Source organism: Nansenia antarctica (assembly GCF_963989245.1).
Source record: "Nansenia antarctica genome assembly, chromosome: 8".
Taxonomy (NCBI): Eukaryota; Metazoa; Chordata; class Actinopteri; order Argentiniformes; family Microstomatidae; genus Nansenia; species Nansenia antarctica.
Window position 1 is genome coordinate 7564510 of NC_137678.1, and position 64416 is coordinate 7628925.

Sequence of the window (64416 nt, forward strand, 5' to 3'; positions counted from 1 at the left end):
TTAATGAAGGACATGAACGATTGTCAACAACACACTCAAGCAGTAAATAGAACAGTCTAAACAACTTGGGTACTACGCACTCAACTGCGGACGGAACAATACTCTCAACCTATAGTTCCGTGCGTGAATTATGTCAACCCACCACATTACAGAAGTAAAATCACAGTCAGATGGAGCATTCGGTAAACAGCTGAGTATCAGCTGAGTTAAAGAAAACAAACTCTTACCTTTGATGACACCCACATCAGCCCTGTTTTCCCGTACTTCTCCCGTGTGTCTCTGAAGGTCCAAATGTTCCCTGAATTTTAGCTGCATGTTTTTCCAGCATGTAATTCCGTTGTCAATAAAAAAATCGTCTCCCCTTCTTTTCCCCTTGACAATCCTGTGTCGTTGCTAAAGTGACGGCACATAAGAATAGTTTTTTGACTTGCTAATGTCTGCTGATACACCAACACAGCTAGCCGATGCTGATGGCTCTCCCGCTGTAGTTGTAGCTGGTGGTGGTGGTACCCCGCCATAAACGCTGTTAGCTGATCCACCACCTAGCTTCTTTGGTCCTGCCAGCCATGCAGTTTCGGGTCGCTCATAGCCACTGCTAGCTTCAGCAATGTTTGAAGTGTCTGGGACATCTTTTTTCTTGAAAATTCCATCCATCTGTCGCTGTTTTCGTTTAATTTTTCGAAGAAGCTCTCTGGACTGCAGCTGCTCCCGCGTTAGCATTAGCATCCATTTTTTCTTCTCCCTTCTCACCGTCACGAGCTCAAATGACACTTGTCGGCCGATCTAACTCTTAACACTCACTTACAGGACTTCTGACACCATGTCGTGTTATTCTATTAAACATACACGTGAGTCCTTCTGTATTTAAATGTAAGTGTCTTTATTTTAACTCGCTCTGTAAGCTCTACAATACCGGTCTCTTGTTGTCTCGTCGTAACCTGCCCACCTGACCTGGGGGGTATTCCATCAACGTCGCTAAAGGAAAATCCTGGCTTATTTTTGATAACTCTCGCGAGACCAATCAGAATATGCCTGGATATTTTTAAGAACTCTCGCGAGATTTATCAGACTAAACCTGGATTTTCCCTTTAACGATGTTGATGGAATACCCCCCTGATGTCACTACGGTGGCCTGTACACAATAACAATAATACCACAGTTCACATTTAGACCAATCAGGAGCCCTTGTGTCACGTCGTCAACTGAATGTTATTAATCTGATTTTGGATCAGCGGTTAGAGAGAGATGGGCGTGGATTTAGGTGCACTTTTAGTCAACATCCATTATAGCGCTGATCTAGGATCAGATATATTTTAATCAGCTAAAATGTTCAGATTTTATTTTTATTTTTTTTGAGAACTTTTTTTTTTTTTTTGGGTGGACTGAATCAATTCGTGGCGGAGGAAATTCATTCGTGGCGGCCCGCCACCAATAAATGCATGAGGAAACACTGACTCCTCCTCGCCGAGGAGTAAGGGGAGGCCTGCTAGCTAGGCTGAGGAGAAGCCCAGACAAACCTGCTTTGCCGAGTATTTTCCTATCCAACGTCAGGTCCCTGACGAATAAGATGGATGAATTGAGACTACAAGTTGCCAAAAATAACATCGTGGGAGATAGCTGTGTGATTATTCTCACTGAAACCTGGCTAAATGAAACTATCTTGGACTCCGCGATTAGCTTGGAAGGATGGACCCTTCACCGGGCAGACCGCACGCAGCTCAGCGGTAAGTCCCGCGGAGGCGGCCTCATAATATCGACGAAGGATAGCTGGTGCTTAAACACGAAAACTGTAAGTAGCCACTGTTCCCCAAACCTGGAATACTTGACTGTTAAATGCCGACCCACTTACCTACCGAGAGAATTCAATGCAGTGTATATTACAAGCGTTTATATTGCACCAGATGCAGACGGTAGCTTAGCATTGGCGCGGCTATATGACGTCATCAGTGGTCAACAAAGCACAGATCCACAGGCAATTCACATTATAGCAGGAGACTTCAATCATGTCGACCTGAAGGCAGTACTACCCAAGTTCTATCAGCATGTTAAATGTGCAACAAGAGGAGAAAAAACACTGGACAAGGTATACACCAACATCAAACGTGCTTACAAGGCTAGTCCGCGAGCTCATCTAGGCATGTCTGACCATGTGTCAATCCTCCTGATCCCAGCATACACTACCATGGGGAAAAGTGCTCCCATCACCACTAAGACTGTCAGAACCTGGCCAGAAGGGTCCGCTCCACTGCAGATCTGCCTAAATGACACCCCATGGCAGGAATATGAGCATGAGGACCTGGAACAGTACACGTCGTCGGTTCTGAACCACATAGTGAACTGCACCAACTCAGTCACCGTGGACAAACAGGTCCGGGTCTACCCCAACACGAAGCCATGGATGACTGGGAAGGTCCAAAAACTGATCAACGAGAGGGACAACGCCTTCTTCGCAGGGAAGAGCACACCGCTGTACAGCACCACCAGGGCTAACCTAAAGCGCGGAATCAAAGCGGCCAAGGCAGACCACAGAGAGAAGATTGAGGAATGCTTCCTGAGCAACGACTCCAGGCGGATGTGGCAGGGGGTTCAGCACATGACAAACTTCAGAGCCAACAGGCTCACGGCCACAGAGGACGACCCCCTGCTGGCGGGAAAGCTGAACACCTTCTACGCCCGGTTCGACGAGGGGCGAACGGAGGTAACCACAACACAAACACCACTCTCCAGCTCTCAGCAGCCTCACCCTCACAGAGCATGAAGTGAGACGCGTGCTGAAGGCGGTGGACCCCAGGAAAGCCTCGGGGCCAGATGGCGTCCTGGGACGGGTGCTGAGGGACTGCGCCGACCAGCTGGCCGGGGTTTTCACCAACATCTTCAACCAGTCCCTGTCCCAGGCCACCATCCCACCCTGCCTGAAAACCTCAACTATCATCCCAGTCCCGAAGAAAAGCACGGTGAGCTGCCTAAACGACTACCGCCCGGTGGCACTCACACCAATCATCATGAAGTGCTTCGAGAAACTAGTCCGGGCCCACATACTCACACGCCTCCCGCCCAACCTGGATCCATACCAGTTCGCCTACAGAGCCCACAGGTCCACAGAGGACGCCATCGCGACGACTCTCCACGCCACTCTATCCCACCTGGAGAGGGGAAACAGCTACGCGAGACTGCTCTTTGTGGACTTCAGCTCCGCCTTCAACACCATCCTTCCAGACAGGCTAGTGACCAAACTACTAGACCTGGGTCTATCACACTCTATATGTGCATGGATCAAGGACTTCCTGACCGACCGCCCCCAGAGGGTGCGGGTGGGCCCCCACACCTCCACAGCCCTCAGACTCAGCACTGGGTCCCCCCAGGGCTGCGTGCTAAGCCCCATCTTCTACAACCTCTACACCTACGACTTCACCCCCGTCCACCCCAGCAACTCCATCGTAAAGTTTGCAGACGACACCACCGTGGTGGGATGCATCTCGGGGGGGGGACGAGGCGGCGTACAGGGATGAGGTAGAGCAACTGAGCAAGCTGTGCAAGGTTAACAACCTGCTGCTGAACAAGTCAAAGACCCAGGAAATCATCGTAGACTTCAGGAGGAAAAAGTCCGAGATCCAGCCCTGCTCATCGACGGAGAGAGCGTGGAGAGGGTCTCAACCCTCCGATTCCTGGGGATGCACATGCGGGATGACCTGACCTGGAAGGACAACACAAAAGCCACCATCAAGAAGGCACAACTATACATCCTGAGAGTCCTCAGGAAGGAACACAGCAAGCAGGAGATACTGGTGACCTTCTACCGCGGCGCAGTGGAGAGCATCCTCACCTACGGCATCTGCAACTGGTTCTCCAGCTGCACAACCGCGGAGAGAAATGCGCTACAGAGAGTCGTGAGAACAGCCCAGAAGATCACCGGCGCCCCCCTCCCCTCTCTGGAAGAGCTGTACAACACACGCTGTCTCAGGAAGGCCTCCAAGATCTCCAGGGACCCAACCCACCCTGGGTACGAACACTTTACCCGGCTGCCCTCGAAAAGGCGGTTCAGGACCATGGCCGCAAGGACAAACAGACTGAAGAACAGCTTCTACCACAGGGCCGTCCAGGCCCTGAACACAGCAAAGACCTAGGTTCTGGGCCCTGGACAGTCTGGACGGATTGATGGCAGCTGCTGGACTGAAAAAATCAGGTGTAGTGCTGAGGCACAAATATGTACATTTCAAGCCTGCAAACTGCGACACTTTAAATAAATGTGCAATAACACTATTGTGCAATATGACAACCCTAGTCGTCTATCTGTACAGTATAGTATAGTGGATAGTGTACATAGCCTTTATTTATGTAAACCAGCTCCTTCCCTTCTTGTGTTTTTTTTTTTAAAGTTTTTTTAAGTTTTTTTTTCTTTCCTAACACCAGGGGAGCCACCCCTCCTAAATTTCGTTGTTTGGTACCTGTACTGTAGCAATGACAATAAAGACCATTCATTCATTCATTCATCCTCCTCCACCAATCCTCCACCCTTCCTCCACCTCTACCGCTACACCTCTCCTACACCCCTACTACAACATCCCTTATTGGGGAAGGGTCCCAGTAGGGCCCCCAGCCTCCCCCGGACCCTGAGGTGGGAGAGGGGGTTGACCAGGTGGCAGAGGGGGCTGTGGGGGGGTCGACGCCCAGGAGCTGGCGGGTGGAGGACTCCCAGTCCCGGCCGAACTCCAGCCTGCTGCAACACACGGGTACTGACGGTCCGCCCAGGAGGCCCAGTCCACCGCCCGCCTCACCGCCAGCCAGCACTCTGACCTGGGGACACACACACACGCAGACGCACACACACACACACGCACATGCACGCACACGCACACGCAGACGCAGACACAGACACAGACACAGATGCGCACGCACACGCACACGCAGACGCAGACACAGACACAGACACACACACACACACACACACGCACGCAGACGCACACAGACACAGACGCACACGCACCCGCACCCACACGCACACAGACACAGACACAGACACACAGACACACACACATGTTGATAGTCATATTGACATCATACCAACAAACATACACTATGGTTTCAATGTCTAGGGCTGTGTTCATATATCCGCTCTGAGACACTGGGTTCAACAGCATAAAGGGACCACGTAATTTGATTGGACAAGAGGCATTCCATGAGTGCTGATCAGATTTCCAGAGCAAATTTACTAACGCAGCCCAGGGTTCTAGAGGTAGAGGAGGCAGGGTTCTAGAGGTAGAGGAGCCAGGGTTCTAGAGGCAGAGAGGAGCCAGGGTTCTAGAGGTAGAGAGGAGCAAGGGTTCTAGAGGTAGAGAGGAGCCAGGGTTCTAGAGGTAGAGGAGCCAGGGTTCTAGAGGTAGAGGAGCCAGGGTTCTAGAGGTAGAGAGGAGCCAGGGTTCTAGAGGTAGAGAGGAGCCAGGGTTCTAGAGGCAGAGAGACAGACAGGGTTCTAGAGGTAGAGAGGAGCCAGGGTTCTAGAGGCAGAGAGGAGCCAGGGTGCTAGAGGTAGAGAGGAGCCAGGGTTCTAGAGGTAGAGGAGCCAGGGTTCTAGAGGTAGAGGTGCCAGGGTTCTAGAGGTAGAGAGGAGCCAGGGTTCTAGAGGTAGAGAGGAGCCAGGGTTCTAGAGGTAGAGAGGAGCCAGGGTTCTAGAGGTAGAGGAGCCAGGGTTCTAGAGGTAGAGGAGCCAGGGTTCTAGAGGTAGAGGAGCCAGGGTTCTAGAGGTAGAGAGGAGCCAGGGTTCTAGAGGTAGAGAGGAGCCAGGGTTCTAGAGGCAGAGAGACAGCCAGGGTTCTAGAGGTAGAGAGGAGCCAGGGTTCTAGAGGCAGAGAGGAGCCAGGGTTCTAGAGGTAGAGGAGCCAGGGTTCTAGAGGTAGAGGAGCCAGGGTTCTAGAGGTAGAGAGGAGCCAGGGTTCTAGAGGTAGAGAGGTGCCAGGGTTCTAGAGGTAGAGGAGGCAGGGTTCTAGAGGTAGAGAGGAGCCAGGGTTCTAGAGGCAGAGACAGCCAGGGTTCTAGAGGCAGAGACAGCCAGGGTTCTAGAGGTAGAGGAGGCAGGGTTCTAGAGGTAGAGGAGCCAGGGTTCTAGAGGTAGAGGAGCCAGGGTTCTAGAGGTAGAGAGGAGCCAGGGTTCTAGAGGTAGAGAGGAGCCAGGGTTCTAGAGGTAGAGAGGAGCCAGGGTTCTAGAGGTAGAGGTGCCAGGGTTCTAGGTGTGTGTAGTGTCGTACCTGGGCGGAGGCGCGGGGGCCAGGCGGAACAGCGTGAGCAGCAGCTCGCCCTCCGCCAGCCTCCTCACCCTCAGCAGCTAAAGGACCAGCAGGGTGGCGACCAGCCTCAGGATGTCAGCATGGGCCCTCACACCTGACACACACACACACACACACACACACACACACACACACGTACACGTACACGTACACATACACATACACATACACACATAGTTGGGGGCCTTAGGGCTATATGAGGCTATGTTCGTGCAAATTTGTGCAAAAGCACCAGATTTGGCCCAGATGTAGCTCAGAGTTATGCTCTAATGATTTAGCCAGGGCGCCCGAGCCAACGACCACCGGGGTCGCCATGGCGGCCACATCAATATGGGCGCCCTCCGAAAAAGGTTTTGGCTATAACTTTTGAACCAAATTAGCTTCAAATAAAAACTTGGTGTCTTATTTATGTTTTATTGGCCAATAGAAACACATTGGAATGCTTATATTTATAATTGGGTGTGTCTGGACCCCTAATTTGCATATTTCCAAGATGGCGGCTCCCCGAAAATGAGTTTTACCATAACTTTAAAAAAAAAAATCCAATATTGGCCCATTTTGAATGTTGGGGAGCATGTGGGAGGGCCAGACCTCGTGAACTTAAAGACAGTTACAATTTGAATTTGAATTTTAAAGAGCTGTTTACAGTAGTGTGACTTCATGCTTGTGTGCAAGTCATAAAGATGGACAGTAACGTGTACAACTACAATTTTCTTCCTCACGTAAGTTATAATTCATCATTCATCATCAGTCATTTTCATAACCTTACAATAATTCCAGGATCCCGCTCTCTGCACCTCACAACATTAGCTAGCTAGTTAGCTGGCTAGCTAACGCCCAGGCTCCACTATGGCCATCGAGCGTTGCGTCTGCGTTGCGTCCGGAATTGCTGTCAGCCAGGGAACGTTGCTTTTGTAATCAATGAAAGGTGCTCCACTGCCTACGTTGCTTTTGTAATCAATGAAAGGTGCTCCACTGCCTACGTTGCGTCCACGTTGCGTTGCGGCCGATGGCTGCGTCCAAAGTAAAAATTCGGCAAAGTTTGATTTCTGATGGCGAACGCGAACGTATATTTACAATTGTATATTGGTTGTTGGTTATAATTGTATATTGGTTGTTTTCTGGTGTTGTTTTCTTGTTTTGCTCTGTTTGTAGTCTACTTGATGTCTTTTTATCATCAGTTAAATCACCACAGCGGTTAATCCACTAGTAGAGAAGATACCAGATTGAAAATGCACGTAGCCAACTACTCTATAGCTCGTGCCTGGTCGCAGCTATTGCGAATTGTGAATCACCACAGGTGCTTGAAGCTTGTTGCAGAAATGGATGACGAACGGCTGATACCTGAGGTGGAAAAATCGATATTTTTATATGCGACAAATGACGGTGGAGCAGGTACAATGTCAAGTTAATGCAACGCCGATGGCGAGGTGACGCAACGCTGGTAGTGGAGCCAGCCTGTAATATTCTACAGTAGCTAGCTATCAAGATAACAATGACTGATGCCTTCTTCTGTTTACACAAACACAGCCCATTGTCATATGCATTCTTATCATTTCAATTGATAGGAGACATGCTGAAAATAAGGTATTGTCTTGTTTTACTTCTGTCTACAACTACTATTTCCTGCAACGACAACATGTAGGCTACAATTTCCTCAATCTCACGTAAGTCATGTATTATGTCATCACAATATGGCCTCTACCTCTACCTCTAGTAGCGGCACCATTAATTGGGACCTATGCTGTCTCTGCCAATGAGATGCTGATGAACCATTGCAAAGACCCAAAAATGAAGGACTTGTATCACTAGAAAGGGAAAAAAAGATTTCTTAGCTATTGCTAATGTTCTTCCTTCTTCTGTTAATGTTACAATTGATCAGTTGAATGACGGTTCAGGTATTGCAGCAACGCTTAAAACACACAATGCTATGTATCACAAACTCTGTAGAAGCTACTGTAGTAGTTGTCGTGTCAAAAGGGCTCCAAAGTATGACGTTGGCTCCTCCTTAGTAGTGAGTCCTAAAAAGCTTCGATCATGTCAACCCAAAGCCTGTGGCATTCATTGTGTCATATGTGAGGGGGAGATATGGATGACCTTCACAAGGCAGTAACAGATAATGTTGATTCCGATCTGAAAAGCTGGGCAGAATCCTGTAAACATTTTTAGCTTCTTGGTAGATTAGTTACACAAGCTTCCGATGTGCACGCAGCAGGTGTGTACTACATGCCAAATGTTATCTCATGTTGCGATATGCAGCAAAACGGCAAGCATCTCATGACACTGCCAGGCCAGGGTGTCAGAAGGGGAAGCATCTACCAGTGAGTGGGGGACAACCTTTGACCATCTAACTATTGCACAAATTGTTGCTCTGGTTGAGGATTCAGTTCCTCCTTCACAATCTCCTATTACGGCAACTCTACAGGAACCTTATGAAAGAACACAGGTGTTTGTGTCTGATTATGAACCCCACACAACAACATTCAAGCAACATCTCCTCAGCTATCTGCCTGAATAGAGTGAACACCAGAAGGGGAGGGAAACCTACATCGCAAACAAGGAACAAGTGGCTAAGAGGAACAATTGGCTCAGGATGAGGCAATTCTGTTGATGAGGGCCGCCTTGGTTTTACACAAGTTGTGCTTACAACGAGGCCACACATTTGACAGCTCCTTGACTGTCTCACAACATCTGTTGCTGAACCCTTACGAGTGTTCAATGATATCGTCCTCCATGGTCCAGAGTTCCTCAAACCCTGTGCAGCTAATACAGAAGATGCCAACCTGCAACCGATAATAATAATAATAATAATAATAATTATAATAATAACTATATCTGTATAGTGCTTTTCCTGCAAATGTTGCAGCTCAAAGTGCTTTAATCATTATATAATCTTAATTTAATTATTTTGTAACTTAAATGCAATATTAAAAGGATGGGTTTTTATAATCTTAATTTAATTATTTAGTCAATATTAGTCAAGTACAATGCATTTGGCGGCACCCATCACACCTGCAAGACCGACGCAATACGTCACAGCAAGGACATTGACATTTGCCAATCGACCTGACCCAAAAGCCAAACGGAAAAAAAAAATGCACTATGCAAATTAGGGGTCCAGACACACCCAATCATGAATATAAGCATTCTAATGTGTTTCTAATAGTCAAAAAACATAAAATAGACACCAGGCTTGCATTTCTAGTTCATTTGGTTCAAAAGTTATAGCCGAAACCTTTTTCGGAGGGCGGCCATATTGATTTGGCCGCCATGGCGACCCCGATGGTCGTTGGCTCGGGCGCCCTGGCTAAATCATTAGAGCATAACTCTGAGCTACATCTGGGCCAAATCTGGTGCTTTTGCACAAATTCGCACAAAAATATCCCTAAGGCCCCAACTAACACACACATCACACACATCACACACATCACACACACACAGTAAGACCATGCACCTGACACACCAAACACACACACACAAGTGCACGCACGCGCACGCGCACACACACACACACACACACATACAGCAGAGTCCCTACTGTACCAAGGGAGGAGATGCCTTTCTTCCTCAGGTAGACGTCGGCAAACACACACACACACACACACACACACACACACACAGCAGAGTCTCTCCTGTACCTAGAGAGGCGATGCCTTTCTTCCTCAGGTAGACGTTAGCGAACACGTCCACCTCCACCTCCAGCAGAGCGCCCATTGCAGGGCTGCACTCCCAGTAGCCCTCCTACACACACACACACACACACACACACACACACACACACACACACAACACCACCAGACACACACGCACACAACACACACACACAACACACCAGACACACACACACACACACAACACACACCACACACACACACAACACACCAGACAAACACACACACACACACAAACACACAACACACCACACAACACACACACACACAACACAACACACACACACACACACACACACACACACAACACACCACACACACACACACACACACACACAAGCAGGAGATGAGCAACTGTCCTCACCTGGCTCACCTGGTGTCTCTTCTACACACAGGTAGTGGATGAGGCGAGTTCCACTGCTTATCAGAGAGCTATGTGTTTTCATTCTGTTGTCATATTCCACTATCACTTAGAACAGGAAAACTTTATTATCATTAACAAAAAGCATACATGTAGGATATGATAACTTTGTTTCCATGTTGTATGTATGGTGCGGCATGCAAGGCCCCTAACTTTTATTTTATTTTATTTTTTTACCTTTATTTTACCAGGCGAGACAATTAAGAACAAAATTCTTATTTACAATGCTGGCCTGCAATAAGGGGAAAGGGGAGGGGGGCTGAAAGATAAAACATGTTAAAAACAAAGCACAATAAGCATTAAACACATGCATGTAACACAAACAATACAACAAAAGCACTAACAGACATCAATAATGGAATACAACAGTAAGCACAAAAAGCAGACAGGCAACACAAGACAATACAATACAACAAAACGCACTGGGACACAGCCAAAAAGCAGACAGGCAACACAAGACAATACAATACAACAAAACGCACTGGGACACAGCCAAGCAAACACAACAATAACCACTGAGACACGACCAATCAACACAGCGATACAACATGGACACTAAGACAGCCAGTAAACAAACCAATACAACGATACACACTGAGACACAGTCAAGCAAACATAAATACGGTACAACAATAACCACTGAGACACAGCCACCAAATACGTACAACAACAGCAATAAGCACTTACGAAACAGGCCAACAAACATTAGAAAACAGTATTAACATTAACACAGAAAAGCTTAAAAGCAGAGAATGAGCAGACATGAGCGTATGGGGGCATAAAAACAAGTGCAGGTGGACAGAGGGGGTGTGTAAAGGGAATGAATACAAGTGCTGCCCTACAGAGAAGAGAAGCATGTGCAGGAATCAGTGAGAGTGTCTGAAATAGTGAGTCTGAAGGCAGAGAGGGAGATGAGTTTATCCAGTTTGAGGGTTTTTTGCAGAGCATTCCAGTCAGAGGGGGCAGCAAACTGGAATGATGCACGGCCAAGGGAAGTGGTGGATTTGGGAATGTTTAGTTGGATGTGGAGTGAGGATCGGGTGTTGCGAGTGACAGGCAGAGGGTGAAGCAGGAGACACAGATAGGGGGGTGATAGGTGGAGGAGGGTTTTATAGATGACCACACCAATCTATGAGAAAACAGGTTCATACTACATACTACATACTACATACGCATGAAACCTCTATCCCATTTCAACCATGGAATTCGCCGACATCTAAAAACAACCTTGCGACCTAACACTGCCACCTAGCGAATCAATATGAAACCTTGTTGATAATGTGCTAAACGGACCAGCTTCCTTCTTAGGTTATTTTGTCTGTAAAAAAATAAAATAATGTATGTAACAGACACAAAGAGACTCCTGAAGAAAAACCATTGTCTCAATACAAATACATGAATGAAAAAGAATGATCTCTGAAAGGCTCTCTGTCTGTCTCTGTCTCTGTCTCTGTCTCTGTCTCTCTCTCTCTCTCTCTCTCTCTCTCTCTCTCTCTCTCTCTCTCTCTCTCTCTCTCTCTCTCTCTCTCTCAGAGACTCACCGCAGCGGCTGGCAGGTCATTCTTGGTGTGTGTGTGCTCTGTGCGTCTACATGGTCCGTCGATGTGTCAGCGAAGGTCCGACGACCTACCACGCCGGCAATGGACCACACTGAACCGTCTACGAACTGGTGTCGGTCGCTTTAAAACATCAATGAAGGCGTGGGGCCTGGCGGACAGTGCGGCATGCGAGTGCGGTGACCCAGAGCAGACCGCCGACCACATAATCACCATCTGCCCCTTATATAGACCACCCTCAGAAGCCAGCCTCTTCGACCTAGAACCAGAGATGCGGGCATGGCTACGCGACACCGAGTTGGACCTCTGACGTTACACGAAAGAAAGCGAAGGTCCGAATCTTTCTGGTCGCTTCAGGGCTGGGCCGTCCCAGCCCGTCCATGGGCCTGGTTGGGGGTCCTGCTGGGGCCTGAGGGGGTCTGGCCTGGTCAGGAGGAGGAGGAGGAGGAGGAAGACTGCACTTCACAGCAGTGGCTTGAGGGGCTCTGGCCAGGGGTCGTGTCCCAAAAACTGACCCCATAGGTGGGGCTGAGCTCATCCTTAACCCTCCACCACCAGGGGGCCCTCCAACACCAGGGGGCCCTACTCCACCAGGGGGCCCTCCTCCACCAGGGGGCCCTCCAACACCAGGGGGCCCTCCTCCACCATCCACCACTACCAAGGCATCCTCACAGGGGGGGATTGCTGCGGATGCACAAGCTATAAACCTCTGAGCACTCAGAAGCTCGGCTCTGCAGTCAAAAGACAACTTGAACACTGCCGGAGCTGTGGCCTGGGCTCTGGCCAGGGGTTGTGCCCCCAAAACAACTGACCCCATAGGAAATCTCGAGGGCGTTACCGAGGGCAACGCTGCCTGGAATGGTGCCGCCCGGCGGCCTCCAAGCCTCCCGCAGGCCGTAGCGCTCATTTTTTTTTTCATTCTCTCATTCACCCATTCACACACACACATTCCACACACCAATGGCGGCAAGCTACCATGCAAGGCGCCGGCCCGCTCACTGGGAGCAACTTGGGGTTCAGTGTCTTGCCCAAGGACACTTCGACATGTGGCCAGCCGGGGCTCGAACCGCCGATCTGCCAACCTTGCGATCAGATTAGATGCCGACTCTACCTCCTGAGACACAGCCGCCCCTCTCTCTGCCGCACACCTCTCGGTCCCGTCTCCCATGTCAGGAAGTCAGAAACACGGTGGAGTAGTGGACAGGTAGTAATGGACAGGTAGTAATGGACAGGTAGTAATGGACAGGTAGTAATGGACAGGTAATGGACAGGTAGTAGTGGACAGGTAGTAATGGACAGGTAGTATTGGACAGGTAGTAATGGACAGGTAGTAATGGACAGGTAGTAATGGACAGGTAGTAATGGACAGGTAGTAATGGACAGGTAGTAATGGACAGGTAGTAGTGGAACTGCTTATTGCACAATGCTATTTATACTATTTCAAAAACATAGAAATTATCTTCTCATTGTGTTGCGTCTACATATTTCATAATGTATTCATAATGGAATAACATACATTAATACCAATTGAAATTGGTAATACAGGTCTACAAAATAAGAGTAAGTTATGACCATTCATTTTACAACGTGTAGAAACATTTGTACAAACCTTATGAAATGTCACACTCTGGTGGCCAGAATAAAAGCTGTGCAGCAGCAACATTACTGAGTCAACCAGTAGTAATTATGTGGCTGAGCAGAAGGCTGGTCTCAATGTAATGGAACAGTTTCCATTATTTTTAGAGCCGCTCTGCCTCTAGTCCATTAATTGATTGTATACATGGTGTTGTGTTTTTATAAAAAAAAACACCTGGTTGCTACAAATGCAGAGCTTTGGGAGATTTTCTGACAACCGTTCTCAAATGGGACATTCCCAGAGAGGCCTGTGATGAAGCAGGTAGCACTGAAGTATCAGGCAGCACCCAGTGAACTGGGTAGCACAGAGTCCAAGCCTGCCCAGTTGCATCTGTAGCAACCAGCTACTACACTTGACCTTAGCCAAAAGGCCGAGGAAGCGATACCCACAATGGGTACGAGGTAGGAGAGTCTTGATTGATTGATTGAAAACCTTTATTGTCCCCAATGGGGAAATTTTGTTGTCAAACAGCTCAGTTAGGGCAGAAAACATTCAGTACAGAAAACAGAAAAACATTCAATAAAATACATAAAACAGTGCAGGCTCAATAAGTAAAAAGTTCCAAAAGTTCCATCTCCAGGTCTCCCCCACCCTGCAGGGCCTGGTTGTAGAGTCGGAGTGCAGCTGGAATAAAGGACTGTCCAAATCTTTTTGTACTTTGACGGGGGAGAACAAATCTGTGGCTGAACTTGCTCCTCATCCCTGCCAGCTCGCAGTACATCGGGTGGGAGGGATTGGCCAGCATGGCCGCCAGTTTTTTCCCCATCCTCTGTTCTGCCACCACCTCTAGGCTGTCCAGCCCGGTCCCCACCACAGAGCTGGCCTTCTTCACCAGTTTGTTTAGCTTCGCAGCATCCCTGGCACAGATGTTTCCACCCCAGCAGGCCACGGCGAAGAACAGAACGCTGGCAACCACCGACTGATAAAACATTTGCAGCAGCTTGTTGCAGACACCGAAAGACCTCAGCCTTCTCAGGAAAAACAGTCTGCTCTGCCCTTTCCTGAGAAGAGCCTCGGTGTTGTCAGTCCAGTCCAGTTTGTTATTAATTTGTACTCCCAGGTACCTGTAGGAGTCCACCCTCTCGACTTCCACCCCCTTGATGATGATGGGGGCTGGGGTCCTTCTCTTCCTCCTAAAATCCACCACCAACTCCTTTGTTTTGCTGGTGTTAAGCAAAAGGTAGTTGGTGTCGCACCACTGCACGAAGCTCTCCACCAGGGCCCTGTACTCCTCATCCCTGTCGTCTGTGATGTAACCGACGATAGAGGAGTCATCCGAAAACTTCTGCAGGTGGCACTGGTCGGAGCTAAACTGGAAGTCGGAGGTATAGAGGGTGAAGAGAAAGGGTGACAGAACAGTTCCCTGGGGGGCACCGGTGTTGCACACCACCACCTCAGTCAATCTCTGACACGTCAATACACGTCACGGTTTAACCACAATAGTTTCTATATGCATTCCACCAAATAATACAACATATTTAACTTAACATTGTTCATGTACTGCTAATGTACAAAACATCCCAGAAATGCTACTTATGACTGTTCCAAACTGGGAAATTCAATACGTCCCACGGTCACGTGGTAAGCCGTCTCCAATCGTAGCGGAAGAAGGCATTTGCTCATCAAAATCACATTTACCGCAAACTGGAAATAATGACCAACCGGTTACATGTAGTAAAACGTAATGTGATTATTATGGGCCATGTTTTGGATATTGACGCTTAGCTTTTCGCCTGAATATGAATGACACAGACACACGCACACACACACACACACACACACACACACACACACACACACACAGCAGCCGATAGAAAGACCTCTGTCGCCCTCTAGCGGTTATATTACACTTTGACCAGACATCTCTGACCTGTCCTGTTTCTCCCCGGTTAATTGTCAGTACTATCCTTGATGATCGACTAAATTAATTGTAGGACTGTGTACAAGTGAAAACAAACCACAGACCAAAGTAATCAGAGGCATGACCATTTATGTGGAATAAACTCGTTTCACAAGCACTACGACTTCACCCAATGAGCCTAGTCACTGTGGCTGTGATAGCACTGGCCAACCCAGTTAAAACCAAGGCTTTGGACTTTTGGGGGACTGCCAGTTGAGCTTTCTCCAAGCTCTGGAGGGGTCGGCGATGTCACAGTGTGGGTTGAAGAGCTCTCACCAAGCTCTGGAGGGGTCGGCGATGTCACAGTGTGGGTTGAAGAGCTCTCACCAAGCTCTGGAGGGGTCGGCAATGTCACAGTGTGGGTTGAAGAGCTCTCACCAAGCTCTGGAGGGGTCGGCGATGTCACAGTGTGGGTTGAAGAGCTCTCACCAAGCTCTACCCTGGGAGGCCATGGAGGATGGCTGAAGAGACACCAGGCAGTGCTACAGTAGTAAGAAATACATTAGTTAGTGCAGAGAGTCCATAGTCATCACTGTATGACAGAGTCCATAGTCATCACTGTATGACAGAGTCCATAGTCATCACTGTATGACAGAGTCCATAGTCATCACTGTATGACAGTCCACAGCTGGCTCACAGGTGACCACACAGAACAATTACAAGCTTCAGAATAACAGTAGTTAGATCTGCTGACAAGGTGATGGAGCATTTTAGTGACTTGACATGTGAGCATAACTTGTCATGATCATGACTAATATCTGTTGCGATGTGAACTCAAATCAACCCACAACCCATTTCAAATCAACCCACAACCCCAACGATTGCTTTGTCAAGAGATGTAAGTCTAAGACACGTACCTGACTTTAGCGAGGTGTGAGATCTGACTAACGCTGGTCTGAGAACTGATGGAGGAGGCAGGACATGGACCCACTCTGCTTTTGGAAAGGTTCTTGAAAAGAGACACAGGTAGAGATGAGGAAGCATTGATACACACTGGTAAGTAACAAAGCTAAATGTCTAAAACTGAGATTCATCTGATATTACATCACTATTAGCTCACAAGAGATAGATGCTGCTTCTATCACTTCATACTGGGGCGGACCTTGTTCAGATCTTGTGGCTCTGCGCAGCCCCAGCCGGCGGGCTGATTGGCTGTGTTCCAGGATCACGGGATAATAGTGAAGCTACAACAATTGATATATAATGGAACTTCCGGATTTAGCCACTGTTTTCAAAATAAAAGCGATCCATCGAATGATATGGAGGGGGGGACACGTTGAAAAACAGATCCAGTATCTAAAAACAAACTGTCACTGTCAATATAGTTAACCTTCCCTAAAGGGACAGTTCACTCCAAACTCCAACTTTTCAGATCTCAACAGTGGGTTGGTGCTTCTAGGTTGGTGCATAGCCTGGTAAACCCACCCAGACAGCTTGTAAGTGCATAACTACTAGGCCTATTTAGAAACCAGAGCAGTACATGTACATGTTCTGCAACTTTTGATATGAACACACATGGTGCTTCACTTGAGTCAAAGTGACAATGAGACAATTTAGCAAAACAGCATATATCTTTTTCATTGAGAACATGCAGCATAGGGTTCCCTGGTTGTGAGGTGTACTTCTCTCTTTCTGCTAAGGTTAGAGAATGTTAGAGAACCAAGCGTGACAGACAGGCCAGTGTTCTGCTGAAACCACCCGCCTCACGCAGGGGAAGTGGAACCCTGTGACATTAGTCTGGTTTTGGCTCAGCTCCGCTCTCCCTGAGTGTAATGGACTGACTTATATAGCTATGCCTTATTCCAAAGCGCTTTACAACGGCCTCTCATTCACCCATTCACACACACACATTCCACACACCAATGGCGGCAAGCTACCATGCAAGGCGCCGGCCCGCTCACTGGGAGCAACTTGGGGTTCAGTGTCTTGCCCAAGGACACTTCGACATGTGGCCAGCCGGGGCTCGAACCGCCGATCTGCCAACCTTGCGATCAGATTAGATGCCGACTCTACCTCCTGAGACACAGCCGCCCCTCTCTCTGCCGCACACCTCTCGGTCCCGTCTCCCATGTCAGGAAGTCAGAAACACGGTGGAGTAGTGGACAGGTAGTAATGGACAGGTAGTAATGGACAGGTAGTAATGGACAGGTAGTAATGGACAGGTAGTAATGGACAGGTAGTAATGGACAGGTAGTAATGGACAGGTAGTAATGGACAGGTAGTAGTGGACAGGTAGTAATGGACAGGTAGTAATGGACAGGTAGTAATGGACAGGTAGTAATGGACAGGTAGTAATGGACAGGTAGTAATGGACAGGTAGTAATGGACAGGTAGTAGTGGACAGGTAGTAGTGGAACTGCTTATTGCACAATGCTATTTATACTATTTCAAAAACAGAAATTATCTTCTCATTGTGTTGCGTCTACATATTTCATAATGTATTCATAATGGAATAACATACATTAATACCAATTGAAATTGGTAATACAGGTCTACAAAATAAGAGTAAGTTATGACCATTCATTTTACAACGTGTAGAAACATTTGTACAAACCTTATGAAATGTCACACTCTGGTGGCCAGAATAAAAGCTGTGCAGCAGCAACATTACTGAGTCAACCAGTAGTAATTATGTGGCTGAGCAGAAGGCTGGTCTCAATGTAATGGAACAGTTTCCATTATTTTTAGAGCCGCTCTGCCTCTAGTCCATTAATTGATTGTATACATGGTGTTGTGTTTTTATAAAAAAAAACACCTGGTTGCTACAAATGCAGAGCTTTGGGAGATTTTCTGACAACCGTTCTCAAATGGGACATTCCCAGAGAGGCCTGTGATGAAGCAGGTAGCACTGAAGTATCAGGCAGCACCCAGTGAACTGGGTAGCACAGAGTCCAAGCCTGCCCAGTTGCATCTGTAGCAACCAGCTACTACACTTGACCTTAGCCAAAAGGCCGAGGAAGCGATACCCACAATGGGTACGAGGTAGGAGAGTCTTGATTGATTGATTGAAAACCTTTATTGTCCCCAATGGGGAAATTTTGTTGTCAAACAGCTCAGTTAGGGCAGAAAACATTCAGTACAGAAAACAGAAAAACATTCAATAAAATACATAAAACAGTGCAGGCTCAATAAGTAAAAAGTTCCAAAAGTTCCATCTCCAGGTCTCCCCCACCCTGCAGGGCCTGGTTGTAGAGTCGGAGTGCAGCTGGAATAAAGGACTGTCCAAATCTTTTTGTACTTTGACGGGGGAGAACAAATCTGTGGCTGAACTTGCTCCTCATCCCTGCCAGCTCGCAGTACATCGGGTGGGAGGGATTGGCCAGCATGGCCGCCAGTTTTTTCCCCATCCTCTGTTCTGCCACCACCTCTAGGCTGTCCAGCCCGGTCCCCACCACAGAGCTGGTATTCTTCACCAGTTTGTTTAGCTTCGCAGCATCCCTGGCACAGATGTTTCCACCCCAGCAGGCCACGGCGAAGAACAGAACGCTGGCAACCACCGACTGATAAAACATTTGCAGCAGCTTGTTGCAGACACCGAAAGACCTCAGCCTTCTCAGGAAAAACAGTCTGCTCTGCCCTTTCCTGAGAAGAGCCTCGGTGTTGTCAGTCCAGTCCAGTTTGTTATTAATTTGTACTCCCAGGTACCTGTAGGAGTCCACCCTCTCGACTTCCACCCCCTTGATGATGATGGGGGCTGGGGTCCTTCTCTTCCTCCTAAAATCCACCACCAACTCCTTTGTTTTGCTGGTGTTAAGCAAAAGGTAGTTGGTGTCGCACCACTGCACGAAGCTCTCCACCAGGGCCCTGTACTCCTCATCCCTGTCGTCTGTGATGTAACCGACGATAGAGGAGTCATCCGAAAACTTCTGCAGGTGGCACTGGTCGGAGCTAAACTGGAAGTCGGAGGTATAGAGGGTGAAGAGAAAGGGTGACAGAACAGTTCCCTGGGGGGCACCGGTGTTGCACACCACCACCTCAGTCAATCTCTGACACGTCAATACACGTCACGGTTTAACCACAATAGTTTCTATATGCATTCCACCAAATAATACAACATATTTAACTTAACATTGTTCATGTACTGCTAATGTACAAAACATCCCAGAAATGCTACTTATGACTGTTCCAAACTGGGAAATTCAATACGTCCCACGGTCACGTGGTAAGCCGTCTCCAATCGTAGCGGAAGAAGGCATTTGCTCATCAAAATCACATTTACCGCAAACTGGAAATAATGACCAACCGGTTACATGTAGTAAAACGTAATGTGATTATTATGGGCCATGTTTTGGATATTGACGCTTAGCTTTTCGCCTGAATATGAATGACACAGACACACGCACACACACACACACACACACACACACACACACACACAGCAGCCGATAGAAAGACCTCTGTCGCCCTCTAGCGGTTATATTACACTTTGACCAGACATCTCTGACCTGTCCTGTTTCTCCCCGGTTAATTGTCAGTACTATCCTTGATGATCGACTAAATTAATTGTAGGACTGTGTACAAGTGAAAACAAACCACAGACCAAAGTAATCAGAGGCATGACCATTTATGTGGAATAAACTCGTTTCACAAGCACTACGACTTCACCCAATGAGCCTAGTCACTGTGGCTGTGATAGCACTGGCCAACCCAGTTAAAACCAAGGCTTTGGACTTTTGGGGGACTGCCAGTTGAGCTTTCTCCAAGCTCTGGAGGGGTCGGCGATGTCACAGTGTGGGTTGAAGAGCTCTCACCAAGCTCTGGAGGGGTCGGCGATGTCACAGTGTGGGTTGAAGAGCTCTCACCAAGCTCTGGAGGGGTCGGCAATGTCACAGTGTGGGTTGAAGAGCTCTCACCAAGCTCTGGAGGGGTCGGCGATGTCACAGTGTGGGTTGAAGAGCTCTCACCAAGCTCTACCCTGGGAGGCCATGGAGGATGGCTGAAGAGACACCAGGCAGTGCTACAGTAGTAAGAAATACATTAGTTAGTGCAGAGAGTCCATAGTCATCACTGTATGACAGAGTCCATAGTCATCACTGTATGACAGAGTCCATAGTCATCACTGTATGACAGTCCACAGCTGGCTCACAGGTGACCACACAGAACAATTACAAGCTTCAGAATAACAGTAGTTAGATCTGCTGACAAGGTGATGGAGCATTTTAGTGACTTGACATGTGAGCATAACTTGTCATGATCATGACTAATATCTGTTGCGATGTGAACTCAAATCAACCCACAACCCATTTCAAATCAACCCACAACCCCAACGATTGCTTTGTCAAGAGATGTAAGTCTAAGACACGTACCTGACTTTAGCGAGGTGTGAGATCTGACTAACGCTGGTCTGAGAACTGATGGAGGAGGCAGGACATGGACCCACTCTGCTTTTGGAAAGGTTCTTGAAAAGAGACACAGGTAGAGATGAGGAAGCATTGATACACACTGGTAAGTAACAAAGCTAAATGTCTAAAACTGAGATTCATCTGATATTACATCACTATTAGCTCACAAGAGATAGATGCTGCTTCTATCACTTCATACTGGGGCGGACCTTGTTCAGATCTTGTGGCTCTGCGCAGCCCCAGCCGGCGGGCTGATTGGCTGTGTTCCAGGATCACGGGATAATAGTGAAGCTACAACAATTGATATATAATGGAACTTCCGGATTTAGCCACTGTTTTCAAAATAAAAGCGATCCATCGAATGATATGGAGGGGGGGACACGTTGAAAAACAGATCCAGTATCTAAAAACAAACTGTCACTGTCAATATAGTTAACCTTCCCTAAAGGGACAGTTCACTCCAAACTCCAACTTTTCAGATCTCAACAGTGGGTTGGTGCTTCTAGGTTGGTGCATAGCCTGGTAAACCCACCCAGACAGCTTGTAAGTGCATAACTACTAGGCCTATTTAGAAACCAGAGCAGTACATGTACATGTTCTGCAACTTTTGATATGAACACACATGGTGCTTCACTTGAGTCAAAGTGACAATGAGACAATTTAGCAAAACAGCATATATCTTTTTCATTGAGAACATGCAGCATAGGGTTCCCTGGTTGTGAGGTGTACTTCTCTCTTTCTGCTAAGGTTAGAGAATGTTAGAGAACCAAGCGTGACAGACAGGCCAGTGTTCTGCTGAAACCACCCGCCTCACGCAGGGGAAGTGGAACCCTGTGACATTAGTCTGGTTTTGGCTCAGCTCCGCTCTCCCTGAGTGTAATGGACTGACTTATATAGCTATGCCTTATTCCAAAGCGCTTTACAACGGCCTCTCATTCACCCATTCACACACACACATTCCACACACCAATGGCGGCAAGCTACCATGCAAGGCGCCGGCCCGCTCACTGGGAGCAACTTGGGGTTCAGTGTCTTGCCCAAGGACACTTCGACATGTGGCCAGCCGGGGCTCGAACCGCCGATCTGCCAACCTTGCGATCAGATTAGATGCCGACTCTACCTCCTGAGACACAGCCGCCCCTCTCTCTGCCGCACACCTCTCGGTCCCGTCTCCCATGTCAGGAAGTCAGAAACACGGTGGAGTAGTGGACAGGTAGTAATGGACAGGTAGTAATGGACAGGTAGTAATGGACAGGTAGTAATGGACAGGTAGTAGTGGACAGGTAGTAATGGACAGGTAGTAATGGACAGGTAGTAATGGACAGGTAGTAATGGACAGGTAGTAATGGACAGGTAGTAATGGACAGGTAGTAGTGGACAGGTAGTAGTGGAACTGCTTATTGCACAATGCTATTTATACTATTTCAAAAACAGAAATTATCTTCTCATTGTGTTGCGTCTACATATTTCATAATGTCTTCATAATGGAATAACATACATTAATACCAATTGAAATTGGTAATACAGGTCTACAAAATAAGAGTAAGTTATGACCATTCATTTTACAACGTGTAGAAACATTTGTACAAACCTTATGAAATGTCACACTCTGGTGGCCAGAATAAAAGCTGTGCAGCAGCAACATTACTGAGTCAACCAGTAGTAATTATGTGGCTGAGCAGAAGGCTGGTCTCAATGTAATGGAACAGTTTCCTTTATTTTTAGAGCCGCTCTGCCTCTAGTTAGTTGATTGTATACATGGTGTTGTGTTTTTATAAAAAAAACACCTGGTTGCTACAAATGCAGAGCTTTGGGAGATTTTCTGGCAACCGTTCTCAAATGGGACATTCCCAGAGAGGCCTGTGATGAAGCAGGTAGCACTGAAGTATCAGGCAGCACCCAGTGAACTGGGTAGCACAGAGTCCAAGCCTGCCCAGTTGCATCTGTAGCAACCAGCTACTACACTTGACCTTAGCCAAAAGGCCGAGGAAGCGATACCTACAATGGGTACGAGGTAGGAGAGTCAATCTCTGACACGTCAATACACCTCACGGTTTAACCACAAGTGTTTCTATATGCATTCCACCAAATAATACAACATATTTAACTTAACATTGTTCATGTACTGCTAATGTACAAAACATCCCAGAAATGCTACTTATGACTGTTCCAAACTGGGAAATTCAATACGTCCCACGGTCACGTGGTAAGCCGTCTCCAATCGTAGCGGAAGAAGGCATTTGCTCATCAAAATCACATTTACCGCAAACTGGAAATAATGACCAACCGGTTACATGTAGTAAAACGTAATGTGATTATTATGGGCCATGTTTTGGATATTGACGCTTAGCTTTTCGCCTGAATATGAATGACACAGACACACGCACACATACACACACACAGCAGCCGATAGAAAGACCTCTGTCGCCCTCTAGCGGTTATATTACACTTTGACCAGACATCTCTGACCTGTCCTGGGGGGTATTCCACGAAGCTCGATAATTTTCTAAGCCTCGATAAAGTTTTAAGCCTCGATAATGTTAGCTTGTGTTCGGTGCCATCAATGTGGCTCAAATAATTCGCTGCTTGGTTGAGCTCCTTCTGAGTCAGATATAACTAGCCTGGTCGCGACCAGGCTAAAACACAGGCTATGCAGCGTTTCCCAAACTGTGGGTCGCGACCCCCTAGTGGGGCGCGGGGGTACTTGCAGGGGGGGCGCAGAAATAATGGGAGGGGAAAAAAATGCACACACAAGAGCTGTAAACAAACACTGCTTGCTTAAGGTTACCATCAGGGGTGTTGTGGGCGTTGGATGATAAAAATGAGAACCTGAATGGAGCGCAGGCCATAAACTGTAACAAAGAGGCAGCGAGGGGGCTCCATTCACGTCATTGACGCGCGCTCCATTCACGTCATTGACGCGCGCACTCCCTCCTCCAGCTATCTAGCAGCAACAACAACAATGGATAAGTTTATGAAAGAGCCAGAAGCTAAACGAAAAGCGAAGGAGCCCATGACAAACGTCCCAAAGCCAAAGTCAAGAAAGTATGACGATACATACCTCTCCCTGGGCTTCACGTCTAATGTGGTCGGTGCGGAGGAACGACCACTGTGTGTCCTCTGTCTCAAAACTTTAGCGGCAGAAAGCATGAAGCCTAGCAAGTTGAAACGTCACTTGGAGACCACACACCCGACTGATGTGAAGAAGCCCCTCGATTTCTTCAAGAGAAAACTCCAAGAATACCGTGGTCAGCAGAGCCGTTTCGTTAAAACAGCATCTGTTACGTCTAATGCTCAACTTGCCTCCTACAAAGTGGCATATCGTATCGCCCAGTCTAAAAAACCACACACCATCGCTGAGGAGTTAATACTCCCTGCTGCAATAGATATGGTTTCACATATGATAGACGAGGCAACAGCCCAAAAACTCAAAGCTATCCCCCTGTCAAACAACACTATTGCGAGACGCATCAATGACATCTCAGAAGACATGAAAGAGCAGCTTGTTGAGAAAATAAAAGACCAACGCTTTGCGCTCCAGGTAGACGAGGCCACAGATAGTAACAAGGACTGTCTGTTAATAGCGTATGTCAGATACATTGATGCGGAGGGTTTGAGCGAGGATTTGCTATTTTGCAACTATGTCCCAAACAGAGCAACAGCTGATGAACTGTTCAAAATCATAGACAAATACCTGAGTGAAGCCGATCTGAAATGGGAGGACTGTGTGGGGATATGCACCGACGGTGCCCAGGCCATGGCAGGAAAACGGGGAGGGCTCCAGACGCTCATCAAGCGCGTTGCACCGAAAGCAGTGTGGACTCACTGCATAATACACAGGGAGGCACTCGCGTCAAAGCAGCTGAGTCCAGAGTTGAATGACGTTTTGTCTCATGTTATCACCACCGTCAATTACATAAAAACAAGACCACTGAAAGCTCGCATTTTTTCCGCTTTGTGCGAGGAGATGGGCTCCGAGCACACAGCCGTGCTATTTCACAGCGAGTCGCGTTGGCTCTCTCGCGGAAAGGTGCTGTCCAGGGTGCTATCGCTGAAAGATGAGATCCGAATCTACTTGGAGGAGGAAGGGAACGAACTTGCCAGCAAGTTTAATGATGAAGACTTCCTCATGAAATTGGCCTACCTAAGCGACATGTTTGAGAAGCTCAATGAATTGAATCTACAGTTGCAGGGCAACAACACACACCTTCCACATCTGGCAGACAGGATACAATCTTTCACACGGAAACTGGACATGTGGGGCAGGAGACTTGAACAGGGGGACATCGACTCATTTGGGAATCTGAAGGCATTCATCGAGACCAATGAGCTGCAGAGCACAGTGGTTCCATGTATGAGAGAGCACATCTCAGCCCTGAAACAAAGCTTCCAGAAATACTTCTCTGTGGATGACAGTGCCAAATACGACTGGATTAGAGATCCATTTGTTGCACCACCACCTGCCATGTTCAGCACTGCGGAAGAGGAACAGTACATCGACATGACTTCAGAGTCAACCATGAGGCTGCAGTTCACATCCACGACTTTGGCTGGGTTTTGGATTGGAGTGGAGAAGGACTACCCTCTCATTGGACAGAAAGCTGTGGGAATACTGCTGCCTTTTGCAACATCGTACCTGTGTGAGATAGGCTTTTCTGCTGTTGCTGCTATCAAAAGCAAATACAGGTCGAAGTTGAACATTGAGAATGAACTGAGAGTGGCAGTCTCAAAACAACAACCCCGCTTTGAGAAGATTTGCAAGGCAAAGCAAGCACACACAAGTCATTGATCGTAATTGTGATAGATCGTAATTCTCTCTCTCTCTCTCTCTCTGTCGTGGGCGGTCGCATTCCTTTTCGCTCTCCTCTCCCCTGCTTTTTTTGTTTGCTCTACACTGCACTGACTCTTCAGAAGCAAAATGGATTTGTTAAGCTGGTCCCTGAATACAATTGATAACCTATTTTCCACGAGGAAAGCTGGTTCGGGGGAACCTGCCTGCCCAGACGGAACCTTTGCCGCAGGTTACATCAGAGATGCCTGGGACAACTGGCGTCTCGTTTGCTTGGCAGTCATGTCGATTGAGGACGTGGAAGATGTTTTCATTTTCGGATTCATGATAGTTGGACACATTGGACTAGGGTTGAGTAGTGTGATGATCTATCGGCAAATTAAAAAGCTGGGAGCAGCGATTAGCGAGCTGCGCGAGCTGCCCCACTTGATCAAAGAACTGGGGAGGGCGGCTGGAATGCACGGCGCTGCGCTTACGGATCTGAACCGTAAGGTCCTGGATCTGGATCGCAGGGTGGGCAATCTTGCTGCTCCCCAAATTGGCGTTTGACAGGAGACCCCAAATTTTCGAGAGGTTTGATTCTATGGAATGCTGTTTTTCCTCGCAGTGAACCCATTCACCTGATTATGGCCCAAAAACTCCCCCATGCCCTGAAGACTCCATGCAGCGTGCCAACCCCCCCCCCCCCCTCTGGTGAACTCTGTGCCGCCTTCTGGGGCAGTGCTCAAGGCCGTTGTCCATAGCGACACTGATTGCTGCTCTACTACGAGGACGGGTCGGACTGACCCAGAACATCCTGAGACTTTACCCCACCTTATCTCTCTACCCCCCCCACTCCTCCCTCCCCCCACCCATACCTACCTACCCACCCCACTCCTCCCTCCCCCTGCCCATGCCACCCCGCCACCCCCCCCCCCCCTCCCTTCTACAGTATTCTGTGGACTACAGCGCCGAGGCGTGGGTAACCCGCAATATGGCTGCCGTGGTTTTACAGTTTGTTGTGTTCTCTCTGCATTGCTGTCTGTCCTGTGTTGTTTTGTTTGCATTGCATTTAGAAATGCTCTTACTGTAACGCCGAATCAAGTTCCTATATGTGTATGCATAAATGGCAATAAACGTTATCTCATCTCTCATCTCATCTCTCATCTCTCATCTCATCTCATCTCATCTCATCTCATCTCTCAAGAATAGTGATGCAGTAGAAATTAGTTAATGTTGATATGTTGAATATTTCAGTGGCACAGGATCATTTGCCAAGCACTTATGTTCCTTTTCAAACCATAATAAAATATAAAACTATAGTTGGATATACTGTATGTGTCTTGTTATTATTAGAAGAGAAAATGTAATGTTTTTACAACTTTATACAATTAATTATATCAATCTAGGTGGGAACCGGGTTAGGGGGGGCTCGAAAATATTTCCAATTACCCAAGGGGGGCCTGATTGAAAAAGTTTGGGAACCACTGGGCTATAGTGAGACGCGCGTCAAAAAAGGCTCACAGGCGGAAACTACATCCTGAACGACAGTTCCTCCCTAGGAAATATTAGTTCCCACTTCACACGAGATAGATAGATTAGATAGTTTGACTGTGTGATAGATAGATAATTTGATATTTTGAAAGTGTGATCGATCGATAGATAGTTTGATTGTGTGATAGATAACTTGATATTTTGAAAGTGAGATAGATAGATCGATATATCAATAAAGAAAAGAGTGTAAAAAAAAAAGTAATTGTCTCAACTTGCATTGCCGTCATCACAGCGGTCTGGCTGGCGTAGTGGTTAAGGCTGCGGACTCGAGTTCCAAAGGTTGCGAGTTTGAGACTTGACTAAGTCATTCATTTTTTTTTTTTTTACATTTAACCGAAGATTTCATGCAAAGGTTTCAAACACCATTGTAATCGTGTCAGTTCTTGTAAATTAGCCTGCACCATAATTTTATAGCCTACAATACTTTTTTAGATGAGATTTTAGATTAGATTCAGACAACGAAATGCAGTAAAAAGTGCATCTGCAGAGGGATTCGAACCACTGATATAAAATGACGAATAAATCCTATGGCAGCAGTCAATACCACTAGGCCATTGTGGCGATATGACGGTTTGTAGCCTGCTGCGGATATCACCACAGTAGTAATATTCATTTATTAAAATATGAACATATAACAATAACTGTGGCTAGTATGACCTACGCATTTAATCGGTCAGCAATTTCTTGCCAAACCATTTCCCTCGCCTTGTTAATTGCGGCAGTATTGCACTATTTTACATCTTATTTTTCCGTCTTCATAAAAATCAATAATTCGGAATGCTGCGCAAATGTAGTACCCCTGCAGAGTGGAGTATCTTCATTTCGACAGATCGACACTTCAGGGCTTTTTATGTCTGCGTGCACGCGCCCATATCGAAGATTTGTAAGCCTGTCTTCTGTGAACACTGATGACACAAGGCTGATCCTCGTTCGAGGAATCACCTGAGGCTTGAATTCCAATCTCGAGTTGCCTGAGCGCCGCATTTATTTATAGCGCAGCTAAACTGATCCACCTTTAGTGGAATGACCCCCAGTTTCTCCCCGGTTAATTGTCAGTACTATCCTTGATGATCGACTAAATTAATTGTAGGACTGTGTACAAGTGAAAACAAACCACAGACCAAAGTAATCAGAGGCATGACCATTTATGTGGAATAAACTCGTTTCACAAGCACTACGACTTCACCCAATGAGCCTAGTCACTGTGGCTGTGATAGCACTGGCCAACCCAGTTAAAACCAAGGCTTTGGACTTTTGGGGGACTGCCAGTTGAGCTTTCTCCAAGCTCTGGAGGGGTCGGCGATGTCACAGTGTGGGTTGAAGAGCTCTCACCAAGCTCTGGAGGGGTCGGCGATGTCACAGTGTGGGTTGAAGAGCTCTCACCAAGCTCTGGAGGGGTCGGCGATGTCACAGTGTGGGTTGAAGAGCTCTCACCAAGCTCTGGAGGGGTCGGCGATGTCACAGTGTGGGTTGAAGAGCTCTCACCAAGCTCTACCCTGGGAGGCCATGGAGGATGGCTGAAGAGACACCAGGCAGTGCTACAGTAGTAAGAAATACATTAGTTAGTGCAGAGAGTCCATAGTCATCACTGTATGACAGAGTCCATAGTCATCACTGTATGACAGAGTACATAGTCATCACTGTATGACAGTCCACAGCTGGCTCACAGGTGACCACACAGAACAATTACAAGCTTCAGAATAACAGTAGTTAGATCTGCTGACAAGGTGATGGAGCATTTTAGTGACTTGACATGTGAGCATAACTTGTCATGATCATGACTAATATCTGTTGCGATGTGAACTCAAATCAACCTACAACCCAACAGATATGTGCATGAAATGTGTAGAGCTCAACTTACCTGTAACCAACACAAAGCAGCCCGTGGAGCAGACAGACAGACAGACACGTTACCTGTCTGGAGGAGACACTTCATACTGGGGCGGACCTTGTTCAGATCTTGTGGGTCTGCGCAGCCCCAGCCGGCGGGCTGATTAGCTGTGTTCCAGGATCACGGGGTAACAGTGAAGCTACAACAATTGATATAATGGAACTTCCGGATTTAGCCACTGTTTTCAAAATAAAAGCGATCCGTCGAATGATATGGAGGGGGACACGTTGAAAAACAGATCCAGTATCTAAAAACAAACTGTCACTGTCAATATAGTTCACCTTCCCTAAAGGGACAGTTCACCCCAAACTCCAACTTTTCAGATCTCAACAGTGGGTTGGTGCTTCTAGGTTGGTGCATAGCCTGGTAAACCCACCCAGACAGCTTGTAAGTGCATAACTACTAGGCCTATTTAGAAACCAGAGCAGTAAATGTACATGTTCTGCAACTTTTGATATGAACACACATGGTGCTTCACTTGAGTCAAAGTGACAATGAGACAATTTAGCAAAACAGCATATATCTTTTTCATTGAGAACATGCAGCATATGGTTCCCTGGTTGTGAGGTGTACTTCTCTCTTTCTGCTAAGGTTAGAGAATGTTAGAGAACCAAGCGTGACAGACAGGCCAGTGTTCTGCTGAAACCACCCGCCTCACGCAGGGGAAGTGGAACCCTGTGACATTAGTCTGGTTTTGGCTCAGCTCCGCTCTCCCTGAGTGTAATGGACTGACTTATATAGCTATGCCTTATTCCAAAGAGCTTTACAACGGCCTCTCATTCACCCATTCACACAGACATTCCACACACCAATGGCGGCAAGCTACCATGCAAGGCGCCGGCCCTCTCACTGGGAGCAATTTGGGGTTCAGTGTCTTGCCCAAGGACACTTCGACATGTGGCCAGCCGGGGCTCGAACCGCCGATCTGCCAACCTTGCGATCAGATTAGATGCCGACTCTACCTCCTGAGACACAGCCGCCCCTCTCTCTGCCGCACACCTCTCGGTCCCGTCTCCCATGTCAGGAAGTCAGAAACACGGTGGAGTAGTGGACAGGTAGTAATGGACAGGTAGTAATGGACAGGTAGTAATGGACAGGTAGTAGTGGACAGGTAGTAATGGACAGGTAGTAATGGACAGGTAGTAGTGGACAGGTAGTAATGGACAGGTAGTAATGGACAGGTAGTAATGGACAGGTAGTAATGGACAGGTAGTAATGGACAGGTAGTAATGGACAGGTAGTAATGGACAGGTAGTAGTGGACAGGTAGTAGTGGACAGGTAGTAGTGGAACTGCTTATTGCACAATGCTATTTATACTATTTCAAAAACATAGAAATGATCTTCTCATTGTGTTGCGTCTACATATTTCATAATGTATTCATAATGGAATTACATACATTAATACCAATTGAAATTGGTAATACAGGTCTACAAAATAAGAGTAAGTTATGACCATTCATTTTACAACGTGTAGAAACATTTGTACAAACCTTATGAAATGTCACACTCTGGTGGCCAGAATAAAAGCTGTGCAGCAGCAACATTACTGAGTCAACCAGTAGTAATTATGTGGCTGAGCAGAAGGCTGGTCTCAATGTAATGGAACAGTTTCCTTTATTTTTAGAGCCGCTCTGCCTCTAGTTCCTTTATCTTTCCCCTATGCCCTTCCAACGCCAGATAAGATCATAGACCTTCCAACGCCAGATAAGATCATAGACCTTCCAACGCCAGATAAGATCATAGACCTTCCAACAGCAGATAAGATCATAGACCTTCCAACGCCAGATAAGATCATAGACCTTCCAACGCCAGATAAGATCATAGACCTTCCAACGCCAGATAAGATCATAGACCTTCCAACGCCAGATAAGATCATAGACCTTCCAACGCCAGATAAGATCATAGACCTTCCAACGCCAGATAAGATCATAGACCTTCCAACGCCAGATAAGATCATAGACCTTCCAACGGCAGATAAGATCATAGACCTTCCAACGCCAGATAAGATCATAGATGAGCAAATGCCTTCTTCCGCTACGATTGAAGGTCTTTGTCAGATTGTCAGAGATTGACTCCCCTACCTCGTACCCATTGTGGGTATCGCTTCTCAGCCTTTTGGCTAAGATCAATTACAATTAATGTTGGTTGTTGTTGAATGAAATGTCTTAAATGTCTGATTGTTTTATGATTGATTAATTGATTGTATACATGGTGTTGTGTTTTCATAAAAACACCTGGTTGCTACAAATGCAGAGCTTTGGGAGATTTTCTGGCAACCGTTCTCAAATGGGAAAGACCATGGGAGAAGACAGTAAAACTACCAGGCAGCACCCAGTGAACTGGGTAGCACAGAGTCCAAGCCTGCCCAGTTGCATTTGTAGGAACCAGCTACTACAGATGATCTTAGCCAAAAGGCCGAGAAGCGATACCCACAATGGGTACGAGGTAGGGGAGTCAATCTCTGACACGTCAATACACGTCACGGTTTAACCACAATAGTTTCTATATGCATTCCACCAAATAATACAACATATTTAACTTAACATTGTTCATGTACTGCTAATGTACAAAACATCCCAGAAATGCTACTTATGACTGTTCCAAACTGGGAAATTCAATACGTCCCACGGTCACGTGGTAAGCCTCCAATCGTAGCGGAAGAAGGCATTTGCTCATCAAAATCACATTTACCGCAAACTGGAAATAATGACCAACCGGTTACATGTAGTAAAACGTAATGTGATTATTATGGGCCATGTTTTGGATATTGACGCTTAGCTTTTCGCCTGAATATGAATGACACAGACACACACACACACACACACACACACACACACACACACACACACACACACACACACACAGCAGCCGATAGAAAGACCTCTGTCGCCCTCTAGCGGTTATATTACACTATGACCAGACATCTCTGGTTAATTCGCTTGAAAATCTTATGGAAACAGGGATCTAGAAGCCTTTTTCATATTTTTCGTAGTTTATTTACTTCACTTGGGTAGTGATCTTCTCTTTTTATAGGAGTATAGTTTGATCATGAGGAAAACGTCATCATTTAATCTCTTTTGTCATACTGTATATCTTGGTAAAGATGATGTGGATGATGTGGTACTTTTTTCCTTCAGTGGTTTACATTGTCTTTGGGAAAGTGCAGAGAATACAGTATATACAGTTGGTCTTCCTTGGCCTATAAAGAATGTAACTCTTGTTTCAAGGGGATAGTCGAGCATACGTAATAGTAAGTAGCCCTCCCCCTCCCGCCCTCAGTGTCAATGTGAACACTCAATTACCCTTGGCACTACTTCTGTTTGCAAATAGTACCTTTGCACGAACCATATTTGTGCACATTTGTACATACCTCTCTTTTGATATAGCCTCTGTATACATCTGTATACACCATACTGTACATAGCTACCTTAACTGTACATATCTACCTTAACTGTACATATCTACCTTAATTGTACATATCTACCTTAACTGTACATATCTACATTAATTGTACATATCTACCTCAACTATAGGTTACTGCTATCCATCTCTTGTACATACCTCTAACTACCGTACTTGCCATACTGTACCGATCACTTATCACTATCATGTTTTATATCACTATAAAAACACTATGTTTTATAACACTTCTGGTTAGATGCTAAACTGCATTTCGTTGTCTGGTACTTGTACTCTTCAATGACAATAAAGTTTAATCTAATCTAATCTACTACGAATAAAGTTGTTTGCAATACATTCCTGTGTCCAGTGTCTTTTTGTGTCCATGTATGGTTTTTATATGTACAGTTCTTAGTTTCCTGTTGAAGAAATGTCTGGTTCGAACTTCATATTCAAGTTGTTCAGTAGCTTTCAGATTTGGGGAAATAGAAGAGGATCTGACAAAGAAAATAATCTACAGGCCATGATCCAACTGTTATAGGGCTTGTTACAAAGCCTAAACTAAACATCTCTATGCTTTCTATGGAGACAACATATTTCCGGTGCTAAACAGGTCTAATTCATAAATATGCAGACATTTAACCGGTCTAGTTAACTTAAACAGATAGAGGGGGTGCACTCCAGGGGGAATGTCCCTGTAATTCGTAATTGTAAGTCGCTTTGGATAAAAGCGTCTGCTAATTTAACAAAAAATTAATTTAATGCCAAATCTCAAGTTCTGTGGCGGTTCCTCTTCATACAGGGCAGGTGGCCCGCGAACTGGGCAGGCTTGGACGAACCTACCCAGTTCACTGGGTGCTCCGCGAACTGGGCAGGCTTGGTCAAGTGTAGTAGCTGGTTCCTACAAATGCAACTGGGAAGCCATGGACTCTGTGCTACCCAGTTCACTGGGTGCTTCCTGGTACTTCACTGGCCTCTAAGGGAATGTCCCCTTGGCGAACAGTTGCCAGAAAACATCTACACTTGATCTTAGCCAAAAGGCCGAGAAGCAAAACCCAGAATGGGTCCGAGGTAGGGGAGTAATTCTCTGGCACGTCAATACACGTCACGGTTTAACCACAATAGTTTCTATATGCGTTCCACCAAATAATACAACATATTTAACTTAACATTGTTCATGTACTGCTAATGTACAAAACATCCCAGAAATGCTACTTATGACTGTTCCAAACTGGGAAATTCAATACGTCCCACGGTCACGTGGTAAGCCGTCTCCAATCGTAGCGGAAGAAGGCATTTGCTCATCAAAATCACATTTACCGCAAACTGGAAATAATGACCAACCGGTTACATGTAGTAAAACGTAATGTGATTATTATGGGCCATGTTTTGGATATTGACGCTTAGCTTTTCGCCTGAATATGAATGACACAGACACACGCGCACACACACACACACACACACACACACACACACACACACACACACACACACAGCAGCCGATAGAAAGACCTCTGTCGCCCTCTAGCGGTTATATTACACTTTGACCAGACATCTCTGACCTGTCCTGTTTCTCCCCGGTTAATTGTCAGTACTATCCTTGATGATCGACTAAATTAATTGTAGGACTGTGTACAAGTGAAAACAAACCACAGACCAAAGTAATCAGAGGCATGACCATTTATGTGGAATAAACTCGTTTCACAAGCACTACGACTTCACCCAATGAGCCTAGTCACTGTGGCTGTGATAGCACTGGCCAACCCAGTTAAAACCAAGGCTTTGGACTTTTGGGGGACTGCCAGTTGAGCTTTCTCCAAGCTCTGGAGGGGTCGGCGATGTCACAGTGTGGGTTGAAGAGCTCTCACCAAGCTCTGGAGGGGTCGGCGATGTCACAGTGTGGGTTGAAGAGCTCTCACCAAGCTCTGGAGGGGTCGGCGATGTCACAGTGTGGGTTGAAGAGCTCTCACCAAGCTCTGGAGGGGTCGGCGATGTCACAGTGTGGGTTGAAGAGCTCTCACCAAGCTCTACCCTGGGAGGCCATGGAGGATGGCTGAAGAGACACCAGGCAGTGCTACAGTAGTAAGAAATACATTAGTTAGTGCAGAGAGTCCATAGTCATCACTGTATGACAGAGTCCATAGTCATCACTGTATGACAGAGTCCATAGTCATCACTGTATGACAGAGTCCATAGTCATCACTGTATGACAGTCCACAGCTGGCTCACAGGTGACCACACAGAACAATTACAAGCTTCAGAATAACAGTAGTTAGATCTGCTGACAAGGTGATGGAGCATTTTAGTGACTTGACATGTGAGCATAACTTGTCATGATCATGACTAATATCTGTTGCGATGTGAACTCAAATCAACCCACAACCCATTTCAAATCAACCCACAACCCCAACGATTGCTTTGTCAAGAGATGTAAGTCTAAGACACGTACCTGACTTTAGCGAGGTGTGAGATCTGACTAACGCTGGTCTGAGAACTGATGGAGGAGGCAGGACATGGACCCACTCTGCTTTTGGAAAGGTTCTTGAAAAGAGACACAGGTAGAGATGAGGAAGCATTGATACACACTGGTAAGTAACAAAGCTAAATGTCTAAAACTGAGATTCATCTGATATTACATCACTATTAGCTCACAAGAGATAGATGCTGCTTCTATCACTTCATACTGGGGCGGACCTTGTTCAGATCTTGTGGCTCTGCGCAGCCCCGGCCGGCGGGCTGATTGGCTGTGTTCCAGGATCACGGGATAATAGTGAAGCTACAACAATTGATATATAATGGAACTTCCGGATTTAGCCACTGTTTTCAAAATAAAAGCGATCCATCGAATGATATGGAGGGGGGGACACCTTGAAAAACAGATCCAGTATCTAAAAACAAACTGTCACTGTCAATATAGTTAACCTTCCCTAAAGGGACAGTTCACTCCAAACTCCAACTTTTCAGATCTCAACAGTGGGTTGGTGCTTCTAGGTTGGTGCATAGCCTGGTAAACCCACCCAGACAGCTTGTAAGTGCATAACTACTAGGCCTATTTAGAAACCAGAGCAGTACATGTACATGTTCTGCAACTTTTGATATGAACACACATGGTGCTTCACTTGAGTCAAAGTGACAATGAGACAATTTAGCAAAACAGCATATATCTTTTTCATTGAGAACATGCAGCATAGGGTTCCCTGGTTGTGAGGTGTACTTCTCTCTTTCTGCTAAGGTTAGAGAATGTTAGAGAACCAAGCGTGACAGACAGGCCAGTGTTCTGCTGAAACCACCCGCCTCACGCAGGGGAAGTGGAACCCTGTGACATTAGTCTGGTTTTGGCTCAGCTCCGCTCTCCCTGAGTGTAATGGACTGACTTATATAGCTATGCCTTATTCCAAAGAGCTTTACAACGGCCTCTCATTCACCCATTCACACAGACATTCCACACACCAATGGCGGCAAGCTACCATGCAAGGCGCCGGCCCGCTCACTGGGAGCAATTTGGGGTTCAGTGTCTTGCCCAAGGACACTTCGACATGTGGCCAGCCGGGGCTCGAACCGCCGATCTGCCAACCTTGCGATCAGATTAGATGCCGACTCTACCTCCTGAGACACAGCCTCTACCTCCTGAGACACAGCCTCTACCTCCTGAGACACAGCCGCCCCTCTCTCTGCCGCACACCTCTCGGTCCCGTCTCCCATGTCAGGAAGTCAGAAACACGGTGGAGTAGTGGACAGGTAGTAATGGACAGGTAGTAATGGACAGGTAGTAATGGACAGGTAGTAATGGACAGGTAGTAATGGACAGGTAGTAATGGACAGGTAGTAATGGACAGGTAGTAGTGGACAGGTAGTAGTGGACAGGTAGTAGTGGAACTGCTTATTGCACAATGCTATTTATACTATTTCAAAAACATAGAAATTATCTTCTCATTGTGTTGCGTCTACATATTTCATAATGTATTCATAATGGAATAACATACATTAATACCAATTGAAATTGGTAATACAGGTCTACAAAATAAGAGTAAGTTATGACCATTCATTTTACAACGTGTAGAAACATTTGTACAAACATTATGAAATGTCACACTCTGGTGGCCAGAATAAAAGCTGTGCAGCAGCAACATTACTGAGTCAACCAGTAGTAATTATGTGGCTGAGCAGAAGGCTGGTCTCAATGTAATGGAACAGTTTCCTTTATTTTTAGAGCCGCTCTGCCTCTAGTTCCTTTATCTTTCCCCTATGCCAGGGGTCGGCAATTAGGTTTGGCCTCGGGCCAAATTTTTTTTGAGCCACTAGATGGCGGGCCCAAACATAATCAAAGGCTAATTTAAGTAATTGATTGTTTAAAAATGTGACACGTTCTAATGCTTTGACTTTTCTTTCGACTGTACACATCGCTAGTCAACTAACACAGCTTGTTTTGTGAACCTGCTAACAATGTAAAGTAGTGTTCTAGTTAACTAGGTAGCAGTCCAATCCATTATGTTGCAGTATTTTGGCTTGACTAGCGAGTTTGTGTTGTGATTCTCAACAACGTTGAAACGTAGTTTCACACTTTTCCATATTTTTGAATAATAAATGTGTGGACTGACGATGTAGCGTAGCCTAACTTATTCTAATAATTATGTAACATAGTTTCATTCTGATAATTATTCCCCCCTCCTCCCAGACAAGGTCACATTATTATTGGATTGGTTGTTTGTGTGCCGGGTGAAGTTAGCCAAATATTTAACCTGCTAGCAAGAGAAACATAATGTCACTCTCCAAAGGTCTAAAGAGGAAAGTTGACGGTGGAAACAGGGCATTTAAAGAGGAATGGACAGCGAACTATACGTTCATCCTACCTGGTTTCATCAATGCAAAGCCGTTGTGAGAGACATTTTCCGTGCTCACAATGTTCCCTTTCTATACATGCGAGTCGTCCTTTTCGTCAATGAATGCGATAAAGACGCACGAGAGGAATCGATGGATGCATAAAAACCTTGAGAACTGCCTGTGGATTAAAGTGACGTCAATATCACCAGATATCAAGCAAATACTGACCGATGGGAGATGCTTTTTGTTTGCGCCGATTTTGTTTTCAATGTTTTTCAGAAAATTAAACAGAATTTGCGTTGTTACTGTTCATATGTGTGTTGCAGTCACATATACGTAAACATTACGTTTGAATGGCTTACTGAGCTCGTGTTATTTTGTTCAAACCACACACGGTATGTCGGCTATTTCAGCACCGTGACGCGTTGTCCACCTGCTTATGATTCACTCTGAGGGGTTCAGCGTCTGCCTGATTGTCTGTCCCTGTGTCATTCACTCTCAACATGGATAAAAGTACAATAAGCATTATTCAGGTGGAGTTCGATTCTCTATTCAGACATTATAGGCGCTATATGTGGGACTGTCGGTCCGATATTATTATAAATAAAAAAAAAGTGGATTCTCAAAATAATCTGCTGGGCCAAATATTATTGGTGACGGGCCAGCAATGGCCCACGGGCCGCCTATTGCCGACCCCTGTAACACCCTCTCCCCCATGGACTTGTATGGTTTTGCTATTGAAGGTGTCTTACAGCTCTTCTGCGATAGGAGGAGGGGTAAGTGAACCTGGCTGTAATATTTCAGGACAGGGTTGGGGTGCAACCTGGCCTCTTCATGACCCCTATTCCCTCCGACACTAACAAAGCGGGCTCCGGGGTAACCAGGCATGAAGAACCCAGCAGAAACGTAGAGAGGAGAGGCTAAAAATGCCAAGAACTCCTCAGCAGACATCCCACTTGCCCTTCAGCGTGATCATGTGCCAGATTATGACTCCAAATAAGCTGCTCAGTCAACAAATCATTTATCTCCTTCAAGAAAAGCAGGCTAAAGTGAATAAGAGAATAAAGGTTGAAGAGCAATAAATCTAGTGAAGGAAATATTTAAGCTATGAGATATACTATACAAGAGGCAATGTAATGTGATGGCAATGAAACATCTGTTCAAAAGTGTAGGAAACAAAATAAGGTAATATTGGAAGGCAGGATACCTTCCCCTTACATTATTATGTGAGCAGTACAAAGTATTTTTCCAACATTGAAAAATTGCATCGCCTATTCCACAAGGGAGGACATTTTGACACATGCACAACAGCGGAAGGAGCTGATGAACTTCTCATTTAGTCACATTTAAAGGAAAATCTATCAATGAACTACATGACTATGTGTCATGTCATAGAACTAGATAAAAGAGGAACTCCTAGATTAAATGTTTAATGTTTCAATCCCACCACAATCCCAGACACGGAGAGAACCAGTGACAGTAGAGGCTGAGACTCTATCAGAGAGAAACATGACTGCTCCCTCCTCTGGACCCAAGGCCTATCTGCAGGGAGATAGCATTAGCTAGGCTAACTCTTCTCTTCTCTGCGTGAGCCCCATTTACTGAATAATCACCTCCCTCATGTAGGGGCCAGTTTGTTTATAAGCCTATTCTGTTATAATAATAGATATAAATAAGTGAAAGTGTGTAATGGGTCGCATTAAACAGGCAGGCATATTGAGGCAGGATTTAATTTGCATGCCAGATTAGCTTGCTATTGGTGGGGGCAGTGCCTTAGGGCACCCTATTCATTAATAGGATCTAGTCCTCCTTAAATCCATTAAGTCAATTGAACCCATACATAATCTGATTTTGAATACACCATGAAAATGGTGAACTGGTAGCCCCTGTTCTCGGGAGGTCCTGATCATTGCCTGCGGAAAGTTGGTGAGACTGCTCATGGAGGAAGCATCCAGCCTCTCAAATAACCAGGGGAAGGGAGATTACTAGGTCAAACAAACGAAAATATAGGTTATATTCCAAATGGACGGACAATCATAACATACTATGCTGAATGAATTTAGCACTTAAGAAACCGACCCTAGACCCGGATACCCTCGCAAACTACAGACCCATTTCTAACCTCCCGTTCCTCTCCAAGGTCCTGGAGAAAATAGTCGCCACCCAACTCCAACATCACCTCAGCAGCAATAACATTGCAGAAAAATTCCAGTCTGGTTTCCGCTCCGCCCATAGCACTGAAACAGCACTGGTCAGGGTGACAAACGACATTCTCATGGCAGCAGATGCCGGCTCTCCTTCTCTCCTCATCCTCCTGGACCTCACAGCCGCCTTTGACACCGTCGACCACACCATCCTCCTAGACCGCCTTCACTCCACTATCGGACTCTGCTACACTGTTCTGGACTGGTTCACATCCTATCTTTCCGAACGCACCGAGTGCATCTCCTTGGGAGGTGCAAAGTCCCGGACCCAGCCTGTCACCTGTGGTGTCCCCCAAGGATCCGTACTCGGACCCACCCTCTTCACCCTGTACATGTTACCCCTCGGCCGTGTCATCAGCAAGCATGGTATCCCCTACCATTGCTATGCTGACGACACACAACTCTACATTAAACTGGACCCAACCCCTCAGTCAACCTCATCTGCACTCACCATCTGCCTGGAGGAGATAAAGGCGTGGATGAGAGTTAACTTCCTTCAATTAAATAGCTGCAAAACAGAAGCCATCCTCATCGGCACCCCTCACCAGGTTAAATCATCCCCCATAACAAGCATCACTTTCTCTGGACAGGTTATCCCTCTGTCATCCGTCGTCACCAACCTTGGTGTTCGAATGGACCCCCACCTCAACTACGAGGCCCACATTAAACACATATCCAAAACGTCATTCTTCCACCTTAGAAATATAGCAAAACTCCGCCCCACCCTGTCTTTGCCCGATGCCGAGAAGTTAGTCCATGCCTTTGTCTCCTCCAGGCTCGACTACTGCAACGCACTTCTCATCGGGATCCCTAGCAAGAGCCTTCAGAAGCTCCAGTACATTCAGAACAGCGCTGCTAGGATCCTGATGAGAGTGCGCAAATACGATCACATCACACCCATCCTCCACTCACTACACTGGCTTCCCATCTCCTCTCGGATCATTTACAAAATCTCACTGTTCACTCATCAATGCATTCACGGCAACGCACCCCCTTACCTCAAGGACCTGGTCAAATCCCACAGCCCCTCCACTCGCACTCTCCGCTCATCAAATGCAAACCTCCTCAAACCCACCAAAACCCACCTCCGCTCCATGGGAGACCGGGCCTTCTGCTCCATCGCCCCCGAACTGTGGAACGCCCTCCCTGCCCACCTGAGAGCACCACAATCGGTCGACTCTTTTAAGAGCGGACTTAAGACTCATCTTTTTAACAAAGCGTTCCAGTAGCCAGATTTGTATTTATTTTTTTCTTTCGTTTTATGCCACAGTGTCTTTTTAACCTTTCTGCTTTTGATGTTTTTAGTGATCTTTATTGTGTTGTGCTGTTTTTGTTTCTTTTATTGACTGTAGCACTTTGAGATTCTTGAAATGTAAAGTGCTTTATAAATAAAATCCATTATTATTATTATTATTATGCAAGGAAATTCTAAAAAGTTTTTTTTTTAAAATCATACCAAATACTTCTACTACAATCATTTAAACAACGGTGCTTTCTCAACCCTCACCATGGCTTGTCTCCGACACTGACGTAGACGACATTTCTTTTTTTCCCTTTTTTAATAGCTTTTAATTTGAAACAGAGAGCGGAAGTGTTGATAAAAAATAAAAATAAAAAAGACATATTTACATTGAAACGGTAGTGTATGTTGCTGGTATGATGTCTTTCTTTCTTTCTTAATTCTTTTTTTTATTTTTTTATTACTGATAACATTTTATTTAAAAAAAGAAAAAAAATATTTAAATTTCTTTATTTTCAAATATGAATGACATTTTAAAATGTATGGACATCTTTGTACATTGTGTTGCAATCTTCTTATGTCAAATGTGGATTAGAAAAGACAAATGTCAAAACAAAAAATAATTCAATGCTGCCATCTTGTGTTAAGTTTAGGTCAACCTTAAAGTTGTGCATTACACATTTAGTGCTAAAACAGCTTGCCATCATTCCTACAAACTCACCTCACAGCGCATTGTTGACAGATTGCAGTTCATTGACAGTTAAGTCTGCGTGCAGCATGGGTTCCAGTCTTTCCATTTTCTTATTGCAGTATAAGTAGTTACTGAAGACCGACAAGTTACCATTGTTGCTCCTGCCTGTCCGCATTTCATCAAACCATAAAGAAATGCAGCTGTCATAGCACTGAATGAGGTGAAACTGTAGGCGTGACAAACTGAATGACGTCAAATTGGCATGACATAAGCTGAATCTTATGTTTGCGTAGATCCCCTATAATAGGGGCCCGATTACAGGCGCCTCTGGGACATGAGGATGCCTCTAAGGGTGGGGGTGCAAACATGTTTGTGAGGGTGGTAGGATGTCTGTAAACTGGAGGTATGTCTGTAGTGGAGGGGGCAGAGGGAGCTGCTGAACTACAGCTGTCTGATGCATCAGAGTCTCAGAGCCCAACATCACCCTGATCTGGAGCCTGCAGAGGTGAGAGAGAGAGGGCAGAGACACTTGGTGTGAGGTCAGCCCAGGACCAGGGGTCCCCAGTCTACAGAGGTCCTGAGGACCAGGGGACCCCAGCCTACAGAGGTCCTGAGGACCAGGGGGACCAGGGGTCCCCAGCCTACAGAGGTCCTGAGGACCAGGGGACCCCAGCCTACAGATCAGCCGTGTGTGTGTGTGTGTGCGCGTGTGCATGCGCAGGGGTGATGAGTGAGCTGCGTAATCTCATGACCCATGTTGCTGACCAGGGGCCAGGCACTTACGGAAGGCAGTGGCAGCACCCATCTGACCTTACTTGCAGGAATTACCGATCCCGATTTGGTAATGAAACCCCATTGTTCTCCCTGGATGATTGGCAGTACCAGAACAAATTAATTAAAATTAAGCCCTACAGGGCCAGAGGTCAGCCCAGGACCAGGGGTCCCCAGCCTACAGAGGTCCTGAGGACCAGGGGACCCCAGCCTACAGAGGTCCTGAGGACCAGGGGGACCGGGGTCCCCAGCCTACAGAGGTCCTGAGGACCAGGGGACTCCAGCCTACAGAGGTCCTGAGGACCAGGGGTCCCCAGCATACAGAGGTCCTTAGGACCAGGGGACCCCAGCCTACAGAGGTCCTTAGGACCAGGGGTCCCCAGCCTACAGATCAGCCGTGTGTGTGTGTGCGCGTGTGGACTGTTGTTCTTTGTTCAGAAAAAAAAAAAGAAAAAAAAGGGAAATAATGCAATGTTGTAATGCTATTGTTAATGTTTGGGATTGTTATTGTCAATGGAATTGCAGACGGAGATGCAAGCATGTCATTTGCAAACAGCTAAAGGAAAGGAGATGTTACATATAGGCATTATGTTAGTAGCCTGTGTTACAGGGACACCTAGGGGTGACCTGATAATGTTGCATATAAGACCCGGATGTTGTATGTGGGCGTGCGCGGGAGGAACCGCAGTTTAATAAAAGTCATACTGAAACAGTTTTGGGTCGCTCCACCGCCAAAAAATCTCACTCCAAACTTTTGGTGAAACTTGGCAGCCCTGCAGATTCACCCAAGATGGCCGCCAGCATAACAACACAACCAGACTCACCTAAGATGGCCGCCAGCCTTACAACACAACCAGACTCAACTAAGATGGCCGCCAGTCTTACAGCACAGCCAGACTCACCTATGATGGCCGCCAGCCTTACAACACAACCAGACTCACTTAAGATGGCCGCCAGCCTTACAACACAACCAGACTCACCTAAGATGGCCGCCAGCCTTACAAACACTCTCCAAGTATATCCAGCTGCGGACATCACGCCTATCACCCGGACGCTTGATGGACCATATTTGGTTGGAGTGGTTGGAGCGCGTCATCATACCGCGCCTGCATATTTGCATATTGCGCCTGCATATTTGCATAGACTACGTCATCGCAAATCATTTATGCAAGAAATGTTTATACTAAGGATAGTTGATTGTTGAAGTGACTGCATGAAAAGGTAATTTTGTGGCTTATATGCCTTGTTGTGATTTTAATAGATAGCTGGAACTCAGCCATATGTTTTACGTACCATTTTCTAGCATTGACTAATTTTAGATGCACTTGAATTCTACAGGGAAAGGAGGTTTTCATTGCTGACCTTCATGTAACCGCAACGTGGGTCCAGCCCCACAACTGTGATCCCATGAGCCATTTCCCAGTAAGTCAAATGATTGAGCCGGTATTTGAATAAGATAAACAGCTATGTAGACAACATTGTATCCAGCATTACAATTGGCATGCCCTTCCAAACAGACAAACAGACTGAAGAACTGCTTCTACCACAGGGCCGTCAAGGCCCTGAACACAGCAAAGGCCTAAGTTCTGGGCCCAGGACAGTCTGGACGGATTGTATGGCAGCTAGTGCTGAGGCACAAACATGTACATTTCAAGCCTGCAAACTGTGACACTTTAAATAACGTGAAAAAATAATTTTGTGCAATATGACAACCCTAGTTGACTATCTGTGCAGTATAGTACAGTGGATTGTGTACATAGCTTTTATTTATGTAAACCAGCTCCTTACCTTCTTGTGATTTTATTCTTTTTCTAAAAGTGTTTTTTTTCTTCCCTTTCCTAACACCAGGGGAGCCACCCCTCCTAAATTTCGTTGTTTGGTACCTGTACTGTAGCAATGACAATAAAGTCCATTCATTCATTCATTCATTCATGGGACATCAGCACATTAGCTGTGTTGGTCCTAAATACCTTCTTTTTTTTTTTAAACTTGATTTCATCAAGGTAAATTAAATGGTTTCCTAACACTAAGCCAAAAAAACACTACATGTATGAGAAAGGACTTCATCAAATTATCATGTAATTCATAATCATGCACACCCCAGTTAAGTGTTGGATAAAAATGATAAATGCAGTACATGGTTTTGAACAGGAACATGCTGATCAGAAGGATGCCCTTATCCTTCCACTGTGGGTTCCAGGCCACTTTGTCCTGTGTGTAAGTGTACTATACCCATATATACAGCCCGTTCCAAATTATTATGCAAATGATATTTTTCTCAGATTTTCCTAAATAGTCGATGCAAATGACAATCAGTATAATTTTCAAGTCATCAACCGTTAGAGTATAATTCAAATTTTATTCAACAAACCTCCCAATGATAACAGTATTTTTCTAAAAAATAAAAAACTCAAAATCCACTGTTCCAAATTATTATGCACAACAGAGTTTCAAAACATTTTATAGGTTGTAAAGAACTACAAATGGTAATTTTATGAATTTAGGGTTAGGAGGTCATATTAGGAGGTCATATTTACTGAAATCAAAAGCTATTTCAAACAAAAACATCTTAACAGGTCAAGTTACATGTTAACATAGGACCCCTTCTTTGATATCACCTTCACAATTCTTGCATCCATTGAACTTGTGAGTTTTTGGACAGTTTCTGCTTGAATTTCTTTGCAGGATGCCAGAATAGCCTCCCAGAGCTGCTGTTTTGATGTGAACTGCCTCCCACCCTCATATATATTTTGCTTGAGGATGCTCCAAAGGTTCTCAATAGGGTTGAGGTCAGGGGAAGATGGGGGCCACACCATGAGTTTCTCTCCTTTTATGCCTATAGCAGCCAATGACACAGAGGTATTCTTTGCAGCATGACATCCTGCATTGTCATGCATGAAGATGATTTTGCTACGGAAGGCACGGTTCTACTTTTTGTACCACGGAAGAAAGTGGTCAGTCAGAAACTCTACATACTTTGCCGAGGTCATTTTCACACCTTCAGGGACCTTAAAAGGGCCTACCAGCTCTCTCCCCATGATTCCGGCCCAAAACATGACTCCGCCACCTCCTTGCTGACGTCGCAGCCTTGTTGGGACATGGTGGCCATCCACCAACCATCCACTACTCCATCCATCTGTGTTACATAAATAAAGGCTATGTACACTATCCACTATACTATACTGTACAGATAAAACACTGTGCTGTACTCTATGCTATGCTATACCTATTCTAACATTTCCTATTTCTCTGCAACCTTATGTACCCTAGGGTTGTCATATTGCACATAGTGTTATTGCACATTCATTTAAAGTGTCGCAGTTTGCAGGCTTGAAATGTACACATTTGTGCCTCAGCACTACACCTGATTTTTCAATCCAGCAGCTGCCATCAATCCGTCCATCCGTTTCCCAGTAAGTCAAATGATTGAGCCGGTATTTGAATAAGATAAACAGCTATGTAGACAACATTGTATCCAGCATTACAATTGGCATGCCCTTCATGGGACATCAGCACATTAGCTGTGTTGGTCCTAAATACCTTCTTTTTTTTTTAAACTTGATTTCATCAAGGTAAATTAAATGGTTTCCTAACACTAAGCCAAAAAAACACTACATGTATGAGAAAGGACTTCATCAAATTATCATGTAATTCATAATCATGCACACCCCAGTTAAGTGTTGGATAAAAATGATAAATGCAGTACATGGTTTTGAACAGGAACATGCTGATCAGAAGGATGCCCTTATCCTTCCACTGTGGGTTCCAGGCCACTTTGTCCTGTGTGTAAGTGTACTATACCCATATATACAGCCCGTTCCAAATTATTATGCAAATGATATTTTTCTCAGATTTTCCTAAATAGTCGATGCAAATGACAATCAGTATAATTTTCAAGTCATCAACCGTTAGAGTATAATTCAAATTTTATTGAACAAACCTCCCAATGATAACAGTATTTTTTTTAAAAAATAAAAAACTCAAAATCCACTGTTCCAAATTATTATGCACAACAGAGTTTCAAAACATTTTATAGGTTGTAAAGAACTACAAATGGTAATTTGATGAATTTAGGGTTAGGAGGTCATATTAGGAGGTCATATTTACTGAAATCAAAAGCTATTTCAAACAAAAACATCTTAACAGGTCAAGTTACATGTTAACATAGGACCCCTTCTTTGATATCACCTTCACAATTCTTGCATCCATTGAACTTGTGAGTTTTTGGACAGTTTCTGCTTGAATTTCTTTGCAGGATGCCAGAATAGCCTCCCAGAGCTGCTGTTTTGATGTGAACTGCCTCCCACCCTCATATATATTTTGCTTGAGGATGCTCCAAAGGTTCTCAATAGGGTTGAGGTCAGGGGAAGATGGGGGCCACACCATGAGTTTCTCTCCTTTTATGCCTATAGCAGCCAATGACACAGAGGTATTCTTTGCAGCATGACATCCTGCATTGTCATGCATGAAGATGATTTTGCTACGGAAGGCACGGTTCTACTTTTTGTACCACGGAAGAAAGTGGTCAGTCAGAAACTCTACATACTTTGCCGAGGTCATTTTCACACCTTCAGGGACCTTAAAAGGGCCTACCAGCTCTCTCCCCATGATTCCGGCCCAAAACATGACTCCGCCACCTCCTTGCTGACGTCGCAGCCTTGTTGGGACATGGTGGCCATCCACCAACCATCCACTACTCCATCCATCTGTGTTACATAAATAAAGGCTATGTACACTATCCACTATACTATACTGTACAGATAAAACACTGTGCTGTACTCTATGCTATGCTATACCTATTCTAACATTTCCTATTTCTCTGCAACCTTATGTACCCTAGGGTTGTCATATTGCACATAGTGTTATTGCACATTCATTTAAAGTGTCGCAGTTTGCAGGCTTGAAATGTACACATTTGTGCCTCAGCACTACACCTGATTTTTCAATCCAGCAGCTGCCATCAATCCGTCCATCCGTTTCCCAGTAAGTCAAATGATTGAGCCGGTATTTGAATAAGATAAACAGCTATGTAGACAACATTGTATCCAGCATTACAATTGGCATGCCCTTCATGGGACATCAGCACATTAGCTGTGTTGGTCCTAATGTAGGGTGTAAAAGCTTAGCGGTTACAATGGAATGGTTTAGCAATGTGGCTGTATGTTGTTTATAGCAAAGCATAACTTGATATCAATAATCTGACTCCAAGTAATTTAATTGAGGCAAATGAGGCTTTAATAATACGGTGAACTTTTATTAGAACTTTTATTAGTAACAATTAACACATAATTGTTACTTTACAATTAACACATACAAAAAAAAAGATTCTGAGTGGGGCAGAAAGTAAGGAGAAGAATGGAGAGAGGGCATGTCAACAGGGCATGGGCCGGATTAGAACACATGCCGACATGCCTGTGACCAGAACACCAGGTGTCACCACATTCTTGAGACCTTGTCAAAGACACTGCATTTCGTGACGTTAGAATTATAAGGTTCTATCTCCATTTTTGTCAATTTTGTTTTTTACATAATCTGATCCATTAGGTGTTTATTAATGCCTTCGTGGTGTTGTTTTAAAAATGTTTACATTTTTGAGTTAGTAATTAATCAAATACAAAGGTTCCATCTCACAAAACATAATAATAATAATAATAATTCATTAAATTGATATAGGGCTTTTCCGAGGCTCAAAGACGGTGACAATTGAATGTAATAATGGAATGTAAAAACTTTGACGCTCAATATCTCTGAACTACCCTAAACGGAGATAGAACCTTATCATTCTAAACGGAGATAGAACCTTATAATTCTAAACGGAGATAGAACCTTATAATTCTAAACGGAGATAGAACCTCATCATTCTAAACGGAGATAGAACCTTATAATTCTAAAAGGAGATAGAACCTTATCATTCTAAACGGAGATAGAACCTTATAATTCTAAACGGAGATAGAACCTTATAATTCTAAACGGAGATAGAACCTTAGAATTCTAAACAGAGATAGAACCTTAGAATTCTAAACAGAGATAGAACCTTAGAACATACATTTTTAATACACAATACAATACTTTCAAATATTGTAGTTTCTTGGGCTTGGAGGGTTTGGGACTCGACTCAGGCTTCTGACTCACTACTTTGGGCTCAGGTGTGGCTACCTTCTTTGGGCCTGCCACGACAGATTTCTTGCTCACTGTAATACAAATATACGCGTATGAGTGCACCAAATTCAAACAGTCACTGATTGCATTACAGGGTTCGACAGTAAGGCTTTTTTACTTGTAAAACATTCGCCGGGTTTGTTTGCGCGAGCCCAGACGTTGCTGATAGATCCTGGATATTTTTACCTGTGTGCAGGAAGAACAACAGACAGCGCAGGCGCCAGACCAGACTAGATGATCCTGAGTGAAGATATTATCAAAGCGTACGGGTGATCGACAGGCGCGTACGCTTTGATAATATCTTCACTCCACGATCATCTAGTCTAGTCTCGCGCCTGCGCCGTCTGTTGTTCTTCCTGCACACAGGTAAACATATCCGGGATCTAGCAGCTTCGTCGGGCTCACGCAAACAAACCCGGCGAATTTGTTACTTGCTCCGGGCAAGTAAAAAAGTGTTACTGTCGAACCCTGTATTATAAGAGGAGAAGGAGAGTGGAGTAAAACCACAGAGTAGAGTACTCTAGATGTCTTCTCTCCTAGGCCTTGTTACTGTGAGTTACAGTAGATCAGTCATAGGCTTCAAGGCCATTAAGTTGAGATGTTTATGCCAATGGGAGGTTGGCACAAAGAGTTGAATTAAGCGTATATTTGAAATTAGGATTCAGGCCTATACAAAACAGCCTGCTCTGGTGGGGGGAAATGATCTTCACAGAAAGATGTATTGTGTTTTTCTACCTGCAATATCACTGTTATGTGTTATGAAGGTGATGTATGTGTGTTAGTATGTACATAATAATTGACGTGTGTTATTGATTTGTCTATGACAGTAGTGTGTTAAGGTGTTGGTCTATGACAGTAGTGTGTTAAGGTGTTGGTCTATGACAGTAGTGTGTTAAGGTGTTGGTCTGTGACAGTAGTGTGTTATGGTGTTGGTCTGTGACAGTAGTGTGTTATGCTGTTGGTCTATGACAGTAGTGTGTTATGGTGTTGGTCTGTGACAGTAGTGTGTTAAGGTGTTGGTCTATGACAGTAGTGTGTTAAGGTGTTGGTCTATGACAGTAGTGTGTTAAGGTGTTGGTCTATGACAGTAGTGTGTTAAGGTGTTGGTCTGTGACAGTAGTGTGTTAAGGTGTTGGTCTGTGACAGTAGTGTGTTAAGGTGTTGGTCTATGACAGCGGTATGTTAAGGTGTTGGTCTGTGGTTGAGGTAGCCAACCTCTGGGCTCCAGACTGGGCCGTCTCAGCTAGCCGTCTCTCCAGGTTCTGGATCTTCTCCAGCGCTGCCTGGAGGGCCTCCTCCGCTTTCAGGGCCCTGACCTCTGAACTCTGGGCACCGACCTCTGAACTCTGGGCATGGACCTCAACCCCACTGACACACACACAGAAATACACGCTCACACACACAGTCTTGAAACCATACATGTCAACAAATGTGGAAGTACCATAATAATAATAATCTTGACATCATCATAAACAAACAGACATGCTGCATAAAAGTAATAAAAGTAATAACTCACAGATCCATCACGGTGGCCAAGGCATCAAAGGCTGTCTGAGTGCTGTCAGTGTGTGGACAGACAACCATCTCCTCAGCCTGACACAACAAACACACAAGTAAAAAAATAAAAAAATAATATGTTTTTAGGGCATTTCTGCTTTATTAGGATAGAGACAGTAGAGATTGACAGGAAGTATGGGTGAGAGAGAGGGGGGGGATGACTTGCAGCTGTCGATGGCCGGAATTGGACCAAGGACATGGCGATGATATGGCATGGATGGTTGACTTACTTATAATAGACATGCTTTATCTATTGTACACAATCTAACTCTTGTTCAATCCGAGGGCGTGATACAGGGTCAGAGGTCATACCTGGGCCTTGAAGTTGGCCTGTGTCACCCCGATGAACTCCAGCTCTGGGAGGTCAGGCAGCTGCTTCACTTCTTTTTCATTGCTCCCAACAGCAGGGTCTGCAGCCTAAAACACATCAGGGTTCGACAGTAACGCTTTTTTACTTGTCCGGAGCAAGTAAAACATTCGCCGGGTTTGTTTGCGCGAGCCCGACGACGCTGCTGGATCCTGGATATTTTTACCTGTGTGCAGGAAGAACAACAGACGGCGCAGGCGCCAGACTAGACTACATGATCGTGAGTGAAGATATTATCAAAGCGGATGGGTGATCGACAGGCGCGTGCGCTTTGATAATATCTTCACTCCACGATCATTAGTCTGCTACAATGAGAGTGTGATGTGTGTGTGTACTGTTAGAATTGGGAAAGGGGAGCTCCTCACCTGGGGTGTGGCAGGGGTTTGGGTGCAGGGCTCTGGGGTTTGGCCCACCACGTCCATGTCTACTTCCATCCCTTCAACAAACACACCCTCGCCCAGATACAGGGTCACAGGGTTGAACTGGTCACACAGCTGAAAGAAGAAATACGTTTGACACAACAAATGGATGGATGCAATGGATCATTGTTGTTGAATGGGATATATACAGTACATGTATAAGCAAGTGTATGTGTGTGTGTGTGTGTAAATGGTAAATGGACTGCACTTATATAGCGCCTTTTTTGCTGCTCCAAAGCACTTTACAACGGCCTCTCATTCACACACACATTCACACACCAATGGCGGCAAGCTGCCATGCAAGGCACTGGCCCGCTCACTGGGAGCAATTTTGTGTGTGTGTGTGTACATTACTGACCTCTGAGTTGACTGCAGAGGGACAGGAGAGCCCGTGGCCCTGGCTCTGCAGGACACTGTGAATGTACACGTCCTCCTCCGTGTCTGTCTCACACAGGAAGACCTGCAGGAAGTCTGCGTGGTAGCTGTGCAGAGCTGCCCACAGGAGGCGCTCACAGCACAGCTTCCGGAAGGAGCTGGTAGCGTTCAAACTCCAACTGCCCTGGAACACCAAAACACAGGCTTTTAATATGGAATGGGAGATAAGAGTGCTATCTGGAAGTCAATGGGACTATGGGAGCAATACAATGTTAAAAGCTTGGGGAGATTGGTGGTCAATAACAGTGATATGAGATGTGTGTGGAGCCTTACACCCATAGGCTTGATTCCACTGAGTGATGAGGGGACCGCTTGGGCCGGGAGCTCAGAGTAACAAGACCTTGGGGTGAGAAAGCAGAGAGATGTAGGGGGACAACAGCAAAACAGACAAGGAGGCCTAACACTTGTCGTTAAAATGACTGTCACATTTACAGGACATTGATTTTACACTACAATATGTGGCAAGAAGCGGTCTCCCACAAAAAACCCAAAACATTTTAGTCTAGCCGTAGTCAGCGACGAAAACTTTGACTGAGACTGCACTGGAATGTTTTTATCAACTGGAACTGGACTGGAACTAAGAAACATGGAGGTGACTTCTTCATCTAAACACCAATGACTAAAAGTGACTAAAAAGCCTGCCAATATTAACACTGGTCTAGTGAAACCTGCCCATTGACTTTCATTGCTCTCTGTCTGAACTGGACCAGAAGAAGCCTACTTGAGGAACTTGAGGCTGGTCCTGTCCACAGTGGTGAGGTCCCCGAAGTCCACGTAGTACACCTCCACCTGGGTCTGGCTGAGGACGCGGTGGATGACGACCCGGTAGAACCACTCGTCTCTGGGAGCCACGCAGCACACCTGGCCCTGACGCACGAAACGTGAGGGAAGGGAGTACCGCTCCGACACCTCGAGATAGGTGTAGCAACTCCTAAGAGGAAGAGGCGTTTCCCACAAACTCTGACATCATCTTGCAACTCGTTACATTACATTTTGGGCATTTAGCAGCAGACGTCTTTAACCAAAGCGAACTGACAACAAATAGATTTGTCTAAGTAAGTGAATCATATATCCATCAGTCATGGTAAGAAAACATAATCTATGCTAGGACCAGGAGCCATTGGCAGTCGCAATGCTAGAATAATTTTTTCTTTCTTTTTTATTCTATTCATGGTTCTATGTTACCACTCCAGATACAGGAATCTGACCGGATCATATGTGTGGTGGCCTGGGAAAACCCGTCGGATGTCGCTGGCGTTCGTGGCAAAGAGCAAAAATAGATGGAAATGTCCTATTTCTGCGATTTTGATATTATGTGGTATTCTAGTACTTTGAACTATTATGGTGAATAAACATTTTAAGAAAACAAAAGAGAAAGTACTTATTTTTATGTTTTTGTGGTGGGTAGTTTGCTAGCGAAACAACGTCACGTGTCTCATTCTCAGTTAAGCAACGCACGCACACATGAGCGAAAGGAGAGACGATACTTCCACCTGTGTTATTGCCAGTTTACTGATGCTCACAATAAGCATAAAGTAATAAAATCTTAACTAGAAGACACACAAATGGATCTGTCCCTCGCATACCGACGAGGCGAGCAGACTAACACCGCATCACAAGCAGACAAACGAGACCGGCCGATCTGCATAGGCTCCTCCCCCGACCCGGAGGAGAAAGGGGTCGGGGGCAGCATGGGGGCAGCATTTCTCACCTTTCACTTTTTTTGACATGATACATTAAAATGCTCATAACTTTTTTTAAATAAAGGGCTATCTCAGTCATTCAACCAGTTATGAATAGCTGAGAACTTCTAATTTATGGAAATATTAAAAAATGAAAATGTCAAAATGCCACCATGTGAAGGGTTTTCCCAGGCCACCACACATATGGTTACGTTCCAGGTCACCTAGGGGCTGCACAGATCAGCATTGTGCTTGCTGCTACTGTACATGTGGTTGCCTGAGATGTTAAGACTCAAGGTATTGTGAGATCTGATAATCTGCAGCATGACTACAATGAAGGCAACCATTGACTCTATATTCATTTCCCATTCCCAATGGGAAATTAAAGTAGAGTCAAAAAGTAGGGCTTTGGGGAGGGCCAGGGAGATCATGGCTGACCCCGCACACCCAGGCCACAGCCTCTTCGCCCCGCTCCCCTCAGGCAGGAGGTCACTAAAGACTGTGAAGGCCCGACACGCACACAGCTTTTTCCCCACGGCCATCCGGCTCCTAAATGCTGCTGCTGGTGTCCCCCCCCCCCTTGCACTATGATCAGGGGTGCAAACTGGTGATGGCCCAAAAAGGTGAAAACATTTTTGGGTGGCTAACCTTTGAATAGCGCTAGCACTAATGGTGTTAAATAGATACCGCTAGCACTAACGGTGGTCTAACAATGATGCATGTGTAAGTAGCGGCAGCCCTGACCTCAACACCTGCAGAATTACTTCGAAAACAGTTTACTGTGACTGTGTTCTCTATGCTGTCTGGAACTGTACCTAGCTCCCTGAAGCAAAACGTTATTTCAACTGCAGCAGAGTTTAGCAGACAGGGAGATTAGCTAGCTTGTGCATCATGTGACATGGATGAGACTTAGACCCCCCCCACCACACCCAAAACATTTTTTTGCAGATCTACACAATTCACATGGATGACCTATTTTGAGATAAAAATGGCTAATTTAGCAGAAAGGTGACAAGTTTGCACCCCTGAATGATGTTGGTTTGCACTGTCTTGTCCTGTCTTGCACCTGTCCTGTTGTAAACTGCGCTCCACTGTCCCAAACCAAATTCCTAACATGTTCACATGTCATGGCAATAAAGTCTTCTAATTCTGATTCAGTCATGTTTCCTCCCCGGTCTAAGCGGCACAGTCTCCTCACCTCATCTCCACCATAATGCTCTCCAGGGCGCGGGCCTCCCGGGTCTCGTGGAAGCGGATGTAGAAGTTACTGGGTGACTCCACGTGCTCCACCAGCACGGCTATCACCTCCCTAGGGTCCCTGGGCGTGGGCGCCCTCAGGCCCTGGCCCCGCAGGGCGTCCAGAGGAACCATACCTGCCATACACCGTACCTGCAGGGGAGGGAACTTGGCCACCATCTAGAGGAGGGAGAAACACACAGCCATGAGTGTCCACAAACACACACACACACATGAATGTGCGTGTAGACACACACACACACACACGCACACGTACACACACACACATTTTTATTGTCACCACAAAGACACTTTGTGGATTGAATGGGTTGTCCTTGAACATTTACAATCACCAAAGAAGATGTACAGGAGGTGATCAAAGATGTACAGAAATCAAACAACATCTATTCTTGTGAAATGCGTTTCGGTTTCAGCCTCAATTGTCTAGTATGTATTTGGTCCAGCTGCCCCCAGGGGAAACAGAAGCTACGGACTGACCTTGAACAAAAGGGCAAGTAGGACCAGTTACTCTTCTTAGACCAGAGTCAGATCGTGAGTTTAGAACGATAAGGTTCTATCTCCGTTTAGGGTGGTTCCGAGATATTGAGCGTCAAAGTTTTTACATTCCATTATGTTTTGTGAGATGGAACCTTTGTATTTTATTAATTACTAGGGGTGTAACGGATCACGGATAATCCGAGATCCGTACGGATCGCCCCCCACGGTTCGGCACGCATGTGTACCGCGGATCAATTGCAAAATGTAACCAAGTAATAATATTACTTAATATTAGTTAATATCCCTTGTAAATCACAATGTAGAGTTGCCATGAAAAGATAGACGCGACAGTTGCGTGCTTTGTTTTACTCTAAAGCGCGATGATAGGTTGATAATGCAAAAAAAAATCTAGAACAACAAGGCTGCGTTCGTAAATTCGCTCTGGAATCTGATCAGCATTCATGGAACGCCTCTTGTCCAATCAAATTACTTGGTCCCTTTATGACGTCGGACCCAGTGTGCTCTCCGGCGCTCTCAGAGCAAATTTACGAACGCAGCCCAAGTGTTCATGGCGAGTCCTGCTAATGTTGGCGACAGAGAAGAACTCGAAATGCCTCCCTCGTCATTTAAATCCCATGTATGGGAGCACTTTGGCTTTGCTATCAATTATAACAATGAGGGACTGTGTTATTGGAAGTGTGGTCGATAAAAAAGTTACGGTGTTTAAGCGTTGTGCAACGAGAAAGTCGTACGAGCATGGCCACCCATTTGCCGTGACATCACCCTGGTGTGTTGATGGGAGGCACGAAAAAGTCAGCTTGACAACTTCTTATAATGTAGCCAATTTTTTCATACCATGTTTAAAGTAAGGTTTCACTTTATTATTTAGTTAAAAGTGGCATAAAACATGTTTATTTGTCTGCTTTAAAGAGCCCAGTGATTCACTGCTGCAACCAGGTGCCTCCTCCCTCTCTCCTACTGCATCATTTAAGTTGAATGTGTGTTTCTGTTTAATATGTAGCCTAATGTTTGAGTGTAGAATATGTTATGTATATGTATATATATATATACACACACACACATATATATATATATATATATATATATATACCAGTTTTGACATCTTGAATGTTGTTGGGTTTTACACAGTAAAAGTGGTGTTTTTACAGAATTCGAGGAAAAAGCTTTTTATTTTTATTTTTATGTTTTGTGTTGATCCGAAAAATGATCCGATCCGTGACTCAAAAACCGTGACACGATCCGATCCGTGAGTTAGGTGATCCGTTACACCCCTATTAATTACGAACTAAAAAATGTCAACATTTCATGTCAACACAGGCATTAATAAACACCCAATGGATCAGATTATGTAAAAAACTCAATTTTGGTTATAAAACCGTATAATTCTAACGTCACGACCTGTCTTCTCAGACCCGAGTCAGACGGGTCTCTTCTCTCACCTGTTGGAAGGTGGTGGTGGTGATGCGGAGGTCTGTCTCTGACATCAAGTCGTTGTCGGCGGCGGCCTCTCCGTCCTCCCCGTCCTCCTCCTCTCTGCGCCCCTCCCAGGGCGACTCCCCAGAGCTGAAGTAATAGCCCTGGCTGGAGGGGTTCAGCCGGTCACCCTGCTCAGCATCGCCGGGGGTGTCGGGCTCTACAGCCCCTGGCCAAAAACATCACATCAACAAACCTACGGACCTTTGGGGACAGAGCCTTCAGCGTGGCTGCACCTACCCTCTGGAACTCCCTCCCCATAGTGATCCGCAATGCCCCCACCCTGGACTCTCTGTTCTCCAAGGCCTTTGGCCCCTAGTCACTGTTTCAGTTTTGTTTTGTCCTGTTTTTGTCTGTCTGATCATTCCCTTGAATTGTAAAGTGTCCTTGGGGTTTCTGAAAGGCGCTATATAAATTAAAGTTATTATTATTATCAGGGTGCTGCGTTTATAGAATGCCATGAGCTATAAGATACAGTACTCAGTTCTGCCCCTCCTCTTCAAATGACCCTTCCCCCAATGGGACAAATGGCTGTGAACTCTCAATAATGTGGGAACGCAATGGTATTAGCTGAATAGAATAGATAGGATGCATTTTTTACATTTAGCAGACGCTTTTATCCAAAGTAACAATACAAATTGAAACCATCGAGCTGACCTGGTTGCGTGTGGCCGGTGTGTTTGGTGTCGGTGATCATCCAGTGGGGGCCCTCTTCCCCTGCCATAGGCCGCAGATACAGCGTGTCGCTCAGCGCACCAACCATCTCCGTCACGCTCAGGAAGCCACTCTGGGCCACCGGGAGCTCCTCCCCAAACATCCTCTGTTGACCAGGGGGAAATGGTAAATGGTAAATGGACTGCACTTATATAGCACCTTTTTTGCTGCTCCAAAGCGCTTTACAACGGCCTCTCATTCACACATTCACACCCATTCACACACCAATAGCGGCAAGCTACCATGCAAGGCGCCGGCCCGCTCACTGGGAGCAATTTTGGGGTTCAGTGTCTTGCCCAAGGACACTTCGAAATGTGGCCAGCCGGGGATCGAACCGCAGATCTGCCAACTTTGTGATCATTAGGCGGCGACTCTACCTCCTGTGCCACAGCCGCTCCGTAAAGTAGAGTGGAATATGTGTAACAAAGGAAACTAGTATAATTACCTTGTATTCGGCATGAAGATCATGTATTGATATCCCTTCACTGTTCTGAGCAACAACCTAGAAAGAAGGAATCTTCACTGTCACCATCATGTGTGACTAGAACATTAGGAGTTTTCAATGATTTCGGTATCCACCCATAAAGGGGCAACTCAATAGTCTGGCTCCTGACTCATTTACTTAAACGAATGTATTGATTGTAAGTCGCTTTGGGAAGATGTAAACTGACCTGGCGAAGGTTGGCCTTCAGCTCCTCACTGACGGTGCCCGCATGGCCGTTCTCCAGGATACGCTGCCTGAGCTTCTCCTCCAGCTGCATCGTGGCCAATCAAACACAACACATTCACTAGTGGTGATTGGGTGAGTTCCCATTCATATAAATGTGAAGTGCAACGAGACCAATAATCATATCTCATTAAATGTTCTTCACAAAAAAACATGACTTCTAGTAGGAGTGAACTCTACAAGCATTTAAAGTAATGTTCAGGGGTGCAAACTGGTGATGGCCTAAAAAGGTGACAACATTTATTTTTTGCCTGAAAATGAAGAAAATTATCAACATGGTCGATTCACATGGATTTACTATTTTGTGGTAAAAACCGCTAATTTAGCAGAAAGGTGACAAGTTTGCACCCCTGAATGTTACAGTTTCACATACAGAACATTTACTATGAGGTAAAAAGAGAAACAGACTCACTTTTATGACACATTTTTCAAATAGCTGCCCCTGTTGGATGAGCTGTGGCTCAGGTTGTGTCAATTCCATGTCCTGGTGAATTCCATGTCCCCCATGGTCCTGGTGTCCCCCTGAGCTGTTAGGGACAGTGTTCTCAGGACCAGAGGCCATGTGATTCTGTACTGGAGTACCAGAGGGTTTTTCCACAGGAGCTGAAGACAGACAAAATGTTACATTAGTCACAACCAATACCAGATCACTACTGTTTACATTTTACAGTTACACCCATTTACATTTTAACCATTTAGCAGTTAAATTGTATAATAATGAAAATACCACCGCTCATCCGTGATCAGACTTAGCTGAGGTGCTGGAATTGAAGAGTATCAATAAAGTGCAAAAAAAACAGCATCCGTCCGCACTCAAATCTGTGCAAATAAACCGTAGTTTATTGCACAAACTTTCAGTCATAAACCTTCTTCAGGCATAAAGCAGACAATTTCCCAAATTTCGGCATAAAGCATAAAGCAGACAATTTCCCAAATTTCGTTGTATGGTACCTGTACTATATCAATGACAATAAAGACCATTCATTCATTCATTCAATTGAATGCAGTGGTATAAAGGCTTCAAACAACATCACTTAATTAGCCAATGCACAACATCTGTGTCAAATATTTCACCTAGTGGCTAGGCATCATGGGAATTGTAGTCCTAGATTTAGTGGACTACAAAAACATGTGTTCATGAGACAGGAAACACCTAAAAGTACATGAAATATTTACAATATATACTTAACAGAACAAAAAACAATAGAGAAATGCTACAAACATGCAGACATCAGGCAGTAGCCATCATATAGCATAGAACATAGTGTCTAAAGTAATTTATTCATAGCACAACACATGTAGAAATACTCATTCAAGCCTAGGCGTTGTAAACGTTCTAGGGTGTGGATCCAAAAAAGCTCTCTGGCATAACCTCCTGTCCGAGGGGTAATTTGCTCTATGCCGCCTGAACCATTTAGCAGTTACCATTTACCACTTAATTAGAGTTTACAGGGACAGTCTCCCTGGAGAAAGTTAGGGCTAAGTAACGTACTGAAGGGCACACTAGTGGTGGTGTTCCCAGGCGAGTCCAACTTATAGCCATGTATAGTTAAAGGTATAAAACAGGGATACTGAATGATAGCATGCCCATGGACACAAGTGCTAAATGTAGTCCTGCTCAGAAAAAAGCCTTCACATCAGGTGCCTCAAACGCATACATGTAAAGAAAAAGTAAATGTTAAAAAGAAAACGTGAGTTTAGAATTATACAGTTCTATCTCCGTTTAGGGTAGTTCAGAGATAATAATGAGCGTCAAAGTTTTTACATTCCATTATGTTTTGTGAGATGGAACTTTTGTATTTTATGAATTACTAACTCAAAAATGTCAACATTTTAAAAATAACACCACACAGGCATTAATAAACACCTAATGGATCAGATTATGTAAAAAACTCAATTTTGACCAAAAATGGAGATAGAACCTCATAATTCTAACGTCACGATCTGTCTACACTGTAGTACCAACCCACCTGTGTCTACCGCTGTCAAGGGGGTCAGCTGTGGTCGAGGTGGCTTTATCTGCCCCGTCCTCACCGCCGTCCCCCCACGCGATGCCATCAGCGCCCCACCCTGCGACGCCGTCAGCCCCATCGCAGGTGGCGCCACCTTCAGGGTCAGCAGGGAGCCCGTCCGGCTCTGCTTGATCGCCACCAGGTCCGCCGCGGCTGCCAGCATCTCCGCGACGGAGTAGAAGCCGAGGTTGAAGACGCGCAGCGGGTGGCCGAAGCGGCGGGCGAAGCCGTCCTGCAGCTCCGACAGACCCATGGGCCCCGGGGCGAGCAGCTGCCGCAGCTGTGAGCGCAGCTGAGCGGGCAGGGCCGGGGGGGCGTGGCCCCGCCGGGGGAGGGGGCTGGCGGGGAACAGTTGTTTCCTGTAGTGCGGGGAGAAGAAGCCCATACCGCCCCTGTGTGGTTTGTTGGTCTTAGGGACACGCTGCCGGGCCACCATCTCCCCTATGCGTCGGGTGCTTTCGTCCATAACCGCTGCAGAGGGACCAAGGGATGGGAGGGAGGGAGGGAGGGAGGGGAAGAAAAAGCGAGGCAAAGAGTTGGGTTGGAATAAAGTAGTATTTTCGTGCATACGTGTGTAATTTTACTCTGTGCAGGTCATAGTACTAAAATGGTAATGGTAAATGGACTGCACTTATAGCAACTTTTTTGCTGCTCCAAAACGCTTTACAACAGCCTCTCATTCACACATTCACACACACATTCACACACCAATGGCGGCAAGCTGCCATGCAAGGCGCCGGCCCGCTCACTGGGAGCAATTTTGGGGTTCAGTGTCTTGCCCAAGGACACTTCGACATGTGGCCAACCGGGGCTCAAACCGCCGATCTGCCAACCTTGTGATCATTAGACGGCGACTCTACCTCCTGCGCCACAGCCGCACCACTACTAGACTGGGCTTACCTTTCAACACCAAGCTGCCGTCTTCCAAAAAGTCCATCTTCACCACGTCAGGCATCTCCTTGATCATGTCCATCACGCTGTGGAAGCCGAGGGACCTCAGAGGCAGCGGATGGCCCACGATGCAGAGGTAGTCCCGTCTCAGGTCGTCCGGGGACAGGCCTAACTTGGACGAGTTGAGCACGGAGCGAACATCCTTCTTCAGGCCCCACAGTAGCTGGTCTTGGGTCATCATTATTAATGCCTGTGTGGTGTTATTTTTATAATGTTGACATTTTTGAGTTAGTAATTAATAAAATACAAAGGTTCCATCTCACAAAACATAATGGAATGTAAAAACGTTGACGCTCAATATCTCTGAACGACCCTAAGCGGAGATAGAACCTTCTCATTCTAAACGGAGATAGAACCTTCTCATTCTAAACTGAGATAGAACCTTATCATTCTAAACGGAGATAGAACCTTCTCATTCTAAACGGAGATAGAACCTTCTCATTCTAAACGGAGATAGAACCTTCTCATTCTAAACGGAGATAGAACCTTCTCATTCTAAACTGAGATAGAACCTTATCATTCTAAGCGGAGATAGAACCTTATCATTCTAAACGGAGATAGAACCTTATCATTCTAAACGGAGATAGAACCTTCTCATTCTAAACGGAGATAGAACCTTATCATTCTAAACTCACGAGATAAGTACAAACCTAGTAAGACCATAGACATTTCAAAAATGTTAGTGACAAAATGAAAGCCACGTTTCTTAGGCTGCTAGCTAGTAACTACTCACGCCCAGTTTTTATTTTAAGGAGCAAGTTCAAGTTGTAAAAGAAAGTTATCTATTAATGTTGCTGGCGAATAATAGTGTCTTCTATGGATACAATGCAGTTAGCGAAGTCTGTTATTATTCACGAGAGAGGAGTAAATAACATCAACTAAAGACTAAAGATGTATTTAGGTTTCTAAGTCGCTGTTATCACACTTGAGCTAGTAGCCTAGCCTAGCATTTCAATTGACTTCAGCTAGCGAGCTAATTAGCTACTATGACGCATCTGTTTTATCAACATTGTACGACAGTTACAGCTTGTAGAATACTTACTAAGCTGTCTATTAATATACAGGTTATTCATTTAGAATCGTCTACGTTCAGACAAATTAGATCATCGTTAATATTATTATTATTATTTACCTTAGAAAGAGAGGTTAGATACAGAAGAATGAAGTCTGGAAGTGGAGTCTTCAATCAGCAACGCGCGTGCAGGTGTCAATCAGGCATCACGTGCAGGCAGGGGCGCCGCTAGGGTGGGTGGGTAAATTAGGACGATTCTAAGGGCCCATCACTGACAGGGGCCGAAGAGAATCATATTTTAAAATATATTATATTTATAATAATATTATTATTATTATCATAAGGAAGTTAATGTAGCCGACTTCAAATTATAATTCTATGTATTAAAAAAAGTCACAAAAGAAACAAACTGGAGTTTTGTTTCTCTTATGTTTGACAAAATTAAGCCTTATTATTTACCCCCCTCTATTTATTCATTGCATGGTTCAGTCCACCGTTAATCAGCAGCGCACGTGCAGGTGTTAATCAGACATCACGTGGTGCCACGCAGCAGACTGACGTCATTATCACGTTGATTTCAGTCATGACCAGATATATACTCCTCAAAAAAAAGTTTGGAAACGTTATGTCTTGTAAGGATCATGCATTCGTGGAATGAGCAACACAGATAAACGTGTGGGTAGCGCCCCCCCCCAAAAAATTGCCAAAATCCCCTGCAATATGTGGCATAGTTGTGGCATGCAAAGTCATAGCATTTTTGGTCAGGGACTTTTTGAGCTATTTGACCAAAGCCAGGAAAAGAATAAGAAGAAGTAAACCACCAATAACAATACTACTACGTAGTAGGAATAATAATAATAATATAATTTGTATAATGATTCTAACTGGATTTGATTCCCCAATCAATTGTAATGTAAAAATAAATTACTTTTACTGAGTTTGGGGCCATAATGATAATCAATTACTTTCTTTAGAGGGACATGGAGGTCAATAACTAGTAATTTAAGTGTGTGTGGGAGAGGATGTGTGTCTTTCCTGGTCTGAAAACAGAGAAGAACTTACATCAGCAACAAACGTCTGAGTCTGCACATTCCCATGACGGGCACTGTGACTCCCAAGACATTTACAATACAGTTTTTTACGGTCGCTAAGTCGCAGTGTTCAATACTGAAGTCACAGAGTCACAACTCTTCATACAGTCAGCAAAGCAGAAGTCCATGTGGACCAAACTGCGACTCTTACTCTGTGATTTGTGCATTGCTTTCATACAGAATGCATTCAATGACCACGTTCTCCAAAACCCATAACACTTCTCTCATTCAAACTCCCCCACCTGCAAAACACTATGTATTTGCAACACATTTTTCCAATGTTAACATACTGTGTTCAAAACAGTGAAGAACACATTCAAAACAGAATGATTTGGTGCATTTTTGCAGTAATCATATTCCTATCATATATGACAGAAAGCTCGCAATAAACAGTTTTTTGCACAGTGTTTGAGTGTGCAGATGCTGTTATTTTGCACTCTATTGATACTCTTCAGTTCCAGCACCTCAGCAAAGTCTGATAAGGGATGAGCGGTGGTATTTTCACTATTTGCAGTAATCATTTTGAAATGTCTAGAAAATATTAGCAGAATATATACAATGAAATGAAATAGACTAGTTGCATTGCCAGGGAAGACATGAGATGTGACCAGATGCAGAACAGAGGGTGGACCAAAAATCTCAGGAGTGAGACATTTTTGGTGTGATTGCTATTGTATTGTAGCCCTGGAATTTCTTTTTTTTCTTTTTTGTTTGAACTTTGTGAGCATTTTCCACAAGTAAATGTAGTGTAAATGTATCACTAATGATAAAACCTCCGATGCTAATACTTTATTCCTGAGGGAACTTGCCTTTGGATTTGTTATGGAAAAGAGAAGAGACAATCCCAAGGATGAAGATTTGCCAGCTGAATGGATTTGCTGCTTTTCCTTAGTGCTATTTCTTTCTCCCCCCCCCCCCCCCCCACACACACACACTTACACACACACACACTTACACACACACACACACTTACACACACTTACACACACTTACACACACTTACACACACACACACACACACACACACAGCCAAACCCACACACACAGCAAATAAAGTAAAACAAATGACAGCCTTTGAGAGTCAAACAACATAACCCACAAAGTAGCCCGCAAAGACAAGAGTTTGACAGCCTCACAACCACAACAGATGTTGTTCCAAAGGGAGTGCGCTTTCTGTTGAGCAGGCACTGTTGAACACACATGAATGAAACTGAAGAGCCATTGGAAAATGTCATTAAGTTAGACTGTTAAATAAGCTTCAGAAATGCAATCATTGAGATTTATTCCTTGACATTTAATCCAGCCAAATTTTGACAAAGAACATAAAAAGTTGCCGGAAGCTAAATCACACAGTGAATAAAAAGGACCAACTTCATTGTGCCTTAACATAAAAAGATCAGCTGATATTGATCCATAATTTGGACAAGTGCCACGTTATTGACAGGAAGACAAAATATGTTAGGCTGACCATGTTAGGCATATTCCACCTAGCATACTTAATGAAAATGCAATGAGTCATTATGGAGGAATACCACATGGGAAGAGCCACACAGAACAGTGTCATGAACAGTGCTAACAGAAGGACACCGGTCCCTGCAGCCCCCCAAAGGCAACTCTCTGTTGGTGCAACTTAAGCTCCTGGCCGTCACAATGGCAGATGGGGTAAACCATGCCATGACGTGGAAAATAGACATCTTGTGTTTTTAATGGCAAAGAAGACTTCAAGCAAGACTATGCGGTCTGCCAAACTCACCAAAAGTGAAGCAGAGGCAAGTGTTGAAGAATTCTACCATGCCAGCCCACTCAGTGTGAACGCCGGTATAAAAGCAATATTGAAATGGTATCATATAACCAAACTGATTTTATAATTTTAGTATAGTACTTTCATTTGCAATAACAGACACAGTCATGTTTA

At 45.3% G+C, this 64416-nt stretch overlaps 1 protein-coding gene across 1 annotated transcript; it reads right to left on the reverse strand.

Moving 5' to 3' along the window:
* Window positions 1–41722: 41722 nt before the first annotated feature.
* Window positions 41723–60576, reverse strand: LOC308163791 (tudor domain-containing protein 5-like; the record flags this gene model as incomplete). Its single annotated transcript, XM_080537983.1, has 16 exons — window positions 41723–41873; window positions 49522–49674; window positions 49823–49899; window positions 50176–50280; window positions 50596–50724; window positions 51008–51208; window positions 51358–51424; window positions 51806–52015; window positions 53965–54182; window positions 55961–56154; window positions 56652–56814; window positions 57154–57210; window positions 57380–57463; window positions 57848–58038; window positions 59406–59918; window positions 60348–60576. The coding sequence occupies 16 exons, from the start codon at window positions 60574–60576 to the stop codon at window positions 41723–41725; spliced, it is 2742 nt and encodes a 913-aa protein (XP_080394109.1).
* Between the last annotated feature and the right edge of the window lie 3840 nt (window positions 60577–64416).